Below are 72,089 nucleotides of genomic sequence, written 5' to 3' on the forward strand. Positions count from 1 at the left end.
TTTGTTTTTATGTTCTTATTCATTATTAATGCACAAAAAATACATTTCTAGTAAGTATTAGGAAAACTAGGCCTGAAAATCAAATCTTGTGAGAACCGCCAACTTTGCAAACAGTTTATCTTCCTTTATATAACCATTGTTCTCAATGTGGCTTGCCTCAAACTTGGCGGCAAGTAAAACACCCAGTTCATTGCTGTCCTTTAGCGGTCTAGCGAAAACATTGATACCCTTCCCGGATAGATTTGGTTGATGACTTGCACAGTCTTCCTTTTGCGTTTCCGGGTGGTCAAGGCACAGCTTCAACTTATTCGAAAAAGGCCAATCAAAAAATTCGTCATATCTGCCTTTGTGCAACTGAAACAGCAAGTAAAAGTTCACATGGCCATCCTCGCATCTCATATGAATTCCCCAAGATAATAAATAGTGCTGTATATATACTTTCTCGCCCATTTACCACTACCCTCTTTCTATTGCTTTTGCTTTGTGTCCTGCATATCCTGTTAGAGTCAACCGGTGTGTTTTCGGATTAACTACCCCCATCGATAATCCTGACGATATCGCCCTCGTCATTGATTCTGTTTTTTCATTCAAAAGGGCTTTCTCCTCACGTGCCTTACTATCCACAGATTCTAAAGTGCTGGCGGTGGCGGCTCTCAATTTCGCCTGGAGTGCATCGTTGAAATTATTGAGCTTGTTACCTGCAATGTTACCTGCCTTGTTACATTGTTTTCAAACAATTCCAGCTGTTCATTTTCCTTTTCGGCTGCCACAGGTGGTTTTTCTGGCACTGAATCTTCTACAGGCGCCGTACATTTGAGTGTACATTCGTCGCGACATACTACGGTTTCTAAGCATAGGAAGAATTTTGACGGGTGCTGTAGCGGAGAATAATTAGCAGCTTCTTCAGCAGGAAGGATGACTCGGCAGCCGCTGGTTTCGTCCCGGCAGGAAATCTGTGGGATAAAGAGAAAGTTACAAAAGTTGGTATAGAACGAACGTACAGGTCCTTACTGTTTTAAGTACAGGCTGTTTGCAGGCACATCTTGCCTTGCGTTCGTGGTCTTGAAAAAGTACTTTTGGCAGCGCCGCGCATCGAAAACTAAAACAGTGTAAAACGTTTCGAGGCGAGCTATTACAAAACGATTCTTTGCATATTTTTTTTTGCTGGGGGTTGGGGCGCTGAAGGAGGAAGGGGGGCTGGCTGTAACGTTGCGGGGCTGGGATGAAGAGCAAATTTACTGCCTGCACCATGTTAAATCTGAAGGTTTGGAAAGTTGGTGCATTGAAAAATAAAAGCTCGGCAGCCACGACGCAGAATACAGAATAAAAAGACTGAGTGCTCACTTACTTTAATGCTCAACTAATTTAATTCAACCGAAGGCAATGCTTTTTATTCCAAAGCATTTAACCGAAGAGAAAAACAAAAGACAGAAACACCGACGGCTGATTAGCGAATGATTCTGAACAAGAGCGCGTGGGTGGTTTCTCCTTCAGAAATTAAAAGGCAACAAAACAGGGCAAGTGTTACTGACACAAAATTTTGAAGGCGAGCAAACTTCGGAGATAGGTTTAGGTTGGTGTGAACATGCATACATAGATCACCTGCAAAATATCAGTGGCAAATACAGTCTAGAACATTATTAAAACTAATTTTCGAAGTGTGCAATGCGCAACGGAGCTGCTAGCAGAGTCCCTTGCGCAATCGACACTCCCCGGATATTTTAGAACTAAACTACATCCAAACCCGTTACGAGTTTGCGCTGGCCGCTTCCGCACTGCAGAAGTTTTTATCCGGCTCGCCGCTCCAATCGGAGGTCGCAGCTGCTGCTCTCGAGCAACGAACGATCGAATCGTTGGCGGCGGAGGCGACGGAGGCGCCGTGGTTTCGTTGACTCATCGGGCAGCTGGCCCGACCTAAATTCTATAGCGATTCCAGCCGCTCTATTTTTATTGCTTTTTATTACGCTGAACGAGAAAACAGGGCGGGGACACGAAATGTGCTCTGAACGCGGTCGCTGCGCACATGTTGCAACGGCCGCGAAGTGCGCAGGCCGGCGCAGTTAGCACGAGTGATAGCTAGTTACTGCAGCACGAAATGTGACCCAAGTCCCAAACATTGCGGCACATATGAGAAATTAGTTAATGATGCGATTGCGGGTGATATTAAAAACGTCATCCGCCCCGCTTACGAGAGCGGCAATGGAATATCCTCCGGAGTGTTAAGCTGAACACATTTGTAGGCGGACCTGTAGGCAGACCGACCGGCTGCTCCGAGCGCGCGTATCCCCAACAAATGTCTCGAGCGTCGCGCGTCGTTTTCGAACCACGGCAGCAATGTGCAGTCGCAGCTAGAGCGTCACGTCCACGGTAGATTTTTAATTAAGTGGCTCACGAGATCAAGACGCGGGTACATTTGCAGAAACTACCGGGGACGCGGTTTCGACAATGCTACTGCAGCTCCGCTCTGTGATACCCGTCCGACGGTCAAGTGGACAGCTTTGTTTATAGAAAATCTCACGTTTCGCGGCACCCGCTCAAACCGAAACTGTGACTGGCCGCATTCAAAACGCATCTAATTAAGCTACTGTCACAAGCTTAAGCAAAAGAGGTTTCCACACATGATAAGTAAGTCATTTGCTACTTATCTAAAAAAAGCAAGATGCAATATTTTTAATAGGATAAAACCAAAAGGATAAAAACAATGGATTAGTAGAACGGCCAATGAAGAGAGCTTACAAAGAAAGAGAACAGAATGCACATTTAGACGTTAGTCGACAGTGTTCAGCTGCAGGAAATGCGCTCCTTTTCACGAATTGTTTATGTGCGGAGTACTTTATTGGCCCGCCTGGTCGTTGTAGCTCGCCCAAACGGAGCACGGCATCATGATGTCACGAACCCGAACAGAGGCTTCGTACAGAAAACCACTTCCCCTCGTCTGAATTAAACGTCGTCCCTCGGGACTGGAAGCTAAATCCTATCTCATTGCACCCACGAGGTACAAGGTATTATTTCCACAGTGTTGCGGGTGATCATTGCACTGCACGGGGCCTTTGGTAATTCACAAATGAGAGGACAATTATAAAAATCATGAACCCATCATGAATTAACCAATAACTACCCATTAGTATTGAAAACGCCCTTTCGTGTTTTCTTTTCAACGCCAAACGGACACCGAAACTAATTAAGCCAGGGCGCCACAGGTGCTCAAGAGAATCACTGCTCCACGCTTGAGAGGTTTAACATTGAGGTCGAGAGCTTACACTTTGAGGTTCAGCTGCTTTTGGTATGGCCGAGAATCTAAATATACTGTTCTCGCAACTATTAGTTGTACAAGGCTGAAAACGCCAGAAACATGAAAACAGGTGTCGACGCCCCACCGTATGCTTTAGAGAGAGAGAGAGAGTTAGATAGAGAAAGAGAGAAAGGGTTTTTTGAATTCTGAAAAGGTTGTGCCCCACAGAAGACAGAATAAGAGGGAGATATAAATGAAATCAGTTCGGAAGATCGAAAATGTTTACAGGTTTAGGAGGAAAATCTCAGTATATCAAGGTCAATGAACCTGAAATAAACCGGCCTCAATCGAAGAAGTTATAAGAGCATTTGTTCCTTTCGCAGCGTCAGTGTGATTTTGCGGCGGACCAAAAAAAGTGGTGCCGTTCTGAAGAGTTTTCACGTAGCATTCGTAGGCACTACGTTTTGTGACGTCATAAAAGTTTTGAACCCCGCGAGCTCATTGGAGAAGCAGCTATAAATGTTTTTCCTGAATAAATTATACATATATGGTTTACTACGTGAAATAAATTCAAATGAAAACTTTCCGCGAGCTGATATATTCTTCAGGTTCGTCCATTATGGTTTCAGCATCATTTAAAACAAGCATTGGTGTGCTATTAACTAAGTCAGTAACCTACCACGGTGAATTCACGAACTTCTGTAAGCAATGAGCCCGGCAGGAAGCACTAAAGAAATAACATGGTCTGCAGGGGGTTACGCGACCCTCCAAAGCTTCTTATCCGTTCTCCGCGCGCGGATGCTATATCGGTACAGCGTGACCACGCCCGGATCAAACCTTGCTGCCCTTCAAAGCTTAGAGTACGTACTGCAGGGGGCTATCCGACCGATACGAAGTTGCCATCGTTCGTTTCCCGCGAGCCGGTGTTGATAACTCCTTCCTAATTGGTGTATCCCTATCTGTACCCTAGTTATGTTTTGGCAGGGCGGAACCGCGGACTCGAGGACTAGTCGAGACGGCTGCGGTAAGCGAGTGTATCCTGCACGATAAGTTGGTGTATCGCGCGAGAGGCGAGAATATAAGATGAGCGTGAGCGCCAGACGACGTGATATGAAGGCTCTCGCTTGAGCGACGCCTAGCTGGGCAGCTGCCCTTGCCAGATATTTGAAACTGCGCTGGTCGCTGCTTCGCTCGTGGCCGGTGTCATGGTGTTTGGTTGGCCGGTGTAGGAGGTCACACCAATCACGGGAGCGGAGAAAAGCAGTTCTCGTAGGTAATAAATAATAAAGGGCAAGCCAGCCTTATCAGTCGAAGAAACGTTCTTGGGGGTCAGCTATGGCCTGGTGACGTAAAAGCTACCATTTCCAGCCCAAGAGCGCCTAGCGCCTACCGGTTTCGGCTTGCACAACATTGGCACCTCTTTCCTCCTTTGTGACGCGATGTCTACGTCACAAAAACAAAATAGGTAAGGCAGAGAGAAATTCCAACAAGTTTCGTAGAAATTACCGTATTGCTGCTCGTCGAACAAATGATGAGAGTGCTAGGAAACCTGTGATCTTTCAGTTGAGACAACATTTCATTCGGCCTACAGTGTCCTTTGAAGATCTTGCGGCGTCGAACGAAAAGTGTCTGGAGGACGTATCTAGCAAACTCAAACACTTCTACCTTCAATGAGCTACATTAGCCAATTCGTTTCGGAAGCCGATAAGCATTTTCATCCTGTCAGGAATCCCCATGTTGACGTTAGTAATGGCGGCCTGTCTACAAAAATTATGCAATTAGCTGAGGAACATTGAATCAAAGCAAACATAAGCCGAGTCGTGTTTCCTTCAGTCAAGTACGACTTGTCCCATAAAATCCTACAACCAATTTTTAACGTGCAACACTACGCGAACTGTAAAAAATAGGTATTCTAGAGTACAAATGAGCGCGTACAAAACTTAGGTGTTCTTTCGCTCGGTCTGATGTTGCGCGCTACAGAGGATGCCATTATATCGACTAGATAACATAATACTAAATCCCTGTAAGATTCTAGCAACAATTTCAACACAAACATCGACCTGATAGACAAATACCAAACAATATCGACCAGCACACATTCGTGCTTGGCTAAGTACCCGTACGTGTCTCGAGGCAATGAAATATCATTCAGAAACTTGGCGACCGGTTGCTGTTCGACCTGGGAAGCATGCGCTTGCCACGACAGCTCGTTCTCCAAGCCAACGCCGTCGTACTTTGCAGTCGCCACTTGATTGTATGGCTCGTGGCTCTGCCGGCCCTCCTTGTTTGCTGGGGGGAGAGAGTTCAGTATCGTGAATAAAGACGACATCGTTACACTGCCCCATATGTGTCGCGGTTTGCATTTACTTGAGTCAACAATAGGGTTCATGATTCCTCTTAAGAAATGGTTCGAAAGAGATGCAATAAAACCTGATAAATAGACACCTACTTCTGCATTGTCGAAGCTTTATTGCAGGAAAATTGTGTTTTGTGTACACATTCTATGCGTGCTTTTTATTCTTTGTTTACAGTGCCACTTCATTTTCAAAGCCTACAACGGTTGCTGTATTGGGGTTTCGGTTTCGTCATCTTGTCAGCCTGGGCAATATAAACCAAGGTTTTGCCGCCTATGGTATGGGAATTTTATATTATTCCTCGATGTGGCAGTTCTACTACAGAATAAGGTTTTGTGAGCAGATTATCGCTATTGTGAAATAGTGAAAGCAAACACCTTGAATTATTTTCTCCAAGAATTCAGAAAAGACGTGATAGACGCTGCCTTGATCATTAAAGCGAAGCTTTTGAGAAATATTGTCATTTTTCGGGTGCCTTTGTACAGAAAGTGATAAATCTTAGAAACAAGCTTCTTCAACGTTACACAAACAGTTTGCTGCCAGAAAAAAGAGTGAACGTCATTGAGAAAAAAGGAAATGTACAATCACTACCTTACTCATGCGTGATAAGGGCTAATTGAGCTGTATAGTTTATATAGTTCAGTTATATTCTAGGCACATCCACAAATACGCGGTAACATCATTACATTTATAGGGAATAAAGATAAGAAACAGCCAGTCATGATGCACACTTGTATGGATATGGAGGGGGGTAGCATTTATATCGTAAACCGCCGCGGTGTACAGCGGCGAAGGCGTTTTTACGGCTCAGCCCGAGGACGCGGGTTCGATTGCCGGATGCAGGCGGCCTATTTTCTGATGGAGGCAAAAAGCAACAAAAAAATTACACCATCTCCCCATGGGGGAACCATGAGTAGGACGCGAAGCAGCATGGGGGTTCAATGAATTTCCCATTTCTGGCTGCCGTTGGTTGGGGGATGCCAGTTTCATCCGAACTCATCCTACAGCACCGGAGCAGAACCGGCGCAGGCGGTGCCTCGGAGCAGACTGAACGCCGCGCAGGGCGCGAACCTGCGTTTATACAGCTCGGGAGAGTAGAATGGAGGAGAGGCGCGCATGCGCAAAGTTATGCAGCTGGAGGAGAGGAGAATGTGCATACGCAGTGACGTGCATACGCAGAGACGTGCATACGCATCTCTGCGTGCATACGTGCATACGCAGTGTTGTGCGGACGGCGCACGCGGGACATATCCCCGCCATAAGCTGCTCCGCATCTAAAACGCCCGTGCGTAAGCGATTTCGCCGCAGATTGATGATCTTCAAGTACTGAAAATTAATCCGAAGCCCTCCACTACGACGCACCTCATCGCCTGCGTTGAGTCGGCATATTAAACCCTACAATCAATCAATCAAAAATGGAAAGAACCAAGAGCGTGAATATGAGTAGAAACTGATTTTTATTGCGTTTTCTAGTCTTTTCTTTCATAAACCTTCACTAAAACAACCAAAAATGGTTTGAAGGAAGCTAATTTATCAGAGGATATGTGAGAGATATGAATACCGCCTGTCAATGGCATAGCGCTTTTGTTTTTGCGCAAACGTAATCCACTTTCGTAACAAGAAGGGCCATGCGTACAGAGGATATCGAATTTTAACTTGCGCAAGAGCTACCCTAAAATAACATCTACTGAGACCAACAAAGTTGATCCGTTTCTAGGAAATCCGTTTCTTCACTGTTCTCACTTAGTGTGAGAAGAGAAGAAGTCAAGAAAAACAAAGATGTTCAGACCCGAATGACTGAACATATTCATTTTGGACATTTAGAGATCATCTTGTACTGGTATTACCGGTCTTGGCAATTCTGCCTGCATACTGAAACTTGTCATTTGTCTTTGAAGAAAATAGATAAAACCAGAGTACCACGGACTGCGATTTTGCAGCACTTCTTGTCCTACTAGTATAAATATCAATGCACAAAGTTTTGCAGTGATGCTTTTTAAACTTCCCATGTGGTATCTTGTGCTGCGCATGAACGAAACATTGATGCCTGCAAATTCATGAACTAACACATCACACTTTTCTCAGCAGAAGCACTTGGCATGTTAATCAGCATATGCGATATTCTTCAACAAATAATTCGAAATCCCACCAAATATTGCCGCAAACCATGAATGAGCTTGCTTATTTATTGTTTGTTTTTACTGCCCGGCCACGCCCGGCTGTGTTATCAGCGTTCCAAGCAAAGCGCGTCTTCCATTCTTTATTTTTATGCAGCACGGGCTATGACATTCAGATAAGCAAACTGTTTCTCCCTAACGTCGCTAGCCCAGAATAATCCTCTGTGATCTACAATGTTCTGGATGTGAATCGACGGTTCCAGAAGCACTCGCGCCGAAAGATAAAAAGCCTGCAGAGCAGACGCCTGGGCATTCGATTCTGCGACGCTCGCCGACGCAACTCACTTTGTTGACCGCTGCTCCGCCGCCTCTTTATTCTTTTGAGTTGTTAGAGGAGCACAAGTTCGCTCCAATAAACTTGTTTCTCCTTCATAACAACTGCGTCGTCCATGGTTTGGTGACATGTGGTGAGGTGCGGAGTACTCACCCTTTATGCTCTCTACGACATCTGGAACCCGTCAAGCCCGCCCAACAAGAGAAAGCCGCTGACTGCAAGGATTGCTACCCAAGTTTGGTTTGATGCCAGAAGGGCCCAAGAAAAGGAACGCTGCAACCAACACCATGGTGCAAAAAACAACGTCGCCAATCGTCCTGCAGCAGCCCCGGGAACCAACATCGTTCCGGGGAGCCCCCGCTGAAGACCCCGAAGAGTGGTTGGAGAAGCTGGAGCGCGTCCGTATCTTCAACAGGTGGGACGACGAAGAAACTTTCCGGCATGTCTTCTTTTACTTAGAAGATGCTGCTCGAACTTGGTTCGAGAACCATGAGAGTTCTTTGACCGACTGGACTCCATTCAAAAGGGACTTTCTTAAGACCTTCACTACCGTTGTGAGAAAAGAGCGAGCTGCGCTTTTGCTTGAAACTCGAAAGCAGCACCCCAACGAAGGTGTCGTGATCTTCGTTGAGGAGATGAAGCGACGTTTTCGCCGTGCGGACCACGTCATGACCGACGAAAAGAAGCTCCGGTTTCTAATGCGAGGAGTGAAGCAAGACTTTTTTGCTTGTCTAGTCCGTAACCCGCCGAAGAAGGTGGCTGAATTCGCGTCTGAGGCGGCCGCGATGGAGAAGACGCTAGAAATTCGAACGAGGCAATACGACCGCCCTGTCAACGCGCTGTTCTCGGAGACCATCGGTGCCGCAACTGGAAGCTCCGATACATTGCGCGAGACCATTCGAGCAGTGGTCAAGGAGGAGCTTCAGAAGCTTTTTCCAACAACGCCGCAACCTCAAGTGGCTTCTCTGACTGACGTCATCCGTGAAGAGGTTCAACAGGCGCTGGGAACTTCAATGCCTTCAGAAGCACCTCGTCAGCCCCAAGCGATGACCTACTCCGCAGCTCTTCGTCAACCCTACCCTGCTCCAACCCGTCGTCAAGAGGTGGCCCAGCCATACCGCCGTCCAATGCCGCCCGCCCGACGCCATGTAGACTAATACCAGACGCCAAGGAAGACCGACCTGTGGCGAACGCTCGATAATTGCCCGCTGTGCTACCACTGCAGAGAGGCCGACCACATCTACCGTCGCTGCCCTTACAAGGGGCTTGGTCTGCGAGGATTCCCCGTCGACGCACCACGCCCCCGACCCGGCCAGCGCCCTACTGAGATCGACGAATACCTGCCCAACACGAACCGAGGACCTGCCCGCTTCAACCGTTCGCCTTCGCCCTACCGGTACCAGTCGCCAAACCGCCATAACACAGCTGACTTCTCACGTGGAAGGTCCCCCAGCCCACGCGGGGGAAACTAAAAGCAGCAACTTCTGGAGGTGAAGTTGCAGAACGGCGAAAAAACGAAAACCCTCCATCGACGCATGGCCGCACCGAACACCGTACCTGCAGCCCAACGACTCGATCTAACCCAGACGTGACTCCCGAACCCGACGACGACAAGACGCGTCGCGTACCCGAAACGACGGAGCCTGCCGCTGATAAGATGACGAGAATGACGATGCATGGTGCCCGACGGTCAACACGTACAAGCCGAGATACAACACCCCGACGCACCAAAAACTCCAGGAAAGTGGCGTCCGACGTCCAGTTGTCCATCGACGGCTTTGAGGTAGTCGCCTTTATCGACACGGGAGCCGACTACTCGGTAATGAGCGGCTCATTCGCGTCGAAGCAGAAGAAAGTTACGACAACATGGGACGGTCGGCATATACACACAGCAGGAGGCCATTTCGTAACGCCAAGTGGAACGTGCACATCACGCGTCACCATAGGCGCCACCACGTACCCTGCTGAGTTCGTTATTTTGCCTAACTGCTCCCGCGACGTAATTCTCGAATTGGACTTTTTGACGGACAATGGCGCAATAATTGATCTTCAGACCAAGTCGATAACTTTTTCCTCCGATCACTCCACGACGCCGCAGCCGAACCCCGATCACCGTGCTGCTGTCAGGATCGCCAACGATCACATCACCCTGCCACCCCCCGCAAGCTTGATGATCGCCGTCTACTGTGAGGATGCTGCTTCTGACATCGAAGCTCTCATAGTGATCGAAGGTTGCTTCTCGACCGCGGTGTCTCCGTCGCAAGAGGCATTGGGCACTTTAAGCAACGCCAATCTCACGTTTTGGTCACTAATTTCACCCAAGAGTACCAGCATATAAACAAGGGAGCTGCAATGGCGTTCCTCGAAGAAAGGCAAGAAGCAAGTGACGTGATCACGGTCGCCGACTTTGAACGCACACCCGATGACACCTTCAAGCTTACGCGCCCCTTCGGCGTGAATCCGGCGCTACCGCAAGGAAAGGGAACAACTTATTGGCTTTGCTGCGTCGCTACAGCGAGTGTTTTCCGTCGAGTTCAAAATTACGTCAGACACCCCTAGCGAAGCACCGTATTATACCTGAAGATGGAGCCCGACCTACCCGACAGTCACCATACCGCGTCTCTTCCCACGAAAGGGAAGCCATCCGGACTCAAGTCGACGACATGCTCAGCGACAACATTATACAGCCATCGAAAAGCCCCAGGGCTGCGCCGGTGGTACACGTAAAGAAAAAAGACGGCACATTAGGTTCTGCGTTGACTACCGGCGACTAAAAAAATTCACCAAAAAGGACGTGTATCCCCTGCCACGAATCGACGACGCCCTTGACCACCTCTGCCATGCCAAGTACTTCTCATCGATGGATTTGAAGACCGGCTACTGGCAAATTGAAGTGGACGAGAGAGACTGAGAGAAGACTGCGTTTATAACCCCGGACGGCCTATACGAGTTCAAGGTGATGCCTTTTGGGCTGTGCACGGCGCCAGCAACGTTTCAGAGAGTAATAGACACTGTGCTAGCTGGCCTGACGTGGCACACTTGTATCGTATACCTCGACGACGTTGTGGTATTCGCCCGGAGTTTCGACGAACACCTTGCAAGGTTCGAGTCTGTACTCGAGGCCATTCGTACATCGGGGTTAACGCTGAAGCCTGAAAAGTGTCGTTTTGCGTATGAGGAGCTGACGTTCTTGGGCCACGTCGTCAACGCCGCGGGAGTCCTACCTGACCCGGCAAAAACTTCGGTCATTGCGAACTTCCCAAGGCCGAAAGACAAGAAGGGCGTGCGAAGATTTCTCGGACTGTGCGCATACTACCGGCGCTTCGTCGCAAACTTCGCCCGCATTGCAGAGCCGCTCACGCCGGTTGACGAAAGATAGCATGCCTTTTAGCTGGGAAAACAAAAAAAGGCATTCTCCGAGCGCAAAAACGCCTGCAAAGCCCTCCCGTGCTCGCTCGTTTCGACAAAAACGCCGAAACAGAAATGCACACCGACACCAGCGATATAGGCTTGGGTGCCGTTCTCGTCCAATAGCAAAGCGCTGAGAAAAAATAATCGCCTTTGCAAGCCGTGGTCTGTCGAAGGAGGAGAAAAATTTCTCAGCCTCTGAAAAAGAGTGCCTCGCAATTATATGGGCCATTTCAAAATTTCGCCCATACGTATATGGTAGACCATTCAAGGTTGTCAAGGACCTCCATGCGCTGTGTTGGCTCGCCAATTTGAAGGACCCCACTGGCCGTCTTGGGCGGTGGAGCTTGCGCCTGCAAGAGTTCGACGTTACAATCGTCCACAAAAGCGGCAGGAAACATTCCGACGCCGACTGCCTGTCCCGCGCCCCCGTCGACCCGCACCACTAGACTGCGATGAAGACAGCGGGTTCTTCGGAGTCGTTACGGAGATCGACCAAGCCGCCCAGCAGCGTGCCGAACCCGACTTGCGCGTCATGATCGACTACCTCGAAGGACGAAATGTCGCCGTGAATAGGTCGTTCAACCGGAACTTGCCAGCATTCAGACTCAAAAACTCGGTTCTCGTAAAGAAGAATTTCAGCCCCGGAACGAGAACGCATTACCTGCTTGTGATCCTTGCAGAGCTCCGTGACGACATTTTGGAAGCGTGCCACGACGACCCGTCTTCCGGACATCTCGGCACAGCTCGCACTATTGCAACAATCAAGGGTAAGTACTTCTGGCCCCGCCTTACATCCGACGTCACCGACTACGTTCGGAGTTGCCGTGCCTGCCAGCGACGAAAAACGCCACCGACACGACCCGCGGCTTTCTGCAACCGATCGCCCTCCCGTCGAGGCCCTTTCAACAGATTAGAATGGACCTTCCAGGTCCGTTCCCTACGTCACAATCACAGAACAATTGTATTGTCGTGGCAACAGACTACATGACGCGCTACGCAGAGGCCGCCGCTCTTCCGAGGGGCACTGCACAGGAAGTCGCAAAGTTCTTCACAAGCCAAGTAATGCTGCGACATGGAGCCCCGGACGTCCTAATCACGGACCGCGGAACGGCCTTTACTGCGGAGCTGATGCAAGGAATATTATGCTACAGCAACACGAATCACAGAAGAACGACGGCGTACCACCTCCAAACGAACGGACTAACAGAACATCTGAACAAGATAATCGCCGATATGCTGTCAATGTACGTTAATGTTGAACATAAGACTTGGGACGAAGTGCCCCAGTATGTCACATTTGCGTACAACACGGCTATCCAGGAGACGACGCAGCTGACGCCGTTGGAGCTTGTCTACGGAAGAAGGCCAACTGCGATGCTCGACGCCATGCTTCCGCACGTAGAAGACGACGACCTCAACACTGACGTTTAAGGATACCTTCATCATGCGGAGGAGGCCCGCCAGCTGGCTCGAGTTCGTACTACGCGCCAGCAGCTCGTGGATGCCGGGTGCTACAACCTCCGACGCCGAGACGCCGAGTACCACCAAGGGGACCGTGTTTGGGTTTGGACTCCCATCCGACGACGCGGACTCAGTGAGAAGCTTCTGCGACAATATATCGGACTCTACCAAATTCTACGACGTGTCCGCCAACTTACCTGCGAGGTGATCCCCGATGGTGATTCCGGAACATCACGACGACGCACGCGGCCCGAAGTCGTCCACGTGGTTCGCTTGAAACCTTACTATGCAAGATGACGGACTTTTTCGTTGTTGTTGTTGTTTGTTCGGACTGTCTTTTATTTTAGCATCGGGTCGATGCACTCTTAAAGGGGGGGTAATTGCGCGAACCATGTATGGGCTTGCTTATTTATTGTTTGTTTTTACTGCCGGACCGCGCAAGGCTGTGTTATCTGCGTTCCAAGCAAAGCGCGTCTTCCATTCTTTATTTTTATGCCGCACGGGCTATCACATTCAGATAAGCAAACTGTTTCTCCCTAACTTCGCTAGCCCAGAATAATTCTCTGTGATCTACAATGTTCTGGATGTGAATCGACGGTTCCCGAAACACTCGCGCCGAAAGATAAAAAGCCTGCAGAGCAGACGCCTCGGCATTCGATTCTGCGACGCTCGCCGACGCAAGTCACTTTGTTGACCGCTGCTTCGCCGCCTCTGTATTTTTTTGAGTTGTTAAGGGAGCACAAGTTCGCTCCGATAAACTTGTTTCTCCTTTATAACAACTGCGTCGTCCTTGGCTTCGTGACAATATACAGACCGTTTAAGCATCGTCGAGTACTATCATCTCAGCAGCCTTCCCAAAACCCCGTAAGTAATCTAGTATTTAAAGCCAGCAGGCAGCTGTCTGACAAAAGGGCCTCTGCTGCTGCACCTTAGAAGACTGTAGACATAACAACACTACCACACCAGACCTCAAGCCACACATATGACATCTTCGTAACAAATGGCAGGTTCAGTGGAGTAAACAAACAGACAACAAACTACGTGTAAGAAACCAACGTTCGGGACGATACACAACTGACACCCAGAACAGATTCACTGAGGTTACATATTATGCATTTTGCCGATAGGGCACACACGTGTAACACACTAGCACCTGCTCATTGGATCTCCAAGATCCCTCTGCAGAGGGTGCGGGGTACCTAAGCCGAACACGACACAAACACTTCCCACAACTCTACGGAAAACATATTCTACCTCACCGATCACACGTTATAACAGATGATTCCATGTTTTTTTACTAGGCGTGTTTTAGGTATTTAGTAGAAGTTATACTTCCTGCAGCTTATTTTACATCACATGTGATCACCGCTCAACCCTTCATACGTACTATCATTATCTTCTTACTCTGTATTACTGACCAAGCCTAAGTTGTACACCACTAATCTATACTTTTATTTTCTGTTTTACTGCTCTCCGCCCTCTGTTGGCCTTTCGCTATTAAAATACAGTCATTATATATTTGCAAGTGAGCATATTTGCTTCCCTATAAGCGGAATGGAACTTGGATGGACTCGACCCATATTGTAGCGGATAAAGATGGGTTGTGGAGGCATCGTATACGCGAAGACATCCTACTGTTTGTGCAACAGACCAAGCCTAGCCTCTCGATAACGGAGGACAGCAGTCAGCTCGCATTATGCCATGAGATGTTCCCGTCTAAACCTCCCACCATCGCATCAATAAAATCATGGGACTACCTAAGGTAAGGACGCGTACCCTAGCTTTGCGTGGATGCGCCTCCCCAGTGCAGGCACCACTCGACAACCGACTGATGGGCGCCTACTTAAACCTAAAGACACTGGCGAAATGTAATTAACAAAGCCCTGCAAGCTGCACTTGACTTATAGGCTTAAATTTGCGTTTTAAGCCGGCACGCTGGCCATTTATGCATGGGGGGGGGGCGCAATCGCAACTAAAAGATGACATTAGACTTGATGCGTCAACATAAGCAGATATAGGCTCTGTGGCACCAGCTTTGCATCATTTAGGAGCCCAATAGCACTTCTCGCGCTCCGACACTCCTTCAGTTCTCGCTCTTCTTCTCCCAAGCCAACACCAGGCGTCCGTTCCATAGCAGGATAAAACGTGGAAGGACAAGAGCTTTATCAAGCAGAAAAACATGGCGCTTCCCGTGTCGATCCCGCATCGTAGTCACTTTAGCGTTTTAAGAGTGAAGCTCGTTAGCAAGGCGCAATTTTCTATGTCTGCAGTTATAAAACTACCAAGAAATTGCCGAGCATGGGCAAGTCAGCACGGGCCTTGCGGCGACCGAGCAGCAGCTAACGAAACCAAGCAAAGGCGAAGCGTTCATGCACCCCTGCTTCACGACGATCGCCCAGCGTCCCCTGCGCATCTTTGTCAAGCCAAGCATCCCTACTTAAAGAAATTGGACAAGATTGTCGCCACCGCACGGCAGTTAACGAAACCAAGAAAATGCCCAGAGCTCGTGTATGCCTGGGACGCGAGGACCGCCCGGCGTCCCCTGCGCACGTCTGTCAAGCAGAGAATGCCTACTTCGGAAGATTGGCCAAGATTGCTGCGACCGCGCGGCCGGTGAACATACAAGAAAATGACCAGGGCTCGTGTGTACGTGTCTGCCGGCGACAGCCCAGTGTCATCGGCGCACGTTTGGATGGCAAACATAATGGGTCAAAATTGGACAAAAAACTCTAGCGCTCGTCTTTATCGTGGAAACACTTGCTCGGACCGAGTAAGACAGGTCATAGCATACGTCCCTCCAAGGTGATGTCCAATGATTATCTCTACCAAAAATTGAAGGAAGCTCGCACTTACAGCAACAATGCTGGAGTAAAGGTCGTTGCGGAAGAGAAGAAGGAAATCGGCTGCACTCATGGACTTAAAACCGTCGTGATGGTCGTGAACGTTGCTTACAGCTTCGCTACCATCGAGTCTTAGTGCGTTAGTGTGAACTCCCATCATGTTTTTGCAAAACACCATAAATAGCTCGAACACGGAAGACAGCACACAGTTCACCTTCTGACTTGAGATATTCTCGTTTGTTTCCCACCAGCAGACAAATATGTCATTGGTGAGGGCATGTAACCTCACTGCTCTTGGACTTTCTGCATTTCTATACAGGCATAAACTGAAAACCGCTGATGTGGGCGCTCTCAAACATGAAAAACACAAGAAAAAAAACCATCTTCCCATGGGGAACCCTGATGAGGATGCGAAGCATCATGGGGGTTCTGTGTGGTTTCTTTGTGTTGCCGTTATGTTGAGTGAACTGGTGTTTAGTAGCGCCAGAGGGAATTCCACGTTTGGGTCGCCACCGGTGGCAAAAGCCCGCAAGTACTGTTGTGTTACGGTGAATAGGCGGTGGCGCTCGAGGCGCCGAAACTCGTCCATCATGTTCTTGTCGATGTTGTCGTCTCTGTGGTAGAATCGGTAGTCTCCGTCAGCGTTGGTAAGGTAAAGGTTGTTGACGGTGGTGCACTGGCTGAAAGCAACGAACATGCCCTCGTCTTAGCAGCTTTGTCTTCTCCTCCTTCTTCTTCTTCAGCGGTTCTCCTACAGGAAGATGACGACGGTGATTGAACGCGAAGCTATCTAGTGATGAATTCTTTGGTTGGCCAATCCCTAAGGTCATCCTTGCAAAATTTTCATCAGAAGCGCCGCGGACGGGACGAGAGCAACGTACACACCCTCCGTTTCGCAGCTTTGTCTTCTTCTCCTTCTTCGTCTTCAGCGGTTCCCCTACGGGAAGATGACGACGGTGGTTGAACGTAAAGCTATCTCGTGATGGATTCTTTGGTTGGCCATTCCCTAGAGGCATCCTGCCACAACCATCATCAGATGCACTGCGGACGGCGCACTTACACGGGACATCCCCCCGAGCAAGAGACGCTAACATCCCCCTCTAAAGTTTTCAGTTCGTTGTTTCCGTTGACGTTCAGCTTCACGTGCCTTCAATGTATCAGGAGCTTCTTGACGTAGTTTGAATGAGTCGAGGACATAAGGCGCGTTCGTAAGACTTGCTCCAGTCTCGGTTTTCTAGCACAGTGGGAAGAGCGCCGCGTACCTCCCGTTACGGCCAGAAGGTCGTGGGATCAAAACCGGGCGCCGCTATTTCGTTTTGATATAGTGCAGGGGGAGAGGTGCGGACAACGAACGGACGCCGGACATAGCCCCGAGCAAGAGATGCTTTGCATCTAAAACTGTTGCTCCAAATGCTGCTCAAGCTAAAAAAAAATTCTCGTGTAGCCGTTCCAGCAGGCAAGTTGCTTTTAATCCGGGAGGGATTCACAGCTACTCGATGAGAAAGAATTAGAGGGGGCTGCCGCGGCTACTGCGATAATTGCGGCAACGGCTTTCCTTTGATTTCGCCCACTTCCGCGCTTTATGCGCACCGTCCCTTTGAGCAAACGACAATCATTCGTCCAATGACGAGTAAATACGAACTTCTGATATCTGCGCTATCGCCGCGATCAGCCGACAGCGCTACTTGTGCAAGAGGAATCACTGGTGGCGATGGTTTTAAAACGTGTGAAAAAAGAGTCGCCGGTACCGACGAGCAGAGAAGCGGTGCTGAGTAAAGCGGCTTTACCGTATTGAAAACCGGGTGGTTTAACCACGTACACTTTCCGTGTACAAAGCGGTACAGATACCATGCCCACACTCGTTTACCTAATATATTATACACATCCATGTACAGTGCGTTAGTAGGTAGAGATGTGCTGAAACAAATGAAAAAGGTGCATGTACCCGGTTAATGTTCAACTATTTTAAACCGTTTTCTTAGTGGGAGCGATGACGCCCCTTACGAAAATGAATGCATTTCCACACAGACTGCATTTCCTCATTTCCCTCATGTTTGAATAAAAATGAGGGAACCTCATTTTAACGCGTAAGATTTGAAGATAGTGAAGCTGAATGCAAGCTTCATGACCATGACCGCGTTTTAGTCAACGATTGCCGCTGATTCGCTTCTTCTTGGCTGCCGCAATAACTTTCGCGCCATCATTCTTGGCATAAGCATGAGATTCCTTCGACTGAATAGCGAAGCTCTTTAGCAAATCGTAATTTTTGCTGTGCGAAGTAAAAATACCAAGAAATGTCCGTGCGCCCGCACGTACGCGCGGGACTCGCGGTGACCAAAACCAAGTTAGCGAAACCAAGAAAATGCCTTGCGTGCGTGTTTGCGGGCCTCGCGGTGAGCGCGCAGGGTCCCCTGCGCACCGGTGTCAAACCAAGCTTACCCACTTGGGGAGATGAGCAAAGGTTGCGGCGACCGCAGGGAAGTTCTGACCGAAAAATTCTGAAAAAGTCAGAAAAATTCTGACCGCTCGCGCGTGCGTGTCTCGCGGCGACCATCCAGCGCCTTCGGCGCACGTTTGCTAGCCAAGCATACCCACTTCTGAGGCTGGTCAGGACTGGCCAGAAAAAAATATGGAGCCTTCATCATTATCGTAGCAGCCCTTGCTCGGAACGTGGAAGATAGATCATAGCGCAGGCCCTTTATGGTGATGTCCCATGATAATCACTTCCAAGTGAGTAAAGCTCACACTCATTGCAACAGTGATGAAGTAAATGATGAAGTAAGCGTTCATAGTATGCGTCCTCTGGTTTGCTGTGTCCTTGCCACATGTTAAAACGGTGATTCGAAACCACTTTGCCCCGATTTTATATTTGCTCCACACACATCCATCGTATTCCCGCAAAGCATCCAAAAACCATATAACATGTTTTTGGTAATTCTAGGTGATTCTTCCACATACAAATGCGTCATTTTGAAAGGTCGGCTTTTTTTGCCGCAAATTTTGAAGGGAGACCAGTAATGATGAAGAGAAAAGCTATGTGTGACGAAGTTTGACCTCGAATAGAAAAGCAGAAAGTGAGCTGATTAAGGGACGCGGAGAGAGGACACCACGCTATATATTAAAATAACGACGTTGCTGCAATGGCGGTATGCAATACGGTTTGTGGAGATGTTCAGAAATTGTGGAAAGTGATAAAGTAGATCACAGTAGATGATTGCAGAGATTATTCAAGGAAGAGCAAAGAGGAAGTAAGTGAAAGAGTGCGGAACTTTATTGAGACGAGCTTCAGGCGGTAATGGCTGGGCACCCAATAGGTTGGAGCGTCCTCTAGTCCGGGAGGACCTGGTCCGCGCTGCCTACCCTGGCGGTGTCCACCAGCCTACGCTGGATCGAGAGATCGGTGCTGGCCAGCTGGAGTGCCCACTGCTCGTCGGTTGAGTAAGGATTGGGGGTTAGGGATGACGTTTTGACACTCCTATGCCATGTGGTACAGGTTGCCCGGTCTGGGACATAATTACAGATATGACGCAGGGTACATGGCATGGAGGTGAGCGCTGCGAGGATAGTTCATGTGAACTAGGCGAAAGCCAGTCGCCTCGGCTCTGGATAAATGGTGATGTGGTAGAAGGAACTTTCGTCGTTCGTGACAGCACTGCGATAGGATATTTGTGTTTCATGAAAGAGATATATGCTTGGTTGCGCAAAGAGGCTATTTGTAGCCGATTTTTTGAGAAACGGCCTAAAGGGAAAGAACGCCGCCAGCGGCATGTTCCGCCTCGTTTCTATCGAACGGCTCGTGTCCAGGGATCCAGAGGATGTGTGGTAGCCGGCAGGGAGTACACCTTTCGCCGACTTTAGAGGCCCTCCCGTGATATGCCACCGAGGAGGAAGTAGCGGCAAGAGGCTCTGTAGTCGTTCCTTACAGTAAGGTAATCGGTACCAGTGGTGGCAGCCAAAGCAACGGCGAGTTCTTTTGCTGCCCGAGTGAATGTTGGAGTAACTGTACTGTACGTCAGTTCTGCGCCGTTTTCGTCGGTTACAAACATTGCATATGCAGGGCGTAGGTCATTGTTGCAGTTGATCATACGTTCAAAGCACTTCTTGTATACCTATGCCCATCCACTTCATATTTCATTTTATATATCTACCTACATGGACCCCCACGACAAGCTTCCCAGTTCGCATGGTTTTTATCCTACCCCTTCCCGGACGGTACGACCAAACGCACCAGCGGCGCTACATCAGTATTGGCTGACGGCCGGCGTTTTAAGCAGGCACACTTCTCTTCAGTTGGGACGAATTCACAGCTACTCGACGGGAGCGAACTTGAGGATGCCCCAGCGGTGGCTCCACATGCTCTTGTGGCGGCTTCCCGTTGTATTCGCACTTTTCGAACCTCTTTTCGTTTACGCTTCTTCAATTATTGCTCTTCTCCCTCCAAGTGGAGGAAACACTTTCGTCAGAGAGCAAGTTACAAGGTCGACTACTGATAAAGGCACTAGCAACGCTATACGCCGATTATTGTAATTGTGAAAGAGATCTTGGTGGTTCCGAGGAGCAGTTTAACAGCAGTGACGAGTAAAGTAAAATTCACAGCGTGTTTTATTTACATCGCCCGAAAAACGATGCGGGGAGGCCCGGCCGGAAAGTAAAAAATTCACCCGCATTTCCCCGAAGGGGAGCATGGGGAAGTGCGAATGCACGGGTGATGCTATGAGGGGGAGTTATGTTGAACTGTGTTGGCATTCGCCCGTTAGTTGCATTTACCACCCCGCGTGATCAAGTGGGGATTCACACACCCCGTTAGTCCCTCTCTGGAAATCTTGGTGAATTAAATTGTATGTTCGAGAGGGAATGAAATCACACACACACACACACACACACACACACACACAAACACGCAAGTAAAGTGCCACAGTATTTATTAACACATCAGCACCTGCCGGTGTTATCGATGTACTCGACCGCCACGATCAGCGCTTTATGGTCGCTGATAGGCGACCGATTCTCGACGGAGGCGCGCGCTCGACTGAACTGCCGCGTGGCGCGCCGAAGAGCGCGCGACAGCAGGCGAGCGAAGGGGAGAGAAGGCGAGAGTGCACGACGTCACGTGGCGTACTACGTCATTGCGCCGTTGCTACACACGCTCCCCTCCGCTCCGCGCCGTTGCCAGGGGCGAGGAGGCGCGCGATAACACCTGTGCTGCGGACGGACGGCGGTCGACGGAATTCAGGGTCGCTTATTAAGCGCATTCGCACTTAAAAAAAATCACTTCAGGGATGACCGAGCCCCCCCTGTATCAGGCATATAGCGGAAAACGCACATAGCGTACATGACGTTATTATCTCGAATATTACAGGAACAACACTACATCAAACAAAGTTACGAACAGCATAAAAACAAAGCAGGGATAACACAGCATAAAACTAACAAGTTAAACGCTGAATGCAGGTATGCGTAATTAGAGAGGAAGAAAGAAAGAAAAATATGTACACAACATCATAATTCAAAAGGTAAGGTCAACTAGTGAATTTGTTTCGGGAATTACACCCTTTGACTACAATTTATTCAAAAGAGAGGGTAAGGTGTGTCGGAGCACTTCTAAGGTCAACCAGGGAGTTCAACGTTTTTTGTGCTTAAGCTTCTTCAATTACCGCTCTTCTTCCTCCAAGCGGACGAAACACTTTCGGCACAGAGCAAGTTACAAATGCAACTACTCATATCGGTGCCAGCGACGCTATATACCAATTGCGCTAATTGTAAAAGCGACTTCAGTGGAGCCGGAGAGGAGTTAATAGTGTCACGTAGACAAAGAGGACGCAGCTGTCCTAAAGGAAAAACAAGTTTAATGGAGCGAACTTTTGCTGCCCTCACTACTCAAAGAATACACAGGCGGCGAAGCATCAGTAAACAAAGTGACCGGCATAGGCGAATCTCGGCGAATCAAATGGTTCGGCGTCGGGTCTACGGGAATTTATCTTGGGGAGCACGTGTTTTCGGAACCGTCGAATTACATCCAGAACAAAGAAGATTATTCTAGGCGCCTCACGTAAGTTCGGAACGTTCTCGCTATCCGAAGAGATAACACTGGTGGCATAGAAAGAAAGAATGGAACAGACCCTTCCCTTGGCACACAGATAACAGAGATCGACGCAGCTGGTCGGTAAAAGCGAAACATAAATAAACAAACCCAATGCATGGTTTGCGAAATTACCCCCTCTAGGAGTGCATCGACCCGATTTTAACATAAGCGACAGTCCGAAGAAATAAAAATAAAAGTCTATCATCGTGCGTAGAAACATTTTCAGCGAACGACGTGGACGACTTCAGGCCACGTGCGTCATCGTGACGTTCCGTAATCACCATCGGGGATCACATCGTAGGTAGTTGACCAACACGTTGTAGTATCCGGTAGGTTCCGACATATCGTCGTAGAACCACGGCATCGGATGAGAGTCCAAACCCACACACAATTTTCTGGGCGGTACTCGGCGTCTATGCGTCGGAGGTTGTAGCATCTCGCATTCACTAGGTGCTGGTCCGTTGAGTGAACTCGAGCGAGCTGGAGGGTCTCCTTCGCACGCTGAAGGTATCCTTAGACGTCGGCGTTGAGGTCGTCTTCTTCCACGTGGGGAAGCATGGCGTCAAGCATCGTAGTCTGCCGTTTCCCATAGAAAAGCTCGAGCGGTGTCATTTGCGTAATTTCCTGGATAGCCGTGTTGTACGCAAACGTGACATAGGGTAGCACTTCATCCCCGGTCATGTTCTACGTCGACGTACACAGAGAGCATATCCGCGATCGCTTGTTCAGACGTTCCGTGAGTCCGTTCGTTTGAGGGTGGTATGCCATCGTTCTCCGGTGATCCGTGTAACTGTAGCGGGATTCCTTGCATAAGATCCGCAGTGAAGCCAGTTTCGCGTCACGTGAAAAGGACTTAAGGGGCTCCCTGTCGCAACACAACTTAGTTTATGAAGAACTTGGCGACTTGTTGTGGAGTCCCCCTCGGAGGAGCGGTGGTCTCTGCGTTGCGCATTATCTAGTCTCTCGCTAAGAGAATCCACTTGTTCTCGGATAGGGACGAAGGGAACGGGCCCACGAGATGCATTCCAATATGTTGAAAGGGCCTCGATGGGACGGCGATCGGCTGCATCGGCACGTCCGGCGGGTCGTGTCGGCGGAGTTTTTCGTCTCTGGCTGTGACGGAAACTTCGAACGTAGTGGGTGCCGTCGGATGTAAGTGGGGGCCAGTAGTACTTCACCTTGATTTTTCTAATGGTGCGTTCTGTGCCGAGATGTCCGGAAGACGAGTCATCTTGGCATCCTTACAAAATGTTATCACGAACGTCTGTGGCGAAGACGAGTAGATAATTCGTTCTTGTTCTGGGGGTAAATTCTTCTTCATGAGGATGGAGCTGAATGCTGGTAAGTTTCGTTTGAACGCCCTAGGCACGGCGATATTGCGTCCTTCGAGGTAGTCGATCATGACGCGTTAGTCGGGGTCGGCACGCTGCTGGGCGGCTAGAGAACTCTCCGTCACGACTCCGAAAAACGCGCTGTCTTCATCGGAGTACTATGGTGGTAAGTCGACCAAAATACGGGACGGCAGTCGGCGTCAGAGTGTTTCCTGCAGGATTTGTAGGCGATTCTAACATCGAACCCTTGCAGGCACAAGTTCTGACGCCCAAGACGGCCAGAGGGGTCGTTGAAATTAGCCAGCCAACACAGCGCATGGTGGTCTGTCACAACCTTGAATGGTCTAACATACCCGTTTGGGTAAAATTTGAAAATGGGCAATATTTGCAAGGTACCCTTTCTCAGAGGGTGGAGAAGGTTTTTCTCCTCCTTCGACAGATCACGGCTGGCAAAGGCGATCAGTTTTTCGCAACCGCTTTCTTTTGGACAGGGAAGGTACCAAAGCTCGAATCACTGACATCCGTGTGCATTTCCGTTTCGGCGTTTTCATCGAAATGAGCGAGCACGGAAGGATTTTGCAGGCGTTGTTGCAGCTCGCCGAATGCTTTTTCTGGGGCACTTTCTCAGATGAAAGGGGTGCTATCTTTGGTCAGGCGCGTCAGTGATTATGCAATGCGTGCAAAGTGTGCGACGAAGTGCCGGTAGTATGCGCGCAGTCCGACAAATCTTCGCACGCACTTTTGTCTTTCGGTCTTGGGAAGTTCGCTATTGCTGAAGTTTTTTCCGGGTGAGGCAGGACTCCCGCGGTGTTGACAACATGGCCCGAAAACGTGAGCTCCTCGTAAGCGAAGCGGCACTTTTCAGGCTTCAGCGTTAACCCTGACGAGCGAATAGCTTCGAGTAAAGACTCAAACCTTGCAAGGTGTTCATCGAAAGTCCGGGCGAATACCACAACGTCGTCGAGGTATACGAGGCAGGCGTGCCAGTTAAGGCCCGCTAGCACAGGACGCATGACTCTTCGAAACGTTGTTGGCGCCGTGCACAGCCCAAACGGCATCACCTTAAATTAGTATAGGCCGTCCGGGGTTATAAATGCAGTCTTCTCTCGGTGTCTCTCGTCCACTTCAATAAGCCAGTAGCCGGTCTTCAGATCCCTCGATGAGAAGTACTTTGCATGGCAGAGGTGGTCGAGGGCGTCGTGGATTCGTAGCAGCGGATACACGTCCCTCTTGGTAATTTTGTTCAGTCGTCAATAGTCAACGCCGAACCTTAATGGGCCGTCTTTTCTAGATGCGACGCTCAGAGGAGCATCTCTTGCCGGCAGCCCTTTCCTGCGTGCATCCGTCGTCCACGTCCGCACAGTTGCGTCTCTCCTCCACTAACCTCCTCTCCTCTCTCCGATAGCGAACACTCTCTCCCAACATCTGCAGTCCCGCTGCGCTGGGCGCCGCGCGCGGCTGCGCACTGTGCCCATGTGCAGTACTCTCTCTCTCTCCGCGGTCTCCTCTGCTTCGGGCGCGCTGTGCATGAAGCGGAGGGCCGCGCTCCGGCCGGTCTCTTAGTCGACGGTCGTCCGTGCTTATGCGTGCGCTTGATCTCTTTCCGTACCCGACGATTGCTTGATGCGACGCGAATAAAACCCCCTTCAGTGTCGCATCACACCAGGGTTCCCGCGAGGGGAGGTGGGCGTAATTTTTTTCTTCACCAGTACGACCAGCGCAGCCTGGGCGCTTTGTGATGGCTGTATAATGTCGTCACTGAGCATGTCGTCGACTTTGCTCTGGATGGCTTCCCGCTCGTGTGAATAGACGCGGTATGGTGTCTGTAGGGTAGGTCAGGCTCAATCATCGGTTATTATTTGGTACATCGCTAGAGGTGCCTTACGTAATTTTGAGCTCGACAAGAAATACTCGCACTACCGACGCAGTAAAGCCAGTAATTTGTTCCGTTTTTATTGCGGGATTGAGAGATTCAAGTCGAAGGGTTGCGGAAGCTTCAAGGTATCTTCAGATGCACGTTGAAAGCCAGTGACCGCGATCACATCACTTACTTCTTGCGCTTATGCGATGAACGCAATTCATTGCCCTTGTTTTAATGCTTGTACTCCTCTGTGAAATTCGTTACCAAAACGTGCAATTGGCGTTGCCTAAAGCACTCAATGCCTCTTGCGACGGAGACACCGCGGTTGAGGAGCAACCTCTGGTCACTCTCTATGAGAGCGTCGACGTCAGGAGCACCATCTTCAGAGCACACCGTGATCATCAAGTTTGCGCAGGATGGCAGGTTGACATGATCATCGGCGATGCTAACAGCAGCACGATGTTCGTGGGTCGGTTCCGGCAACATGGAGTGTTCGGCCGAAAAATGAATTGACTTGGTCTGCAGATCTATTATTGCACCGTTGTCCGTCAAAAAGTCCATTCCCAGAATCACGTCGCGGGAGCAGTCAGGCAAAATTACAAACGCAGCTGGGTACGACGTGCTGTCTATGGTGACGCGTGATGTGCGCGTTCTACTTGGCGTTGCGAGATGGCCTCTTGCTGTGCGCATGTGCGGACCGGCTATCTGGTCGTAACTTTCTTCAGCTTAGATGCGAATGATCTGCTCATCACTAAGGAGTCCGCTCCCGTGCCTATGAGGGCGACTACATCAAAGCCGTCGACGGACAACTGGACTTCGGACACCACCTTCTTCACGTTGCGAGAGCGTCGGGGGGTCGTATCTCGGCTTGAGGGTATTGACGGTTGAGCACTATGGGTTGTCGTTATCGTCGTCTTCTCAGCGACAGGCTTGGTCATGCGTCACGCCGTGTCGTTGCCATCGTGTTCAGGAGTCACGCCCGGGTTAGATCGGGTCGTCGGGCTGAGGGCATGTCGTGAAATATTATCTTCGACGAGTCGTTGCTTCGTTGAAGGGTTTTCATTTTTCCGTCGTTGTGCAACTTGACTTCCAGAAGTTGCTGCTTTTACTTTTTCCCCGCGTGGTCTGGGGGACCTTCCACGTTCAAACTCAGCATGGATTCGTCGCTTCGGTGACGCGTATGGGTAGGGCGTTGGCGAACGATTGAAACAGGCGGGTCCACGGCTGGTGTTGGACAGGTATACTTCTATATCAGATGGGCGTTGGCCGCGTCGGTGGCGTGGTGCTTCGACGGAGAACCCTTGCAAACGAAGCCTCTTGTAGGGGCAGCGACGGTAGATGTGGTCGGCCTCACCGCAGTGGTAGCACTGCGGACGATTGTCGAGCGTACGCCACACGTCGGTTTTCCTTGGGGGGGGGGGTTGCAACACAGGTCGGGCCGGGGACAGGGGACGACGGTACGGAGGCTCGCGACCATAGGTCGCAGGTGCGCGAGGGCGCCGGACATCAGCCGCGTAGGCCATGGCTTGCGTCTCACGGGGTGATTCTGGCGTTTTAGAAGTTCCCAGCGCTTGCTGCACTTCTTCTCTAATGACGTCGGTAAGTGAAGGGACTTATGGTTGAGGCGGCGTTGGGAGCAGTTTTCCCTGCTCCTCCCTCACTATTGCGCGGATAGCCTCGCGTAGGCCTCTGCGGCAATGCTCATGCTATTGACGCCATTCGCATTGAACGTGCCTACAAAAATGCGGTCATACTGCTTAGCAGGCATTTAGAGGGCTTTTTCAGTGGTGCTGGCTTCGGTCACGAATTCGGCGATGGTTCTGGGTGGATTGCGAACAAGTCCAGCAGACAGTTCTTCATTCATACCGCACAATAAGAAGCGTAACTTTTTTTCTTCCGCCATGCAGTAGTCCGCACGCCTGCAAAGCCTCTTCATCTCTTAGGAAAACACAACAACGCCTTCTATAGGGTGTTGTGTCTGCGTCTGCAGGAGAGCCTCGGCCAACTCTTTTCGCACAACCATGGTGAATGTCGTTAAAAATGGCGTTCTAAAATCGTTCCAAGTCTCTAGGGAGCTGTCCTGGTTTTCGAACCGGATACGTGCTGAGTCCTCAAGGTAGAAGAACACTTGCCTCAGTGTCTCCGCGTCATCCCATCGGCTAAGCAGCCTGACCCGTTCGACTTGCTCCAACCAGTCTTCGGGATCTTCCGGAGGTGACCCATGGTAGGATGGTGGCTCCCTTGGGGGCTGAAAAACGAGGGCAGCATTGGAAGCACTGGTCACGGTGCCTGCGTTGATCATGGTGGTTTTCACGACGTCTTCTTTCTTCAGGTTATCTGGAAGCAGCCCAAATCGTGACTGAAGGCCTTGCTGTCGGCGGCTGACAGGGGTTGGACTTGCTTGTGGGCTGACGATGGCTTAGGGTGCATGTACCCAGCACCTACACCAGATGTCACGTAGACAAAGAGGACGCAGGTGTTTTAAAGGAAAAACAAGAGTTTTGGAGCGAACTGTTGTACGCCCAACATCTAAAAGAATATACAGGCGGAGAAGCAGAAGTCAACAAAGTGACGTGCGTAGGCGAATCTCGGCGAATCAAATGCAGCGGCATGCGCTCTGCGGGAATTTGTCTTTGGGCAAAAGGGTTTCTGGTACAGTCAAATTACATCCAGAACAAAGATCTTTCTGGGCTGTTCACGTTAGTTTGGAACGGTCTCCATATCAGAAGCGATAATACATGCGGTATAGAAAGAAAGAATGAAATACGCGCTTCCCCTGGCACACAGATAACAGAGACCAGCGCATCCGGGCGGTAAAAGCAAAACATAAATAAACAAAGCCAATGCATGGTTCGCCGCAATAGCAGTGGCAGGTAAAGTCAAAGTCAAACTCAAAGTGAGTTTTATAGACATCGTCATAAAAACGAGCTGGTAGGCCCGGCGAAAAAGTGAAAAAAAAAATCACTTTTGAGGAAGCCCGCGCCCCCCTGTACTAAGCATATAAAGAAAAATGCATACAGGGTATATTACATCATTGTGTCGAATGATATAAGAACAATGCAATCTCAAATAAATTTACAAACAGCATAAAAACAAAGCAGTAACAACACAGCATCAACCTAACAGGGAAAAAGCTGAATGCAGCTATGCTCAACCGGAGAGAAAAATCAAACCACCACGCCGGAACGCACGCCGATCAACGAACGCCCGCGCAGCTCCCCTGCCGTGTTTGAACCGTGGCGACACCGACCGGAGCCGGCGGAAACTATAATGGCAAACTGTTCGCATGGCGACGCAGTGAAACATCCCCCTCGCGAGGGGCACGGTCAAATGCAGAGCATTTCCTGGGGCGCACGACGTTAAGTAGTTTGCGTTACGTTAATGTTGTTGCACTTGTGGCAACTGCTGACGAGAGAGCGCTCGTCAGCAGTAATTTGAATGAGTGAAGGATATAAGGCGCGTTCGTAGCCTCCCATTCTGTGTCGGCTTTGTGGCGCAGTGGGTAGAGCACCATGTACATTGCGTTCCGCCGGCAGGGTCGAGAGATGGAAACCAGGCACCGGATAGTATTTTTTTTGTGTAGTGGGAGGGGTGCGGACTACGACTACGGACGCCTACGGACGTCAACGCGGGTGACATCGTGAGTTACTGAAATGCTCTGCATTAAAAAAAAGAAGATTTGCAAACACAACATTATCAATGAGAGTGATTACATAGATAATGCGCTTCTAAGGTGAACTAGTGAACGTGTTTCGGGAATTGCACCGTTTGACAACAATGTATTCAAATGAGAGGGCAGTGTGCGTCGGAGCATTTGTTATCCGTACAGTGTACAAGAGAAAGGAATGTGCCAAATTTCTTTACTTTGCGAAAAGAATATCATGAGAGGTCTTGTCTGAGACACGGTGTTTGAAGAAAACTAGGTCGGTTTATCGGATACATCACCTATGCTTTAAGGTTAATATTATTCGTGCATCGTGTTAATCGGTGATATGTTGCAAAGAGTAAACGGAGTTTCTGTGTTAGCAAGGCAGTCTACGTTTGCAATACAGCGTACGGCTTTCTTCTGAAGCATTTATCTTTTGTTAAAATTTGTTTTTGTGGTGCTTCCCCCATCCAAAAAACAGTAATTTACATGTGATGCGGAAAGTACATGTTCGCTTCGGTAAGAGAAATACGTGGTCGCAGTCTTATTCAGCTTCACTGAAAAAGAATATAAAATAGCCATCTTGCTATTGAGGGTGTTCTCGAAATTTCTCGAGCACTTAACCCTACTCACCAAGTTAGGAGGGAAATTTTACTTCTTTTCCTGTATAAGTAGTGCGCACACCCACTGAGGGGGACTTGCGAAGCCTTGAGAGTGGTTTAGTTAGTTAAAAGTATTTGACTTGGAGCTACATCCTGTTTGCAGCTATTTGTTGCCCTCCTTCGCCATCGACACGAATCACTCCGACCGGCTGATTGGTGCTCTCCGCGCTCTGGATCCCCAACGCACATATACGGATAAGTACTTCGAGGTGAAGAAAAGAATTTATACTGCAGCCTGAAAGTTATATGCTCAGAAAAAGTGCCTTGAATGGAGTACTCTTACACCGGGGCATTAGGGCGAGCGGGCTTGTCATAAGATGCCCCACCTGGCTGCACTGGTTTCATGCCACAGAGCGAGCCGGCATTGCAATGCCTCATAACTGGCGCCTTGAAAAATACACAATACTGTTTCACATTCTGCTTGTGAACGTGGGAGGAGCCAATATAGCACCATATAACTTCCGCCTCGCGGACATGCATCTTTATTCTGTACGACTGGGACACAAATGTATCGTCACACTAAATAAAAAGTAAAGAATCCCTTCCCATGCCGCGAACAGGAGTGCATGCGAATCTTGTGTACCATGTGAAACAAATACATTAAGATATCCCTGCAAAAACCAAATACCAAACCACTTCAGCTACCGATCGTTGTAGTTCCGCCTGTGTTTACAATTGCCTAAACTGAGGATTCCGTTTCCGAGCACATTCAAGTGAATGGGCCGCTGCCATTATTCTTTTATAGCTGCCTCCACTTCGGCGGTACTGGATAAGTGCTGCATATCTATGGTCCAGCTGGCCATAAACTGCGGACAAACGGTGTGCGAAGAGTGAGCCGTGGCCTCCGCGATTTGCTGCCGGCGGCGCGCCGTTGCTCCGGCCATCCCATTCGGCGCGGAAGCAAGGAGAGAGGTGTAATTTTGCTAACTCCGACACACACCGCGAGGCGGCGCCGTTAGCATAAGGTTGAAGCGAGGCTCGTCTGGCTGACGCTGCCTGCGCTATGAGTTGTAAATCAGCCTTCGTTGTCGCGTCTTCGGGATAGAAAACATGAATACACGGTCTATGTATTTTGACTAGATCCTACAAACGTTGTTTAACACCCACGATTGCCTTTGCACGCAGGTTTAGTGGTTGTTTGCTTGAAAGGCGAATGTCGAGAAGGTTTCTGTCCTCTCGGGCAGAGTGAATGCCAGCGTGCTGAATTCGGTTTTCGCTGTTACATCATTTTCGCGCGATACCGCTGCGCGAAAATATGCTTTTTTGGCCTTTTAAGTTGTTTCGAACGCTGTGGGTATCCGTTGTGTGTGTGTGTGTGTGTGTGTGTGTGTGTGTGTGTGTGTGTGTGTGTGTGTGTGTGTGTGTGTGGTGTGTGTGCGTGCGTGCTTGCGTGCGCGGAAACAGCGTAATACCGATAAGCTCTCGTGTATTGTTTATAGGCAGGCGACTACGATAGTCAAATAATCTGTTAGGCTTCCACGGGTACGAATCAATCATATTTTTGCGTTTTATTTAATATGCTTAAGGGTTTCAAGTAGCTACTGCCATCACGCTACCAAATTATTTGCCGTGAGTGAAAAAGTCCTGATATTCCGCGATGGCTTTCATATCGCGATCGACTCTACATATGTATTTTTTCGAAACACTGTTTCTGAATTTATAGATTTGTTTTTTTGTTGTCATGACATATATTAAGGGCACTATTTTTTTCAGTGAGCAGTTGAGCTTATCACTAATATCTGTATGCACAACATCGAAGTTGTTCGGGATATTAGTGAATAAACACATCAAGTGGAGAACTGTACCAATCGTAATTCGGGTAAAGATTTTTATTACATTACTTAAACCACGTCCATTTACGGTAGACTGGAAGTCTCTCGGTACGTTTGTATATGCAAGCATGCATGCCATTAAACGGAACCAGCACGTTTACCCTGCATATTGCAGAAGAAATACCGATAGCCATTTGGACAGTATACACTTCAGATGCTGAAGTATACGACGTCTCTGTTAATACTATCGGGGTAAAAGTTACGCCAAACGTTTCAAGTAGTGTTGCCATGTCATCTACTTTATCTGTCAAAGACCGCACGTTTAAAAAAGAAAAAAGCAAACGACATAGTGGGTATTTTCGTGTGTACTAATGTTTGGATTTCGGTCTTTTGAATTCCCATAATTTGGTTCTTGCTTGGAACGCACGGAACGCATATTCCGTGCGTTCCAAACAACATGTCCGAGAATTTTAGAAACAAAACCGGAAAACGTCTTGTGTTTTGCAACCATGCGTGACTACAAAAAAGAATACTGCTGTGCAATAAATTCACTTATGCATCACCCCGGGCATAATCTACGTCAAAAATTCAAAGCCACAGTAACTACCCTAAATGGCACCGGTAACTACTTCTACCTTTCACCTGCATTGGTGTGCGGTAACTGTTTTATTAATAGTCACACACAAGATGCGAAGGCCGAGTTTTCGTCCTGTGCACCCGCCCGCGCCAGGGAAAACGACCTTAGGATACGCACGCCGCGGTGCGGCAGAAAACGGCGAAACAGCCTCTTCGGAATTACGCTCTCTCCGGGCGATTGGAACGGCCGGAGCAACGGCGCACCGCCGGTAGCCGATCGCGGAGGCCACGAGTGAGTTAACTTTTTTACTGGGCGAGAGGATGGCGGTGCTTGTTGTCGTTCGGGAATATGCCGACATCCGGCCGCCAGCTGGGGCTGAGGAGTAGAAGAGTGCGGTGAAGGGGATAGTTTCGACATATGATGCCAAAAGAAATACCGACGAAAACACGCGCCACCCAGTATAAGCTTCGATTGAAAAAGCCGTATTGCCCTTATAATAGCGTCTACGGCACGGAGAAGCTCACCGCAACCACAGTCTCGACTGAACACCGTAGAATCACCTCACGTGTTTGTCGAACCCACTGCCGCGTTTTTGTTTATTGTCGGGTTTAACGCGCCGAGGCAACGCAGGCGATGAGGCGCGCCATAGTGGATGGCTCCAGATTAATTTTGACCACCTAGGTATCTTTAACATGCGCGGAAATCTCGTAGATACGGGCGTTCTTGCTTTGCGCCTCCATCAGAAACGCGACGGCCGCTTTCATTTCAGTTCAGGCTTATGCGGATGTCATTCCCACCCTCGATTATGGTGAAGCTCCATTTTCTGGTGTTACACTCAGCTTACTGCACGTGGTTCAAGTTATCCTTGGGGAAAACTTCCTCCATTCACCTTGCCCGAAAAGTACTTTTATCTTCCAACAACGGCAAGGACCTTATCTAGTTGTCTAGGATCGTCCGCTTCTTTCGGCCTAAACGCGCCGTGTGTATATTATGATCGATGCAGAGAGAAATGGACCAATCGGTGCATTTGCCATTGTCTTTTCTGTGGAACTGGTGAACTTCCTGTGTTTTTTTTTTCAGAAAAAAACCACGCTGCAGAAAGGATAATTGTCGGGAAGTTTATTTGAAGTAATTCGGTGCAGAGTACATATACCTTGTTTAATAAGATTGTTTTTGTTTCCCTTTTCTGTGTGTGCGTTTCCAAGTAAGCCACGATTGACCCAACAGCTCGTTTCTGAAGCACGGTTTTGTTTTTAGGTTTTATTCATTATTCATGCAGAAATTATAATTTATTGGGAAGTATTAGCAAAACTGGGCATCAAAATCAAATCACGTGAGAACCTCCAACTTTAAAAATAGCTTATCTTCCTTTGTATAACCATTCTCCTCAATGTAGCTTGACTCAAACTTGCCGCCCTCTAAATAAACCTGTTCATTGCTGCCCTTTAGCGGCTTAGCGTAATATTTGTTATTCGACACAGCTGCATACGGCTGATGACTAGCGCATTCTTCCTGTTGCGTTTCCGGGTGGATGAGGCACAGCTTCAACGTATTCGAAAATGGCCAATCAAGAAATTCATCATTTCTGCCTTTGCGCAGCTGAAACAACAAGTAAAGGTACACATGACCGTCCTCAGCTTCCATATAAATTCCCCAAGATATTAAATAGTGCTGTAGATATGCTTTTTCCCCCATTTTCAACGTCCAACCTCCTTCTATTGCTCTTGCTTTGTATCCTGCGTATCCTGTTAGAGTCCACCGGTGTGTTGTCGGATTAATTGCCACCGTTGATAATACTGAGGATAACGTCGTCGTCATTGCTTCTGTTTTTTCATTCAAAAGGGCTTTCACCTCACGTGTCTTACTGTCCACAGATTTTAAAGTGCGCGCGGTGGCTGCTCTCAATTTTTCCTGGAGTGCATCGTTGAAAAGGTTGAGCTGATGGCCAACTTCTACGAGTTTGTTCTTCTGGGAATCAAGCTCCTCTATTAGCTTAGCAAGCTTTACGTCCAGTGCGTCAACCTGGCTTGTAACATTTCTTTCAAACTTTACCAGTTGTTCATTTTCCTTTTCGGCTGGCACGAGTGGTTTTTCTGGCACAGAATCCTCTACAGGCGCCGTACATTTGAGTGTACATTCGTCGCGACATACTACGGTTGCTAAGCATAGGAAGAATTTTGACGGGTGCCGTAGCGGAGAATAATTAGCGGCTTCTTCAGCTGGAAGGATTACTCGACAGCCGCTGGTTTCGTTCCGGCAGGGAATCTGCGGGATAAAAAGAACGCGACAAATGTTAGTATACAAAGAACGTACAGCTCCTGACTGGTTCAAGTACAGGCTGTTTGGCAGGCATTTCATGAATGCGTTTGTGGTCTCTTGGCAGTGCCAGGCAGCGAAAAATAAAAGTTTAATATGTTTCAACGCGAGCTGTTACAAAAAGGTTTTTGCATTATTTTTATGCTGCGGAGGTGGGGGCTGGAATGTTGCGGTGCTGGGATCAAGAAAAAATTTACTGCTTGCACTTTACCAAAGCTGAAGCTTCGTCAAGTTTGTAGAATCCAAAATAGAAGCGCAAAACCCATGACGCACAAGACAGAACAAAACAAGTGCTCACTTGCAACTCAATTATTAAACCGAAGGCAACGCTTTTTATTCGCTAGCATTTACCGATAAGCAAAGCAAAGGAAAGAAAGACCGAAGGGTGATTACAAAATAATTCAGAAGAAGAGAACGTGAGTGGCTTGTCCTTCAGAAATAAAAAAAAACCACAAAACAAGGCATGGAAGAGTACACCGGATAATTGAGATAGCCCACAAAGCAAGAGAACAAACTACGCATTTTACGTTAGTCGGTAGTGTCCAGGTGCCGGAAATGTGCGTCTTTTTCCTAATTTTTTATGTGCGAGGAACTTTACGGGGCCACCTGAACCTGCTAGCTCGCTGGTAACCGCGTAACCAAACGGATCAAGGCATCATGATGTCACGAATTCGAACAGAAAAACCCGTCAGCTCGTCTGGATAGAACGTCGGTCGCTCGGCTCTCGAAGCTAAATCCTATCTCATTGCACCAGAGAGGTACAGGGTGCGATTTCCACAATGTTGGGGGTGATCTTTTCACTGTAGGCGTCCCTTGGAAATCCGCAAACAAGAAGAAAATTATAATAATCATGAATTCATCTTGAATAAACTCATAATTAGCCATTAGTATTGAAAACGCCCTCTATTGTTTTTTTGTTGGACTTCTCAGTGGCTGCGGCGTGACCTCTTGACTACTGTCAAATTCAACGCTAAACGGATACTGAAACTAATTAACATAGGGCGCCACAGGTGCTCTAGAGAATCACTGCTCCACACTTGAGAGCTTTTACGTTGAGGTCAGTATTGTTCAGCTGCTTTTGATATGTCGGTGTAAAGGCTCCCTGATAGAAAATAAGCAATTGTCATGTGCGTACGTGGTGTGCGATTACCCGCACCGGTCATTGCAAGCCCGCACAGGGAACAAAATATCAATTTAGCACGCGTACAGGTATCTCGTGATTGCAGCAAAGTTTGATATGTTTTAAGACAGATGTCAAGGTGAAAAGTTACGAGCCGCTGGGCAGAGCCAATGTGCAAAGGTACACGGACGGGAGGGGGCGCGAATCAGGAAGAGAGCAAAGGAAAAGCGATGCGGCAGGCGCTGCTAGGGCATTACCTCCACCCGAAAATGTTTTCTTCCGGGCGGCAGTGAGCGCTTGACTCTGTCTTGCTCGGTGGTGGAGACCCTATCTAGAGTTAGCGTATCATGTCCAGGTCATGCTTATGGTTACATTTCTAAGTGTCTGCTACTTGTCGTCAGCCCATGAAGACCGTGCCCGGTAAATCGTGAACGGTATGGTTCACTGTGTTTTAGCCCTTGTGTTTGTCTCGTCTTTGCTATGCCCCGTTTAGTGCACTGCCCTGTACTGTGCAACATATGGTTAGGTTGTAGAGCTTCGCGTACAGCATTTTCCAACCCCTTTATTGTGTTTGAAATTTGTTTGCGTGCGACTGCGCGCTAGCCCCACCTCGAACGATTGTGTTACTTTCTTGTCGCTCATTGCGTGTTAGCATCCCTGTAAATGACTATAGTAGCGTAAATATTACGGTAAGTGTTCTCTGGCCTGCGTATGTGTTACATGGCTTATATTAACCCTTTTCTCTTTATCGAAATTTTGAGCATGCGTCAATTCTCTCTCACTCCAGTGACATCGGAACACCTGGTCTCACGTGGGCGGACCAACCTTGCAAAGTACCAAATAAGGCGTTGAGCACCTCTTGTTTGTGTATGCGAGGTGCAGGATGTGACACTTTCATGTTAGAACTGGCCTCTAGCAAAGTATGTACACACTTTTAATGCGCAGCGCCTAAGCACTTGCTCCTGTAGTTTCACCGCGCGTCTTAAGTCGTTAGGGCCGAGCGAACAAAGGGGACACCGAAGACGAAGGAAATAGTACGAGCGCCAAAGCCAAAGGAGTAAAGAATGTCTATAGTTTGAGGGGGAGGGTGCTATGCCAACACCACGCGAGACATTCTCTCCGGCGGCGTCGCGCCACGAGAAACCGAGAGATCAAAGAGGCCACTGAAGATAGAGCGAACAGAAAAGCTGTGGATCAAAGCGTGGCGAAAGGCAAGAGTAATTGCCCCGGCTTGGCGACGAGCTACGAGAGAACGGCAGAATACTGTTATGGTGCAGCCTTTTTTGGCGAAGTGGTGAAGCCGCTGCTATGAAGGGAAATCCCCCTGCAAGACATGAGGCCAATCGTGGAGGACGAGAAAGACGACAATCGATGTGGCGCCCGGCAGGAGCTAAAATGGTACACTGCTGTGTCTCTGATTTTCCCCGTTTGCAAATACCGTAAATAGCTCTAATTCTAACCGCGTCTACACCGTCTTATCTTGGTGGAGGTGCTACAATGATTCCGTGAGGGGACGAAGCTTCGGAGCGGATGCCAGCTCTCTCAGGACACCACGCCTACCGGTTCTGGGCAGCACTATCAACCAGCCATGCCACCATCTAAGGTGTTTACATACCCCCGCGATACTGGATTTTTCTACGGCACCGGCGACGTCTACGTGGACGACTGGCTCACCATGTATGAGCGTGTAAGTCACCATAACGACTGGGGTCCATGGATCATGCTGCCAAACATCGTTCTATATCTCTAGGGGATGGCCGTCACATGGTATAATACCTATGAACATGAGCTCACTAGCTGGGATATGTGCAAAGAGAGGCTAAAGCGGGTGTTTGGGACGCCCCTCGGACGTCAGCTCAGTGCCAAGCAAGAGCTTTCCACACGTGCTCAGATTTCGAAGGAGCCGTATGTAGCATACATACGAGATGCCCTTTTCCTTTGCGCCAAATTTGCGCCAAGGTCGACTCCACAATGTCTGAGTCCGAGAAGAGAGGCCATATATTGAAATGCATTGCCGACGACGCCTTTAACTTGCTTGTTATCAAGAACTGCTCGACCATGGACGGAGTACTTGCTGAGTGCCGACGCTTCGAGGAGGCGAAATGCCGCTGCATTGTACAGAACTTCACTAGGTTCCCCAACACAGCAGCCACGTCGTCCTGCGAGACCCGACCACCTCCTCTGCGCGACACTTCTTCGCCCGAAAATGTGGTACGCATTGTGCGCCGGGAACTAGAAGCAATGGATCCGCCAACTTTCATTTCCCAACAAGACTACGTAACGCCCAAGCTATCACTGATCCAGACCGTAGTACGCCAAGTACTTGATAATCACGGCCTCGGTTCGTTGTGCTCCCTAAGTTGCCCTTGTACGCGCGATCTTCCGCCCACCAGTGCTCTCCTTACCCAGAACACGCCCCTTCGATACGGCAACCCGGATGAATGGCGTACTCATGACGACAAACCAATTTTCTTCCCCTGTCACCGCGTCGGTCATGTTTCTCGCTACTGTATAATCCGATGGCCACCACGACCTTCTTCCGGATTTTATTGCTACCAAACCCCAAACACGACCCGACCTTTTGTCCCTCGCTAAACCCTGGATGCCGCGGATTCCCGCTCTCCTGTCGAACAACCTATTGGCCACCACAGTCGCTCACCGTCCCCTCGCCGTCGCCTATCGCCGTCGCCCCAGCCCCGCCGTGTCTCTTCTCCCCCCTAACCTCTACGCCCCATTCCGGAAAAATCGACGATGCAGCGCCTAGCGGTGATGCTGTATTGACGACCCGGCACGAAAATCCTCTTTTGACCTTTCTGCCCCGTCCTAACCTTCAAGAGATAACTGTCTATGGTGTGTGTATTCAGGCGGTAGTGGGCTCTGGTGCGAAAATTTCTGTAATAAGTTCTGACCTTTGCCGACGGCTCAAAAACGTTCGCACTCCTTCTTCGTCCTGTGTAGTGCGAGTAGCCCAGGGGGGCACGCCAGCCATTCCTGGCACGTGCACCGCTCGTATGACCACCGCAAATCACCAAATCCCTGTATTGTTTCATGTCCTACCACACTGCCCTCCCGATATCATCCTTGTACTCGACTTCCTTACAGAAACTTCTGCGCTGATCGATTTCTCCACGGGTGAAGTTCGACTTGGAATGCCGATTTCTCATATCACTCATGAAATAGAATGTCGACTTCGGTCATAGAAGTTTACCCATTTGCCACCAAAACTGTCACATACGTTAATCTTTTTTCTACTCCTGCCATGCCCGGTGGTTAGTATGTCCTTGCCCCGATCACTGACGTTCTGCTATTACGTCAGGTGAGCCTTCCTTATTCCCTCGTTACAGTCACCAAATATCACGCCACCCTTCCGCTTTTGAATTTTGGTTTCCCACAAGTCATCTACGAATGAATGTACTTGGCGAGCTTGCGTTCTCTTGACCACTGCCACATTCTGACCTTAACGACGTCATCGCGCAGGCATTTTGGCACCACAACAAGGTGGGATCTTGTGTATGGTGGAAGCTCTTTTTGTAGAGCACACCGTTCTTGCAGCGGGAACGACAAAATAGAGCGTCTCAAAAGTTGCGGGAAATGCGAGCTACGCCCATCGTGGTACTCGATGAGTGGCTGGAGCTCGGGGTCGTCTCTGCGTATTTGGACTGGATCTATCAACTCCAAGGCTCCAGGAACGTTGTATCGTCGTCCGACTCAACAGGATCAGGCTCAAGTGGAGCTTGGGACAGACACTCGGCGTCGTTGTGCCGCTTCCCAGATTTTAAGACGATGGTCACTTCAAACTCTTCGAGTGTCAAGCTCAAATAGTCTGATGTGAAGAAGAGTTTGAACAAGTCGCCCCGAAGGATATGTGAGGCTTGCGGGCCAGCACACGCAGTGGTGATCGCTTCCGACGCGGAATGGTCGGCCGCATAAGTAGGGTCTGAACTTAGCGACCGCCCATATTACCGCCAAGCACTGTTTCTCCGTTGTTGAGTAGTTAGCTTCCGCTCGGGAAAGAGTACGGCTTTCGTACGTCATCATTCGCTCGACTCCACCCTGCTAGTGCACCAAAACGGAGCCAAGACCCACGTTGCTCGCATTGGTGCGCAGTTCCGGCTCAGCATCTTCGTCGGAGTACCCGAGTACAGGGGTGCATTCTAAGCTCATCTTGAGTTCCTCAAAAGCCAGGTGCTTCGCTAGTACCGAAGCGAAAGGCGCGCCATCCTTACTGAAACGTGTCAAGGGGTCCGCAATTTTGAAAAATTGGCACAAAACTTCGATAATAGACGCCCAGGCCGAAAAATTGACGCGCAGCCCGTTTGTCCGGAGGCGTCAGGAAGGAGCTCACCGCCGCTGTTTTCTCAGGGTTGGTGCTGACGCCCTCATGGTTCCCTACGTTTTCTAGAAACCAGTTTTTCGAACGCGAAGTGGCATTTCTCGGACTTGAGAGACAGGCCAGCTGCACGTATCCCGTCCAACACTGGGCGGAGGTGTTCCGGATGTTTAAAACGTTTCAGAGAGGAATATGGCGTCATCTAGACATACAAGACAAGAGCGTCATTTCAGTTACTAGAGAACACTGTCCATTTATTCTTTGTAACGTAATGGTGGCAGAGCAAAGGTCAAAGGCCAGCACTTTAAACTCGTGCAATCCATCTGGTGTAATAAAGGCCGTCTTCTCACGGTCCCCTGCCTCCACTTCGATCTGCGAATACCCGCCACCCAAGCCGATGGACGAGAAGTCCCAGGCATGCCGTAGTTTATCTAGTGAGTCGTCGATGCGGGGTAACGGATACCCATTCTTTTCAGTGAACTTGTTTAACTTGCGGTAATCAATGCGAAATCGCAGAGTACCATGTTTTCTTTGCAACAAGAACAGGTGATGCACACGGACTCCTTAATGGCTGTGTCACATCACCGCGTGACATGCTTTGACTTGGCGTTAAATTACCTATCGCTCTTTTGAGGAAACTTTCTGCCATTGTTGGCGAAGGGGCATCTCTCCTTAATCGGTAATGATTCGGTGTTTAACTAACGCAGTCCGTTTGACTTGTGATGAGCAGGCAATGCAGTCATGAAAGCAGTTAATGAGAACCTGAAGCAGGTGCTTTTGCTCTGAGTTTAAATTGGGGCTCATTTCCGACTGAATGGACGGCTAGGAAGTGGCTGTAGTAGCAGAAACGTATGAGATTTCTAATTGATTACACCTCAGGGGTATGCGCCGGCCAAAATGAAGCCCGGTAGATAACCAAGTGGCAAAATGTATTCAATATTTCTGTGAAAAATACGAAAATAGTGTCTTTGCAGCCCTGTCAAGGTCCCAATGTATCCGGATTTTAAAAAGCTTAGGTTTGCGTCACTTTTGCTCATCCCTTCCACAATTTCAACATAGTTTGCGGAACGCACGATAAACAGTTTTCTGGTTAGAACGGTATTAGAAATGTGAGAAAAAACTAATACAAATTCAGCGGCCTTTTTCGCCAGCTGAGCTTCAGGCTAGCCATTTGGTAGCTACACAATTGAGCATGGCAGTGGTTCACCTGTAGATTTCATCAGTTATCCAGCGTCTCCGATTATTTCTTCAGAACCGCGCGTATAAAAAGCAAAACTGTCTAACGCTGGCTCTATATCACCGCAGGCGTGCGCGGCGACGCCGTGGGCGGGAAATGTTTCTTGCTGTCTCGCTATTTTTTGCTTTGCACTCCCTTACCGACCCATGGATGTATGGAGGGCAGCCTGCTCCGGAAGCAACGATTATCCCCGATAGTAATGGGGCTACACACGAAAGATTGAACCATGTTAGGAAGGCTTTTAGGGACATAAACAGCACTCCCACAGACGAGAAGGATCTGGCCACCATGATGTAGTAGTTTGCGGCTACCTCCCATAAATGACCAACTGAAATTTCCGCCCTCAGCCCGCAGGGGATCAACAGCACCTGTCCGGGGCAGCGGTGAGACCAGCGTTATAGGAGAGAGTGCTACGAATCGTTGAGTCCAGACAGGTGCCTTGGGAACTTTACCCTGACAAAGTTCAACGCATGCACTTGTTTAGTGAGGGAAACTTCCCGTATATTACACGAGCTCTCGGATATTAGGCGGGGTATAACAGGGTTAAGCGGAGCTTTAATGACAGGAGAAGTATTCATGGAGATCACTAGCAGGAACAATATATGGTACAATGGATCTCAAGGGAAGGAAGAACACGAGGTGGGACTTTTATTCAACCGCAATAGCAGTCGAGGAGATACACTCGTGAAATTTTCGGATAGAATTAACCTAAGCTTGATGAACACGTCCTTCTACAAACAAAAGACTGAAAATAGGAAAACTGCCGAAGGTACAAAAAACAACCAAGTTGGCTGCATTTTTAAAGACAACCCAGACATCGTACAACACAGAGGTGCTAAGTAAGGTTTCGAACAGCGATCACAGGATGGTTGGATGCAAGCTAAAACTTAATCTCAAAAGAGAATGAAGGAAAAACGTGACAACTCGCGTAAGGAGTAAGTCAGAGCCAGGTTGCATAAATTTGAAAATTACTTCTGAAAACAAATTCGCGCTTCTAAGTGAGGTGACTGTAAAAACGCTGCATCATTACCTAAGGTAGGCACTCACTTAATCAGCCGCTTGTGTTGGAGACAACATGAAGAGACCAAACTTGACATCGGATTAGGGAAACGAAGGCACAAATTGCCAAAAGTAAGAACATCAAGGTTTCAAGCACGGGGGACCGGATAGAATCAGCCGAGCTGTAGAAATTGATTAACAGAAGTAACATAAACGACATTTGTGCATGCAACATGCCGGTGATCGAGGAAACGGTACAAATCGGGGGAAGCTTAAAAGCAACTAATAGCGCTTTCCATTGGGCGAACAGGAGCACTTCTAACTGCACCCAAAGTGCTCTCGCGAGTTCTGGCGTCTTCCAGTGGTCGGGCAGGAGCAGGGGCGTTGTGTTTCATTGGTCGATGAGGAGCACTTTTTTGGCGCCGAGAGCAGCCGAGAGCAGTTCTCGGTGCTCCGTCGCCAGCGGCGGAGTAACAGGGAACGCCGAGGAAGTCACATGACCTCTTTTGCGTCACTTCTGGTTTTATCCCCGGGTGGCGGAGGAAAAATAGCGGAACCCTGCAGCCGCGGTAGTCGCTCAGTGCGTACGGCAGCAGCCAAGCGCGGTCGTCTGGACAAGGAAGCGCAAGCTCATCATCGGACAGCACCAGCAGCGATGACGACGACGATTTGACATTGCATGAGTTTATGTTCGAGCACCTGTTCACCCCGCCGGAGCAGCGACCGAAGGTAGAGTCGTATGTATCTGGAAAAGACGGTGGACGCTGTTATCGTTCGCCGCTAATTTTGGGAGACACGATGGTGACCCCTTTATCATGAACATGAACATCCGCTCGGCTTCTTCATTCGTCGCCATGCGGAAGGCAGACACAAAACCACCGGCACGTATCTGGCAAAACTGACGAGGAACGTAACTGCGTGCGGACATCACGAGCGCGCGAAATGCTCCGGGAAGCGAGCGCGGGCACGGAGCGCGGGAAACGTTTGGTCACATGACTCTTGACAGATCGCCCTCACCCTCTTTTCACTGCCCCCGGAGCAGCGCGAATATTTCATTCGCGGAACGAAAGCACACGTCCCCGTTACTCCCGTGTGCTGCTCTGGTTGCTCGCTCCACTTGCTCCTGTTCGCCCAATGGAATTCGCCATAAGAGAAAGCTAGCCATCGGCAAAGACATGTTGCATGCACTCAGAGACCAGCAGGGTAGCATTATGCACAACTGGCACGAGATAATTAGGCTGGCAGGAAAATTCAACACCAGACTGTATGCCTGGGATGTAAAACCATGGGAAACTACTGAGAGTACAAGGCCAGCTTTCTATGTTCTACTAGTAACTAAAGAGCTAGTTGGAAAGCTACTCATGGCATAAAAATAGGGATACTGCAGGTACGCCGCCATAAATGTGGATTCTGTAAAATCGGGAGTAGATACTCTGCTGGAAAATCTTGCGGTATTATTTTCAGAATGCTCGAAGACTCAAGTATGGCCGATAGCCTGGAGAAACGCCAGCATTACTTTGATTCATAAGAAGGGGGATCCGAAGGACTTCAAGAATTACTGGCCCATCAGCCTACTATCAGTTGTTTCAAAGCCAATTACCAAAGTTATAGTTACCCCCATAGGTGACAGCCTGGATTCCCATCAACCCAACTCAGACTTTAGCTGGGTTATGAAAGGGTGCTCATCCACAGATCACATCCATGTCGCCAATCAAGTGATAGAAAGATCCGCAGATTACGCCTCAACCCATTTACATGAAATTTATAGATTATGAGAAAGCGGTTGATTTCGTATTCACTCCAGCTGGGTAAGAAGAACTGAAAGACCACAGGATAGAGGAAACCTACGTAAGACCTTTTGAAAAATATATATATATATATATATATATGCGCCGGCAAAACAACCCTCCACTATCACAGCGATAAATTCCCGCTCGGAAAGAGAGTAAGACAGGGGGATTCTATCTCGCCGAAACTATTCACAGCATGTCTGGAGGGGCCATTGAGAAAGCTTCACTGGGAAAACATAGGAATAAAGATAAACCGGAGTACTTTAGCCATTTTAGGATTGCGGACGACATAGTCTTGCTGAGTGAGACTGCATAACACCTGCAAACAATGCTTTAGGAACTACAATCGCACAGCACGTCCCTGTGGGTAAATATTAATATGAATAAATTTAAACTAATGAGGAATAAGCATGCTAAAAAGATCCTTCAACTTGGAAAACGCAAGGCTAGAAGTAAAAGACTATGACTACCTCGGACAGATAGTTAGGGCTGACCCAAACCACGAGGGAGAGATCGGGTTGAGGACAGGTATGGTTTGGGAAGCACTCGGCAAGCGCTCTCAAATAATACAAAGTAAGCTACCTTTGTCACCCTAAAGTAAAATCGACAATCAGTGCATGCTACCTGTGATGACATACGAAGCTGAAAATTGACACCTTACTATACAACTAGAAAACAATGTTAGGTGGACTCAACGGGCCAGGGATCGAATTGTATTAGGACAGAAAACAAGAAGCTGAATAAACTGGAGTAGAAGATACCATAGTTTGTATAAAGAAAAAGAAATGATCTTAGTCTGGCCACCTAGTCAGACGAACTGACAAACAGTGGCCAATCAGGGTCACACAGTCGACACCAACCGATCGGTTTAAATACGGGAAGGCCAATAAACGTGTGGAATAATGAAATACTGAAATTCAGGGGAAAACTGTGGACTCGAGCACAGCAGGACAGGAGTGGTTGGAGGTCAATTAGTGGCCTTCGTCCTTTGACTTCAGTAGGCTGGCGATGATGATCAATGTCGTTTATGTTGTTCTGGATTACCTTTCAGTTGGTTAACTGCATTTATTACTTGAGGTTTGCAATCACTTTTCCTGGGTTTTTTTCCGCTGCCCGGCGTAATGTTTTTACTCGACGTCTCATACTGATGACCTAAGAGTCATCCAGGAATCACAGAATTTGAAATTTTAAATTGAAGCTGATCGTCTCGTTTTTATCGCATCTGTAGTTCAGCTGCAACGCACTGCAGCAAAACCAACTTTCTTCGACGGGGACGATGATTGTGCCTGAGCTGAAGAAAAATTAAGACGCTTCCCATGGTTTGAGGGGAACCTGGGTCTCTCTTGTAATGCATCCGACGTCAACCCCATCGCACCATTTCCGGCCCGGTCGAGGCAGTTTGTATTTTGAGAGGGGTGATTCGACGTGCAAAGTTAGGCCAAAAATGCACCCATCTACATCACTCCCATGTACATTACACCTAAGGTAGGAACCGTGTTATCACCACTATAATCAACATAAAATTACGGATTCACTCGATCCTGGGTTGGTTAGTTCGGTGTTAGTTTGGCAAGCTTCATGTTGTCCTATCGTTGTAGTTTTGACGGCGAGGTAGTTGATCTTTGTTTTGAAGTCTATAACGGTATATATACATTTAGGTACAGGGACCCTGAACTGGAACTAAAATAATTTACTTATGAGTATACAGGATGAACAATGGCGTTACTTGAAGAAAACCGAGTGAATAATGATTGTCGTAGTGTGGAGAAGCGTACACTATTTTTTCGTTATTGAGACCGAAATAAGTATTTGTAATTAATTAGATTATTTGAAAAGTACTGCCCCAATCACTAATCTGTCAGTGAGACACTTTTGGGTACCCAGGAGAGGCGTCCTACTGCAGTATTTTCAGCGACAAACAAATTGGGTACTTATTTATATTGACTGATAAAGAAAACCCGCGATATATGAAAAATACCACGTGACAGCGCGTACGCGTGGATCGCAAAGCAATGCCCTCAAACAGGGTGCCTCTTAGATACCAAGAATAATATAAACAAAAGGAAGGAAGCCAAATTCGCGACCAAGATAGGGCCTTATCTTCCACACGCGCACCGCGAAACTAGATGTTGCTGCCGCTTCCAAGCACACCCTTATGAAGGTTTTGCGCTGTCTTATAGGGCGTGTGGCGGGCAAAGTCACTTTCAGTCAGCTTATTTGAGGGTGCTTGTTTATGATGCGCCTGGGAGCGCCGTCACGTGGTATTTTTTATATTTGGCTGGTTTTCTTTATCAGTTGGAATAAATGATTACACATTTACTTTGTCGCTGAAAATACCGCCGTTAGATGCTCCTTGTGGGTACATACAATTGCCTCATTGCCAGTTTAGTGATTAGGATCTTAGCTCTCAAGTTAGGTCGTTATTTGCAATGAATTATTTAAATCTCATAGCGAAAAAAACTACTGTCAATTTCTCCACAGTACTGCAAACATTATGCACCAGGTTTTCTTCGAATAACGTCATTGCTGTTTTTTTAAATCTTGGGGCATGATAGCTGGGACACCTGTATATCAAAGACTTTACAAATGCTGAAACGCATGCGCAAGGCGTATTTGGATGATGGCAATGGGCTTATGGATATTTATGGTCAGATATTCCATCAATAACTTTTATGTCGATTAGGTAGCTTGGAAAATTGTCACTCAGCAGTACCAGGTCAACAATATTGGCCGTTGTTTTTTTCTATGGGTGCTGCTGCGTGCTTTGACTACCCGAGAATCCTGTTTGTCTGGCATTCAATCAGTTGAAACGATAGTCGATGTGCGCAGAGTTGGCAACCGTGGGGGAATGGCACTGGAGTTCCACATCACTGAGCCTGCACCTCTAGTTCAGCGTCGGCGGAGTATTACAACGCAGAAATCGCCGCGTGTCGTGGACTGACAACGCTGGCGAATCGCCTTCCGACCGCCCCTTCGGAGCCTACTCAAGGGCTACGAAGAAGCTCGGCCTGATTCGTTGTAGCTCATTGCACAAAGCGTTCCGTGGCACTCACACAGCCAGGAAAATACTGCCCTCCGGTGTCAGTATTTATTCCATAACCGATCGAGCTTTATCATTATGCTTGCCGGGGCAAAATGTTCCACATTGTAGATGAGCGTGGTGGCTTTACATTGCTAAAGATTCCAATCCGTCTAGGCGAAAAATCCCCACTTAGTACTTTGACATGGGTGTTGCTTTCTGTACGTACCGTATTCGAATAGGTTTTTAGTTTGCCCCAGGCGCCATGCCCGTAATAACCATCTTATGTGGCTTCTAGCCGAGGGTCTTACTCGACATCAGAGCACTCGGGGACCGTTCTCAATCATCCTGTTTTATGTTGCGCACTTCTAGATCTGTGCTTGTGGGGTGGGAACAAACCCCAGGCCAGACATATTGGAACAAATGTTGACTCCTGTTAAAGGGACACTAAACGGCATAAACCAGTTGGGCTTTATCGAGGTATTGCGGTGCCGAGAATCTAAATATACTGTTCTCGCAACTATTAGCTGTATAAGGCAGAAAATGCCAGAAACATGAAAACCGGTGCCGATGCCACACCGTGAGCCTTAGAGAGAGAGAGAGAGAGAGAGAAAGAGGGAGAGAGAGAGAGAGAAAAAGAGAGAGAGAGAAAGTTTTAGTGCTGAAAAATGTGGTGCCCCACAAAAGGGAGAATAAGAGGGAGAAGCAACTGAAACCAGTTTGGAACATCGAAAAAGTTTACACCATTAGGAGAAAACCTCAGCATATCAAGGTCAAAGAACCTCAAATAAACCCGACTAAATCAAAAAAGTTAAAAGAGCATTTGACCCTTTCGCCGCGTCTCTGTGGTTTTGCCGCGGACCAAGAAAGTGGTGCAGGTCTAAAAACGTTTCCCGTAGCATTCGCCGACACTACATTTTGTGACGTGACAAAGTTTTGAACGCCGAGAGCTCATTGGCGAAGCATCTGTATATGTTTTTTGTAAAAAAGTAGTACAGATGTGGTTTATTACATGAAACAAATTTAAATCAAAACTTTCCGCGAGCTGATGTGATCTTCAGGGTCAGCCATTATGGTTTCAGTATCGTTTTAAACAAGCATTGGTGTGCTATTAGCGAAGTCAGTAACCTACCACGGTGAACCCACGAACTTCTGCAAGCAATAAGCCCGGCAGGAAGCATTAAAGAAACAAGATGCTCTGCAGGCGGTTGAGCGCCCCCCCCCCTGAATTTCTAGTCCATTCTCCGCGCGCGGATGCTACTATCGGTACAGCGTGACAGCGCCCGTATCGAACTTTGCTGGCCTTGAAAGGTTAGAGTACCTACTGCATGGGCTATCCGACCGATACGAACTTACGATGTTTCGTTCACCGCAAGCCAGTGTTGATAACTCATCCGTAAAGGGTGCATGCCTACCTGTAGCCCTATTATGTTTTGGTATGGCGGAACCGCGGACACGAGGACTAGTCGAGACGGCTGCGGTAAGCGAGTGTGTACTTCACGATAGGTAGGTTGTCGCGCGACAGGAGAGAATATAAGATGAACGTGAGCGCCAGACGACCTCCGATGAAGGCTCTCGATTGAGCGACGCCTAGCTGGGAAGCCACCCTTGCCAGATATTTCTAACTGCGCTGGTCGCTGTTTGGCTCGCGGCCGGTGTCATGGAGTTTGGGTGGCCGGAGTAGGAGGTCACACCGACCGCTGGAGCAGTGAAAAGCAGTTCTCGTTGGTAATAAATAATAAAAGTGCAAGCCAGCCTAATCAGTCGAAGAAACGTTCTTGGGGGTCGGCAATGGCGTGTTAAATTAACAGCTACATTGCCATCCCAAGAGCGCCTAGCGCCTACTGTTTACGCTTTAGACAACACCGGTGCCTCGTTCCTCCTTTGTGACGTGATGTCTACTTCACAAAAAGCAAAAGAGGTCAGGCAGAGAGAAATTCCAACGAGTTTCGTAAAAAATATTACATTGCTGCTGGTCGAACAATGGATTAGAGTGCTAGGAAACCTATGATCTTTCAGTTGAAACAAAATCCTTTCGGCGTACCCTGTTCGTTTAGAGATCTGGTGGCGTCGAACGAGAAGTGTCTGGAGCACGTATCTAGCAAACTCAAACACCTCTACGTTCAGTGAACTACAATAGCCAATTCCTTTCGGAAGCCGATAAGCGTTCTGATCATGTCAGGAATCCCCATGTAGACGTTACTAATGGCAGTGGTGTCTACAAAAATCGTGCAAATAGCTGAGGAACATTGAATCAAAGCAAACATAGGCTTAGTCGTGTTTCCTCAGCAATGTGCAACTTCTACCATAAAATCCTACAACAAATTTTTGTCGCGCATGACTACGCAAACTGTAAAAAATAGGTATTGTACAATTAAATCGGTGCGTACAAAACTTAGATGTTCTTTCGCTCCGTCTGCTATAGTGCGCTACAGAAGATGCCCTTGTATGAATTATTTAGCATAATACTAATTTCATGTAATATTTTAATAACAATTCAAACACAAACATCGACCTGGTAGACAAATACCACAAAAAATCGACCAGCAGACTTACGTTCTTGGCTAAGTACCCGTACATGTCGTGAGGCAATGAATAATGATTCAGAAACTTGGCCTTTGGTCGCGGTTCGACCTGGGGAGCATGCGCTTGCCACGACAGTTCGTTGTCCATGTCAACGCCGTCGTACTTTGCAGTCGCCACTTCACTGTACGGTTCGTGGCTCTGCATGCCCGCCTTGTTTTCTGCGGAGATAGAGTCGTGAATAAGGACGACATTGAGCCACTGCCTCAGATGTGTCCCGGTTAGCATTTACTTAAGTCAACGATAGGGTTTATGATTTCCCTTAAAGAATGGTTCTAAAGAGATAAAATTTAACCTGAAAAATACACACCAAGTTCTGCATTCTCGAAGTTTTATTCCAAGAACCTAAATTGCGTTTTGTAGAGGCATTCTATGCACGCTTTCCTGGCTCTGTTTACAATGTAACTTGATTTTCAAAACCTACAAGGAGTGCTAAATTGGGGGTTTCGGTTTCATCATCTTGTCAGCCTGGTTATTGCTAGCGTAGGCTTTGCAGCTTACGGTATGAAATATTATATTATTCCTCGATGTAGCAGCTCTACTACAGAATAAGGTTGTGTTGGTAGATTGTAGATATTTCGAAATAGTGAAAGCAAACACCTCAAATTATTTGTTCTAATAATTCAGAAAAGGCATGATAGACGCTGCCTTGATCACATAAGCAAAGCTTTTGAGGAATATTGTAATTTTTCGGGTGCCTTTGTAACGAAAGTGATAAATCTTCGAATCAACGTTGTTCAACGTTACACAAACAGTTTGCTGCCACACAAAAATTGTTATCTTCATTGAGAAAAAAAGAGAATGTACGTTCATTACCTTACTCTTGCGTGATAATGGATAATTTAGTTGTATAGTTTATATAGTTTAGTGGTATTCTAGCACATACACAAATTCGCGGTAACATCATTATATTAAAAGGCAGAAACATAAGAAATAGCCAGGCATGATGCACACTTGTATGGCTATAGAGGGGGATAGCATTTATATCAGAACCCGCCGAGGTGTTCAGTAGCTAAGGCGTTTTGCGGCTCAGCACGAGGACGCGGGTTTGATTCTCGGACGTAAACAGCCGCTTTTCTGATGGAGGCGAAAAGCAAAAAAAAAATACACCATGTTCCCATAGGAAAACCATGAGTAGGATGCGAAGCAGCATGGGGGTTCACTCAATGTCCTATTTGTGGGTGCCGCTGGTTTCGGGGCTGTTGGTTTCATCCGAACTCATCCTACAGCACCGGAGCAGAACCGGCGCAGGCGGTGCCTTGGAGCAGACTGAACACCGCGCAGCACGAGCACCTCCCTTTATACAGCTGGGGAGAGAAGAATAGAAGAGAGGGGCGCATGCGCAGTGTTATGCAGCTGGAGGAGAGGATAATGGAGGAGAGACGCGCATGCGCAGTGGAGGGCAGACAGCGCACGCGGGACATAGCTCCTGCCATAAGCTGCTCCGTAGCTAAAACGCCCGTGCGTAAGAAATTCAGGCGCACATTGAAGATCGCCAAGTGGTGAAAATTAATCTGGAGCCCTCCACTACGGCTCGCCTCATCCCTTCTTTGAGTCGGTGCATTCAACCTCAAAATCAATCAATCAAAAATGAAAGGGGCCACGAACGCAAAGCTGAGTACAAACTGATTTTTACTGCATTTCCCAGTCATTTTTCTATAACCCTGGACAAAAACAATCAAAAATGGTTTGAAAGAAACTTTAATTAATCACTTCATACGTGAGAGATATGAATACCGCCCATCAATGGCTTAGTCTTTTTGTTTTTGCGTAAAAGTAATCGACTTTTCTAACAAGAAATGCCATGCGTACCGGGGATATTCAATTTTAACTTGCGCAAGAGCTTACGAACAGTGACGCGCCTGGCTGCGAGACGCCCACCGCGGCATGCCTTAGCAATCTTTAATTACCGGTGTGGGTAGCTGCACCAAGAAGCAACTCCCCTTTTCCAAGAGGGCAATAAATGGGTGCTTAAGCATCATGTATCTTTTCATTTTGGTGGAATCTATGATTTTCTCCACAATTTCGTTGCCTTGTTTTCATATCACAGCTCTGTGGCATGGAATGATGTCAAAACATTGGTATGGTCTTTCCCCAATGTTTCATAGAAACATTGACCAGTTTGGCCGGCGTAATGTATCGCTCACAATAAGTGGACACAATACAGAACTCTTTCTGCGCAGGCAACAAATAATTATGGTGTTTTATTGTGCACTTGATTCCCGTCACTGAGCTCGAGTTGACTTTTCGGCCCATTTGGGACAGCTTTAGGGTGTTGCGTCGTTCTGTTGCTTTTTTTGTTGTTGTTTCCTAGGTATGTAACAAAAACGACTGGAAAACGCAATCACAAATCAGTTGTTTGTAAGTACCGTGTTTCGGCCTGTTCTTTTGCCATGGTGTCACTAAGCATAATGTACCAACTCGCACAGTGGTTCGTTTTGGCTTGATGCTGACCATTTGGCCATGGCACAGCACAAGAAATGTTTCCTTGAATATGACGTGAGGTCCCCCATACCTCTATCCCAAACCTGGGTAGGATCACGTCTAAGTGCTTGTATGGCAGAGCTGCAAGGGGTGAGCGGTATGTTATACGGAAGATGTGTACGATGTCCAGAAGTTATTTCGTTCTTGGCATCACATACTTGGCGTTGTATACCATAAATCTCCGAGTAGCAAGCCAGAAGGTTTTACGAGCACTCTACCATGCGCGTAGGCCACCTGAGTTGCACGAGCCATCAAGTTGAAGAGTAGCGCTTACTGTGTCTGCTCTTCAGCGAATTTTGTGACTATGAGAGTCGGGAACGCGCGATGTGGCTGGCAAAGTAGGCGCATCAGATGACATATCTTGCATATCCATCAAGTGGTACAGTTTTCTCGCTTGATGTTGACAGTGTTGTGGAGGTGAATGTTGGCAGTGTCAATGTTGCCTCTCGACAAGAAGAAAAAGCAGAGAGGTGTTCGTTCACCAATATTATGACCATGTTAATCAACATTAGTTTACATAAAACAAAAGAACTACCTAGCCACAATAGGCGTGAGAAGCGTGCCTTTGGAGGATTTCAGTCCAATCACGATTAAGCCACTGCGCCAAGCATTCACATTAGGGATGGCTGGAAGAAGTAAACTTCTGCTTCGCCGCCTAGAATAGGAGGACGTCCTGAACCACTCACTACACGAAGTACGTTTTTCCGCCAATATAAAGGAGGAGAGAAGTACTGCCATGAGTTATTACGTCGTAAGAATAAAATAACTCACATCGGTAGCCCAACTGTTCGGAAGGGCCCCGGCGATTACTTGTCGTCTGCCGCATTCAATGGGCACAGCTTTCGAAACTATTTCGTGTGGCAAGTGAGGTAAGATGCCGAAGACATCTCAGTCGACGAGGAAGAACGGTGCGACCTTATATCGGGGGCAGAAGAATTCTGGTGGGTAAAATTGTTGACATATTTCTTCGTCGCATGCGGACCGCAACGCCGAATGGAGCGGTAATGCCACGGCAAGAAGTGGCGTCGCATGTAGCCGATGTCTGGAAAACCATTGCAGGGCCATCCGTTTAAAGATCATGAAGCTGCTCCTGGGTATTCAGACAAAAGTGCTTGGTAACGACGAAGAGCACCTGCGGACCATCCTGGAGGGTGTTCTGAAAATCAACAACACGACCTTCGATTTGTAATGCACTCACTTAAGCACCGGATGGTGAGGTGCTTATACTGTCAATTATTCGTCGTAGGAAGACGTCTTGGTGCTAGTCCTCCCCGAACGGAATAAAGCAATGCAGAATAAGGGCGCAACAGCGTCCTAACGTGTAGGCTTGTGAGATTCGACGGGGATCGTGCGAGACAGTATGCGTCGTCATGATGGCGACCGCATTTTAACCTAATAGCCTTATTAGGCAAATCCAGAGACTTGTAGTTCAGGCGTTCGAGCTTCAACTCTGCAAATTTTATGTACCTCTCTCTCTCTTTCCGCACGCAGACGGAGCATGCCGTCTTCTCTGCCTGTCGGACTGCTTTTGGGCGCGACCCTTGCCTCCCACCAACAGAACCCAAGTGTCTCATGTTTCAATGACCTTACCCTGATTCTTAGAACGGGCGTGAATGGGCAGATGTTCGGACTTTGTGTGCATGGGCATATCTTGTTTGGACCTTCGTTCCGCGTGACTAATTTTTTTGCCCTTGTCAAACACACGCATGGGCATATCTTGTGTTGACCCCTCTTTCAACCCTGTTGCCACCGGGAAGGGGGGAATTACCTTGTTAATTTTTCGCTCCGGTTATTCTCTCTTTCTTTCCCATGTTCGTACCGCCTGACTGTGTGTTGTTATTATCCTTTTTATATTTTTTTATTTTTTTTACCGCTCGCTCTTCATTCTTTTGCTACCCACCAACAATGATTCATTTGTACAAACTCTCCCTTCTCTTACCTTGCCCTCGCCCTTGCTACATTATCTGTGTATATTTATAACTCTGAAACGAACTCATACTGTACTCTGAAGAAAGGTTCTATTTTCTGCGTCTTTCTCGTGGGTCGCTGTCTCTACTAACCTTATTTTTTCGCGCTCTGTGTGTTTTTATCTTTCCTGACTATATATATATATAACACAGAATTAAGGATTGGCAGTCAAGAAAACCTCGGAAAGCAAAGGGGAGGTTGTTGTAGGTCATTGAAACAGATAAAGAATTTGGAAAAAAAAGAACGAGAGCGGAGAATATATATTGTTACGAGGCGAGGATGTGGAAGAGAAGAATGTATTTAAAGTATTTACACTATTTACAGGAAGAAAGGCTGGGCTGCCGCTAACATTCAGAACGACCCACAAGAGACCTCGTCGTCTTCTTCTATCAACAACCGTCGCTGGACGCATTGTTCATGCTTGTGGACCAATCCCTCAGAACTACATAATTCGTCGTCTGCTAGTTTGCGCCGTGGCATTACCCCCCGGCGGAACAAGCGCCGTCGCGGCGCTACGGCGAATCCATGAGAGGCGGTTGGTACGGCTTCAGCCGGACTACGTGGACAATGTCCGTAGAAGGTGCACGAGTCGACAAGGGTGGAGAAACTGGGGAGATGTCATACGTGACATCGGTCACTTGACGTAGCACACGATACGGGCCACAGTACCGCGGCAGCAGTTTTTCAGAAAGCCCGACTTTGCGGGTAAGTGTCCAGAGAAGAACAAGGTATCCCGGTATGAAGTGGGCCACGCGGTGTTTGCGGTCATAAATCGTCTTCTGGGCAGCTTGCGAGGAATAAAGTCGGTGGCGGGCTATCTGCCGCGCATGATCAGCGCGGGCAATGGCTTCACTGGCGTACTCCGACCGCCGCAGCGGTAGGGTCCCGACGTCGGGAGGAGTGTGTCCAATGGTAGACTAGGATCACGGCCATATAGAAGGCAGAATGGTGAATATCCTGCGGTATTATGCCGGGATGAATTATAAGCGAAAGTCACATAAGGCAGCATGACGTCCTAGTCGGGATGGTCTGCAGAAATGTAGCAAGAGAGCATATCTGTCAGTGTTCGATTGAGGCGTTCCGGGAGGCCGTTAGTTTGGGGACGATATGCTGTAGATAGCTTGTGCTTAGCAGAGCATGAGCGAAGAATATCGTGAATTACTTGGGAGAGGAAGTAATGTCCGGGGTCAGTGAGCAACTGTCGAGGTGCGCCATGCAGGAGAATTATATCGGCTACATCTGTAGCACAGCTGGCCCGGAATGCATGCGTGATGGCGTGGCGCGTGGCGTAATCGGTCGCGACAGACTGCAATCCACTTGTTTCCCGATGAAGACAAGGGAAAGGGGCCAAGCAGGTCTAGACCGACACCGAAGAAAGGTTCTGCCGGGATGTCAAGAGGCTGGAGCTGGCCCGCTGGAAGCGACGTTGGTGCTTTTCTGCGTTGGCACTGGTCGCAAGCCCTGACGAAGCGGCGTACGGAACGGTATAGGCCAGGTCAGAAGAAACGACGGCGGACTCGATCATATGTGTGAGAGATGCCGAGGTGCCCAGCAGTCGGCATGTCGTGAAGCTGCTGCAGCACAGGGGAGTGTAGGTACTGGGGAACAACGAGCAACAGCTCAGGACCATCGGGACGAAGATTACGACGGTATAGGATGTTGTCACGGAGCAGAAACATTGCCGTGTAAGTGTCGGGGAGGCCGAGTTAAGGTTGTCTATAATAGATCTTAATGCCGGGTCATGACGCTGCTCTTCCTTAACGCGAAGAAGGCCAGATATAGCGCACAGAAAAGCTGCACCGTCATCTTCATTGTCGTCGGGTGGGTCGTCAGGGTGGCGGGACAGGCAATCAGCGTCTTGATGCAAACGTCCAAATTTGTATTTTACATCAAATGTGTACTCCTGGAGACGCAATGCCCACCGACCTAGCCGCCCTACGGGGTCCTTTAGCGAAGAGAGCCAGCACAGCGCGTGATGCTCTGCCACGACCGTAAACGGGCGGCCGTGCAGGTAAGGACGGAACTTAGTCACTGGCCCCTCAAGAGCGAGACATTCTCTTTCAGTGATTGAATAGTTGCGCTCTGGGGTGGAAAGAAGGCGGCTGGCATAGGCGATAACACGTTCCAGTCCACCTTGTCGTTGCGCCAAGACCGCCCCGATACCGTAACTACTGGCATCCGCGCGGACCTCTCTGGGCGCATGAAGATTAAAATGAGCCAGAAGTGGTGCATTGGTGAGCACGGAAACTAGGGTGGTAAAAGCGGCCATTTGATCGGAGCCCCAGGAAAACAGAACGTTTTTCTTCAGCATGCCGCTAAGGGGTCGGGCAATGTGCGCAAAGTCCTTGATAAACCGGCGGAAGTAGGAGCAGAGTCCCAGAAAGCTTCTGACGTCTTTTGTTGAGCGCGGTGCCGGGAAGTTCTGGACTGCGCGAACTTTATCCGGGTCGGGTTGAACATCTTGTGGTAGAGGTGCTGGCCTTCTGCGAAGACGGAGCTGCGTAGCGGACGCCACGTCCGGCACACTTCCTTTCGCAAAGAGCACTCGGGGACAACCCTCACCATGACTGCGCCTAGCCAGGCCGCTACAGGCCAGACCATCATCCTCACCCAGCACCTTACCACAAAATGTTATGAGGTGAGGATGCGGAAGAGAAGAATGTATTTAAAGTATTTACACAATTTACAGGAAGAAAGTCTGGGCTGCCGTTAATGTACAGAACGACCCACAAGAGACCTCGTCGGCTTCCTCTACCAACAACCGTCGCTGGACGCATTGTTCTTGCTTGTGAAGTACATCGTTCGTCGGCTGCTAGTTTGCGCCGTGGCAATATATATATATATATATATATATATATATATATATATATATATATATATATATATATATATATATATATATATATATCAAGGTTGCAGTCGTCATTGCCAGTGCTATTCGGCTTTTTTCGAAATATTTAATAGGGCCGAATGACGTGTGCTTGTCACGTTTCTTTGATTCATTGATAAATAAGCGAAAATATAAGTCGAGAAAAAATCCGCCGTTTTTCCGGGAGCGGGACTCGAACCCACATCTCCGCATAACCGGTGCGGTGCGTTCGCCTTTACGCTATCCCCACAGCGGCTTCTCTCTCGACTTTAAAGCGGGGCTTTATATTTACAAGAGCTCTGAGGCCGATCAACTAGCGCCGCCCCTCGACTACCGCGGGAGACGTAGAACGTCTTCTTTCCCAGCGGCCGCCACGTAGAACGTGGTCGGATGTCGGGGTTAGCAATTGGCATATCCGAACTGCTGGAGCCAGTGCCTCGTAATGCATGTAGCAGAACAGAGAGATACGGGACGAGGGACTCGGTAAAGATACATATCAAGGTTGCAGTCGTCATTGCCAGTGCTATTCGGCTTTTATCGAAATATTTAATAGGGCCGAATGACGTGTGCGTGTCACGTTTCTTTGATTCATTGATAAATAAGCGAAAATATAAGTCGAGAAAAAATCCGCCGTTTTTCCGGGAGCGGGACTCGAAAGTCGAGAGAGAAGCCGCTGTGGGGTTAGCGTAATGGCGAACGCACCGCACCGGTTATGCGGAGATGTGGGTTCGAGTCCGGCTCCCGGAAAAACGGCGGATTTTTTCTCGACTTATATTTTCGCTTATTTATCAATGAATCAAAGAAACGTGCCAAGCACACGTCATTCGGCCCTATTAAATATTTCGAAAAAAGCCGAATAGCACTGGTAATGACGACTGCAACCTTGATATGTATCTTTACCGAGTCCCTCGTCCCGTATCTCTCTGTTCTGCTACATGCATTACGAGGCACTGGCTCCAGCAGTTCGGATATGCCAATTGCTAACCCCGACATCCGACCACGTTCTACGTGGCGGCCGCTGGGAAAGAAGACGTTCTACGTCTCCCGCGGTAGTCGAGGGGCGGCGCTAGTTGACCGGCCTCAGAGCTCTTGTAAATATAAACCCCCGCTTTAAAGTCGAGAGAGAAGCCGCTGTGGGGATAGCGTAATGGCGAACGCACCGCACCGGTTATGCGGAGATGTGGGTTCGAGTCCCGCTCCCGGAAAAACGGCGGATTTTTTCTCGACTTATATTTTCGCTTATTTATCAATGAATCAAAGAAACGTGACAAGCACACGTCATTCGGCCCTATTCAATATTTCGAAAAAAGCCGAATAGCACTGGCAATGACGACTGCAACCTTGATATGTATCTTTACCGAGTCCCTCGTCCCGTATCTCTCTGTTCTGCTATATATATATATATATATATATATATATATATATATATATATATATATATATTTATATATATATAAATATATATATAAATATATATATACATATATATCGATGCATAAAAAATATATCTTTGGGCATTCTAACTGCCTCACATTACTTCGGGACATCAGGATCGCTGCTTAAATTCAGAGAGGCGTATTCTGAACGAACTGTGTTCCAGGTTTCTTCATCTACATCTAGCCAGTTGTACATTTTATGCCCTTGCGGATCCGTCACTCTCCAACTCTCCCCATCTCTCTCTTTATCGTTTTGATACCCCCAGCAACGTACGCATTTTTTGTGGTAATGCTTTACATTACATTACAAGCATAAGCAGCAAAACACGTTGTTCGGTTGTAGTTCTCTCTTACCAACATCCAGTGGTGTGCCTTGCACGGGGCGCTGAGGATCTCGGTCTGATTTCAACGCGGATCCAACCACTACTGCCAGCATCGAGCTTAGCAGCAGTGCCGAATACCTGCATGAATAAAGGACAAAAAGTTACCAGTGAACTATGCAATGGTTTTTGTTCGGATTTCTAGGTGTATCTGCCACATGGAACGAATGCATAAGAATCTCCAGTTCAGACATGGTCCGCCATATGTCGCGTCATCGCCCATAAATGGGTGTGTCACCTCGCAATGCTCTAAGTGCTATATCAAGCAAATTCTCTTTTTGAGTGCACCTCATGACACCTTTATCATACCTCCGGGTCTTGGGCACACCATCGGAAGACATGGGGAATTATCACAACATGAAGAGGATACCATTCAAATTGTTGTTTATTTACAAGGTACGCATTAATAAATGTCTCGTTAGCTTTTTGTGCTGTTAAGCTATCCTAAATAAACGAAAAATATTTACCGTTACGTCTTGTGCAGCGTAATCGCTATAAAACAATGAAGTGTAGGTTCGAGCTAGTTGTACAAATTCATTGTGTAAATTTCAACCGCGAAAATGTAGATAGAAGACGAACAGGAATAGCACTTGTCTATGTCCGGTTCGTCTTCTGTGTGAATTTTTGTGCTTGAAATTCCTTGAAAAACAGGTGATCTCCAACATTTTATTTGTGCACTTTTAAACCAATCCAGGTAGCTTACATTTAACTCAGTAGTTTAGGGCTGATTACGTTTTTCAGTTTAAATATCTGCTTTTAAAAGGCGGTATTCGCTTCTTTCGGTGTGACCAGGACTGCGCTTGCTTACGTTTAATATAAATTATTACACAACTTCCAAAAGTGAAATCACAAATATCACTGAAGAACAAAGAAATGTGGTTTTAAAATTCGGGCTTATTGTGGTGAACTTACGCTATACAACGAAGACATGAGCAAAAAAGCGACCACGAACCAGGCAATCAAGCGACATCTGAAATGAGCGTTTGGAGAATCAAATTTTGTAGCTCTTTTTTCTGAATTGTCTGAAAAAACATAAACAAGGCCGATGAACCGAGAACAGCTGAGAGATAAGGAGCGTTGAGGGGCACTGCTGTGTTCGTGCTCCCCAGCGAAAGCGCAGTTCTGTGTCGGCGCCTGCCAACAGCGCACAAATTAGTGTCCCTCACGAAGCGGCCGTTTCCCCAACCGACGCCGCGTCCGAATCCCCGGGAAGATCAACAATGCACGGGGAGACGCTTTGGGACCTTGCTTTAGTCCAGGCGAAAAAGCGGTGCTCTTCTTGGCTGAATAAATTGTATTTTCAAGTGGGCCCGTGCGTCAGCTTTTCACTGACTACGCGGACATAACAGTGGCGACGAGGAAGTCTTTGTGCGACCTACGTTGAACAGCAGAGTTCTACGGAATGGCTACGCACGCATCAGGACAAAAACCTGAATATAACGGCATCTCCTGGGGTTCATGGTTTGACGCCGACAATTCTACTTCGAGTCCAACAACATCGGTGACCCCAGCAAGAAGAAGGCAAACCTGCTCGCGCTGTGTGAGGACGACACGTACGACACCGTCTGCTCCATGGTTCAGCGCAGCACCCAAGCTGCCGTGGACTACGACGACATCGTTGCGGCAATGGAGAAGCACTACGACCCGAGGCCATCTGGAGTGTATAGCGGGGCCCGTTTACAACGAAAACACCAGAAGGAATAACAAGCGATAAGCGCCTACGTTGCGGCGTTGAATAAATAGGACGCCGATTGCAACTTCGGAACGCTGCCCACCACAACGGTAGCTACCGAACACCCAGTCGCCACACCACCTGCGAACCCTACCACGCTACCACTGGACAGTATGCTCCGTGACCGATTTTTGTGCGGGCAGCGGGATGACTTCCTCCAACAGCGCCAGTTTGCTGAGACCGACTTGACGTTCGCAAAGGCTTACGACATCGCCATCCGAGCGGAGAGTGCCTGCAAGCAGCAGCGTAACATCCGGAACCAACCGAGCCGGCATACCTCACAAATCACCAGCGCCAGCCCCACAATCCAAGTGGCAAAAAGCCACCTAAGGCGCAGCGCTGTTGGCGCTCTGACGAGCAGCACAGCCTGCAGTCATGCAAGCTTCAAGGCGCAACGTGCCATTTTGGAAAGAAACGTGGTCACATTGAGAAGGCATGCATACCAAAAAAGAAGCAGCCGAGGGCACACCCTGGACGGCACAAGCGCGTGAACGCCTCAGGGGTCATACAACAGGAGGATAGGCACGGTAGTCTACCAGCATCACCCGTGCTGTACGACCTAAACACTGTTCTCAATGTATACACGTAACCGAAGACCATGATGGACGTCACAGTGCATAACCAGTCGGTCCACTTCAAAGTGGATTCCGTTAGAAGCATGTACGCTGATTAGTGAAATAAATGCTGATTAGTGCCACCAGACCTGGCGGCAGCATGAACCCATCTTGCTTAACGACCACAAGCACTGGAAAACGTGGTCAGGGCAGGCCTTGCCACTACTTGGCAGTGCAAACGCAGACGTTTGCTTCATCTGCACAACCTGCCAGCTACCACTACTTATTGTGCGAGAGGCCGGATCGGAGAGGCCGGAGAGGCCGAAGTTTGTTTGACGCTCTGGGGATAATGATCTGAGGTATCAACCCTGCTGACGAGGAGAATATTCCCGAGCGAAAGGATTTGGTGGAGCGACTTAAACAGAAGTACGAAGCGGTCTTCGCTACGGATATTGCCAGACACAACCGACCTCTTATCAACCTGGAGCTCCAGCAGGGCGCCAGCACCATATTTTTAAAAGCCATTTGCCATGCAGTCTGCGTACGACGAAGAGCGTCGCAAGCTCGAGCAGCAGGATGTCATTGAGGCGACGCAGCACTCAGACTTGGCCACAGCACTTGTCGGAGTCGGGAAAAAAGACGGAACTCTACGTCTTTAGGGAGACTACAGGAGCACCGTAAACCTGGTACCGAATGCTTCTGCTTACCCACTACCAACGCCACAGGATGTTTTGTGCACACTCCTTAAATGCGGAATTTTCAGCATGCTGGACCTGACTCAGGCGTACAACCAGCTGCAGCTGAGCGAACAAACATCTGAATGGCTCACTATAAACACTACAAGGGGCATCCACATGGTTAAACGACTTCTGTTGAGAGTGAAAGCAGCCCCAGAAATTTATTAGAAGTACATAGAGTCCACGCTTGTTCGAATTCCAGGAGTGTGCGTTTACCTGGATGATGTGATCATTAGTGGCACATCAAGCGAAGAACACGCAGAACGTCTAGAGCTTGCACTTGACAGGCTAGCCAGCGCAGACTTGCGTTACGCATAGATAAATGCTGTTTTGCAGTGCCCGACGTTATGTTCTTGGCGCACCTGAACAATACTCAAGGAATTCATTCCACTGATGTCAAGGTGCGTGCTGTCAGTAAGGCACCAGCACCAACTAACAAGCAGGAACTGCCGTCCTTTCTTGGGCTCATTGCAGTCTAGTATCGATTCCTAGAGCAGCGAGCAACTGTAGCTAATGACCTGTACCACCTGTTACAAACTGATGACCAATAGAGCTGGTAGCTACGCCACCACAAGGCATTCGATGCGCTTAAGAACCTCCTCCGGCGGCGCGTAGTAATCAGGCACTACGATGAAATGAAGCCCCTCCTTCCAGCCTGCGATGCATCGCCCTACGGTGTGGGCGCAGTGCTCTCACAAGCCCACGATCAAGGCAGGGAAGCACCGTTTGCTTTATATTCCCGCGCCCTTTCAGCGGCAGAGCGCAGTTACTCACAACTGGGTCGAAAAGGACTCGCAATCGTGTATGGAGCTATACGCATTCACCAGTACATTGCTAGCAGACACGCGATCATTATTACAGATCACCGACCTCTGTTGGGTATTTTGGGCCCCCAGAAATAAATATCCTATACGCCGTCTCACCGTATGACATAGTGGTGCATAAAAATGTCAGCGTACGACTAAGAGCTCGTGCACCGCCCAGGAAAAATATACATGAACGCCGATGCATTGAATCATCTGCCGCTCGGCGAAACAATTCAGGATCCCACACAAGTGGGCTGCGTGCTGATGTATGAAGTCAAGCCAAAACCCCCGCTAGCGGCAGACACGGTCGCCGTAACGACGCAAGAGGACTCGACATTCTCGAAACTGAGCGAGGCACTGCACCAAGGCCGAGTGCAGAAACTGACCAGAGAAACTTCAACGGCTTAAAAAAAGAGCAAGGGAGTTGAGTCTCCGGCGCGGCTGCGTGACACGCGGTAACGAGTCGTTATCCCGCACGCACTACGGGAGCAAGCCTTGGCCCTCATCCATGCTGGACATCAACGAGTACTAGCCATGTAAAGGTGCGCTCGCAGATACATGTGGTGGCCAGGAATTGAACTCTAGTTCGAAACCGCTGCGCAAACGTGTCAAGCTTGCCAGGGAAACCAACAAGCCCCGCCCAGAGCCCCCATTTCTGAATGGGAGAAGCCAACAACTCCATGGCACACCCTGCACTTTGGCTTTGCAGGCCCAATCGAAGCAAGATTTCTAGTTGTGGTGGATACTAACACGAAATTGCTGCAATGTATACAAACAAGTAGGCCAACATCCTCGGCAGTCATCGACGGTATGCGTGCGTTGTTTGCAACGTTCGGACTACCTCAAAAATAGTAGTGGACAGTGGCACGGCGTTTGTGTCGGCAGAGATCAGCGGTTCTACAAAGACAACAGCATCACAGCTGTGACATCCGCCCCGTACCACGCAGCAACAAACGGCCAAGCGAACGCTACGTGGCCGAACTTAAGGGGGCACATTGCATGTATGAGACAGGGTCAATAAAGCGACGCTTGGCTCGCAGCTTTTTCAAGCAGCACACAGCAGTACAAATACCACAAGCCACAACCCTGCGAGGCTAATATTTTCACGGGAAAGGAGAATGTCTCTCAGGGCCCTTCAACCAGGGCCATCTTCAAAGGCGGCACAGGATGCCCGCGACCCACTGCGCAGCCGGGGGATAAAAAAGGGAGAACGCGTGCTCGCCCACCAGTTTCAACCCAAGCCGGTATGGGTCCCAGCGACAGTGAAAACGCGGATTGGCCTGCGGTCGTGGCTCTTCGAGATTTCCAGGACAACAACTCGGTGGCACTTCAATCAGAATCGCTAGCTGAGGCCGTCTTCAAGTAAACTAGTCCCTTCTGAAGGAAGGTGTCCATTACCACCCGTCAACATGGCCTGGGATCTCACTTCGGAAAGCGCCGCTGCGACACCAACAACCACATGTGCAGACGGCCAGCTCCGGTCTTGGTTGCACCGCCAACCCGTCGACCAACGCCAATCCACATGGCAGCGATACTTCCCTGACCACTACCAGGCGCTCTTCTAAGGGGGAAAGAAATATTGTGTTCGTGCTACCCAGCAGAAGCGCAGTTTTGTGTCGGCGCCTCACGACAGCACGCCCATGAAGGGGCCCTTTCCCTCGCCGATGACACCCCCTACTACGAGGGGAGATGGACAATGCACGGGGAGATGCTTTGGGACCTTGCTTCAGTCTAGTCGAGAAAGCCGTGCATTTCTTGGCTGAATAAACCATAGTTTCATGTGTGCCCATGCGTCAGCTTGTCACTCACTGCGCGGACATAACAGGCACACTACCCCGCATACCTCGTACTTTTTAGGCAATACCCCAAGTACGTGTACCCAACAAAGGAGAAACAACAACAAGAAAGCGTTTTTTTCATGGCAATGTGCGAAGAAAGCAAACTAGGTAGAGCACTACACTACTACTCCAAAGACCTGAGTTTAATTCTCATCAGATGACGCGCGTTGTTACTTCCTCCAGAATGTGGCGGCCATGCTCTTCACTAGAACCTGCAACAGCAACGGTCGAGATTGATGCAGTTGAGAGCATACTGAAGTAACTCATAAGCATTGTGGGATTACTTGCGTAAATTGTAGTCTGGAGTTTCTAGTGTATATTTCGCCCTGTGCAGCTGCGTTTACTCGTACTAAAGGATCTGTGCCCCAGCTATCATGCACCAACATTTTAAAAAAGAGCAATGATGTCGGAAATTACTTGCCTAATCACTGAAGTGTCAAGAATACACTTCAAAGTACCCAGGTAAGAATCTAACTGCGGTATTTTCAGCGACGAACTTATTTCGTATCCATTTATTCACGCTGCTAAAGAAACCCCGCAAAATATGAAAATATAAAGGGACGGCACTCCTACGCCCTGATGTACTGGTAACACAACTCAGGCTCCTCCCATTTAACGCAGAACGAGAAACAAATGGTACGAAAAACGATGCTAACTGTCCTAGGAGAAGCTTCGCGAGCACTGCGGAGGTAGGAAAATTGAATTGCGTTGAACAAAAGCGGACAATGGCCCCACACCCCCTGTCCCGAATAACTACTCCACAATTGTCAGCTTTCACATTGAGGGGAGCTGTTTTTATTTTTTACAAGTTTCGTCACCTTCTAATGTCTTCATCTAGCCCTCTACACTTCGTAAAGCGCGCAGACCAAAATATCCCTGACGCGACGGGGTTTGACATGAACGCGGCGCTCGTGCACCGCCTACTGGAGTTTCGTAAGCCGCTGCGTATGTCAGCTGCACCCTACCGGCCGAAGTATCAAGTGTGCCCCTGGGAAAAAATACTTCGTACAACCTTTAACCTTACTTTTATGGCCACCCATTATTTGTCGGGACAGGACATCGCACCCCTTACATATACAAGTGGTCGCTTTTAGCGCTTCACCGTTAAGTTGCAGCAATGCGTTAGCTCTGTGATCTACAGTTGTGGTCCGAAGAATGCCTACGCTGGTGGACTCTTCCTCTCACCGGCGGTCGTCCCTAAGGCCTCTCTGGCCTCCCACGGCAGTTTATTGCATGCCTTACATTGTCTGGCATGATAGCTGAGCCGCGCAAAAAACCTCCCGCATTCATTCGGCATCAACATCTATTTCAAACTTGTCGACGGTTTTGGAAGCCCCAGCCCTTCGAGATCCCGCCTGCAAGTCCCCTATTCGTGATAACTACAGCTTACACCGTAGCTACATCTCCAAAGACCGGCTGTGGCTCCTAGTAATTTGTTGTCCTTTGTGGCTTAATACCTCCGATTTTATTCACGCGGTCGGATGGTGTTCTCAAGACGTTAAGATCAAGACGTTTCAAACCAAACGGCTGTGGTACGACTTAGAGAGAATTTAGGAGCTCCGATGCAAGGGTTCTCGTCCAATCTTTAATTCCAGGACAGAAAGTTGGGACTTGACCTAAAAGCAGGCGCTGGGCAGCTGTGGGAATGACTAGCGAACAATTGGACTTTTAACGTGACTTGTTAAGATAACTTTTTTCGACGGCTGGGGTTAAAATGATAATCTTATTTGCTGTTGATCGCCCCACCAACACCTCGAAACCTCACGTTAAGCATTGGGCACAGCACAAGAAATCAATTCCTTCCTTTTGCGTCATTTCGTTCTCCTTTGTGTTGCAGCGCGATGATTGTTTAACAGCCGAGGTCATGTTTTACTATTAGTTTAACGAAGGCGTCCTCGCTGTGTGCAGGGGCACAATACACCCTAAATCCAGCACTATACACTCTAAATCTGGCACCTGAAATCTAGGAGCGTACACCCTGCGAACCAGAATTTGGGGTATTACCGAGCGCCTGAACCATACGTTCAGCGGTATAATGGCCACATAAATTATCCTACAATTTTAAACGGGGTCCTCTCATGTGGGTGAAACCCACCCATGTGAAAAAAACAGGGATTTTTTCTTACTTTCTTTATCCTCGCAAACATTGACGCTTGAGGGACACAATGCGACAGTATAGATCTCACTCCTCAGAACACACGCTTTTTTATGCCTGCACGTATAACGCCGAAAATTACGGCAACTTTTGCCCATACCTACAACGAAGGATTAACCGGTAGAACAGCTTGTTCGGGCTGAGTGTAACGAAAGTACTGAATGTTTTCTCACTCTCTTGCTTGAGTCTGCGTATCTTTTCCTGCAATCGACAATCCCGGAAAGTCTATTTTGAAGTGCCATATTCCATGCCCATCCATACAGCATGCCGGAAGCACCTCTCCCGTCCGCTATGTCGTGAAGGCGCTGACGCCATCGGAGGATCGTTGTTGCCTGGCTGCGGAAAATAGTCTTTAGCCAGTGCCTCAAGCCGAACAATCAGTAGATTATTCTCTCTTCCTGAAATATTCCGGATGGGACTCTTTTAGCCTCCGTGGGACATGGTAGCAAATATGAGTAATCACTGTTATATGTAAAGCCATTGGCGCAGTCGGTAGCCTAGAAATGGAACGAACTGGCTGTAGTGCTCATTGGCGTCTCGACAAGCGCGTCATGGTCATTTCGAGATTCAGGATCACTATTTTCTTGACAATAAGTTTGATTTAGATAGGAGCCCCTCTTTCATGGGGGTGAGTCTGACATTGAAGGGAATTGGAACGGGACATGCGCAGTGACCTGCAACGATGCTTCACTGCCATTCTTTTTGGCCATAGAGGACGAGTCACTGGCTAATGTCGTAGGCCAATGCTACTGCCGGTGGGAGAAGCAGAAGTGGCTGATTCAGCATGTTAAGGCCTAGCTGCGCTTTGAGGAAGAGGGCTCATATGGTGTGCTGGTGTGCCGCTCAGGCAGCCAGCAGCGGTGAAAACAGCTAACGCGGGACAAAGTGGTGGCACGAATGCATTCCGTAAGCAAAACGCGCGCTGTCACTGCACTGCCCTAGGTGCGGGCACTCGGCACGTTCCAGCACAACTTCATGTTCCAAATTGAGCATTAAGATTTTCTTTAGCTGCCAATTTGCACAACGTTATAAAACACTGACGCTTCGTTCAAAGTAATCATGAAAGTTGCCGCTAATTGCTCATTTTAGCTGGCTTGTATGTTATCCATTGTCACTGAGTCCTTGTTAAAGATGCCTATGTAGAAACAAATTAGTGCGATAGCTGAAATAATTGCAATTGCTGAGTTAAACTTAATGCTAATAGAAACAATACAATTGGCAGAATCTTTAAAAGCTGCAGACCATTACTTTAATTATTTTGGGGTTTCCGAAGATTGTAGCTCGCTTGCTCCCCCATACAGCATGTGTTGAAAAATCGGGAAATATGGGAAGCAGCAGAAAAAAAATACTATAACTGGGACAAACTTACGAAATATAATCACTTGGTAGTGTACGATTTATCTACCTAGAAGTTTAATGACATTTAAAATAAGTCAAAAGGAAATAAAGCTCCAATGCAGAAACTGAGCTATTCCTTGTGCGCAAAACAAGACGATAAAACTGCATTATCTAAACGGTGTCATGTTTAAAATTGCTCCAGCAACACAGATGATATCACAAGGGAAGGGCGTTCTAAACAAAAGAAGAAAAAGGATTCTACAAACATAGGACTACTAGGAAAATATGTGATCCAGTTGTTAGCTTTCCAGAATAAGGTCAAGCGAACTTCGAAAATACCAACTTGGGTAGCACTGCCGCGAGACATATCGACACCGCCTTAAGCGAGGCGTTTGCAAATCTGCTCAAGAAAGGATTATGAATAACTTGCAACCCATGGAAATTCTTTACTGAATAACGTGTATCACAGAAAAATTGTTTATAAAAACTTGATGTTTTGTATGAAATATAACTTGTGTATTTAAAACTAAACCATTTCCTTCATTAACGGCCTCAGGTAATTGAAACTAGAGTAATAAACAACTACAAAAATAAATCTTGTGCAGTTTGTATAAGAGACTGCAACAGCACTAGAAAACTAGCGGTTTCTTCTACACTGAACACTATATATCTATATCATTGTTTTGTTGTTTGTAGTCCTACAATGGGCGTTTGAAAGCACTTACCAGCAATAATTATCAATCAGATATATTAGATCCAGGGGCCTTTTTTTGTTTTTTTTATTGTTTCCCTGATTGCCTAGAGGGGGTCAAACTAGAAATTTTTTATCAAAAACGGGGTGCTCGACTTAGCTGTTCTGCAAGGGTGGTTGCAAGAAAATATTTCTTTTGCATTTTCGTTAAATGAAATGGAAAGACACAAGGCTTACATGCATGCTGACGACACGGCATTAGCACTACCGAGTTAGTCGTAAAAAAGTCCTGGGAAATATTCTACCAGATATATGCTATTTTGCCGAATAACTATTGTTACCAAAAAAGTATGATAGTTACCAATACAAGGAGAAGGAATCAACTTTTACTGAGCCCAAGAAATCGGTGGTGCGCGCTGGCACCAGACGGGCTGGTTCCCTAGTTACGGGACCCATATGTTCCCAGCAGCTCCTGGCCCCTGTCTGTCAGTGCGAGCTGAGTCGGCAGGGCGGGGCTGGTCAACAAGGTCTCCCATTGCTCAAGGGGTTGGGGATTGGGGGTATTGTGGGGAAGGGAAGGAGGGGGGGTCTTGAGTTCTGTACACTCTGCCAAGATGTGCGGCAGGGTGCCCCTCTCTCTTTTGCAAAACGGACAGAGCGTAGCGTGTTCCGCAGGGTACATGCGGTTCATCAGTACGGGATGCGCAAGCGATCCCGCTTGCGCTCGACGCAGGATCGTCTGTTGCTGCCTATTCAGTTTGGGGTGCGGTTCCGGCAGTCTGCACCTCTCCTGTCGGTACATCCAGGTAATGTCCCGAAAGCTGGTAACCGGGTGCGGTAGCTCTTCCGGCTCGTTCTCGGCCCGGATTGACATTTCTCGGGCATGGTAGTCGGCGATGGTGTTGCCTGCTACCCGCGAGTGAACCGGGACCCACACGAGCTCTATGGCTCTTCCCGGTGGCTTGCACTTGGATAGAATGGCTCGGGCCGCGGAAGAGATTACCCCCCTGCGAAAGCTTCCGTACGCTGTCATTGAGTCGGTGACCACGGTGTCCACGCATGGCTGTGCGAGTGCCAGGGCCACAGCCACTTCCTCGGCAACTGCGGGGTCTGTTGTCTTCAGGGACGCGCTGACGATCAGCCGGTCTCTGGACGTAACTACCGCCGCTGCACGGTCGCTGTGTTTTCGGAGCGAGGCGTCCGCGTAGAGGACCCTGGGGTTCTCTTCCAGCTTCCGGGCCATTGCTTTTGCCAGCGCTGTGCGCCTCTCGTCGTCCTTGCCCGGCGTCATGTTCCGGGGAAGGGGTTTGGTCAGAATGCTCATCTTCCAGTCTTCCGGAAGGGCTGCCTTGATGGGTACTGGCCCGATCTGCCAACCTATCTTGCGTAGGACGGCTCGTCCGTGCTCCGTGTGACTGAGCCGCATTCTCTGACTCGAAAGGTGGGCTTCGATGAGCTCCTCCACCGTGTTGTGGGCGCCCATGTCTAGCAGTCTTTGTGTGGACGAGTATATGGGAATGCTGAGTGCTTGTTTCGTTGCCTTGCGAAGCATCGTGTTTAGGGTGTCCCTATTCGCCTTCGTCAGCTGGAGATACGGGGCGGAGTAGGTAACCCGCGACACGACGAAAGCGCGTACCAGGCGCATGGAATCGTCCTCTTCAGGCCTCGGTTTCGGTTAGATACCCTCCGAATCATACTGAGTATCTGTTCCGATGTAGTCTTGATCTTTTTGATGGCGGCGTGTGTCTTCCCGTCGCTCTGAAGTAGTAGGCCGAGAATCCGAATCTGCTGAGTTGGCTTGATGGCCGTTCCGTCGATGGTGATGGTCATGTTCGGCAGCGGCTCCTTCTGAGGTTTCCCCGGTTGGATCATGAGCAGCTCAGATTTCTGGGGAGCGCAGCTCAGTCCTCACGACTTGGCGTACTCGTGCACGGTCGTTGCCGCCCGCTGCAAGGCTTCCTCCACCCAGGCATCGGACCCGGCTCGGGCCGTCCACACCGTAATGTCGTCGGCGTAGAACGCGTGGTCCACGCCTTCGATTTGCTTGAGTAGATCGGGCAGGGGCAGGAGGGCCAGATTGAAGAGCAGGGGCGACAAGACCGACCCCTGAGGGGTGCCCCTATCGCCGAGCTCGACAGGGTCCGACTTCTCGTCCCCTATACTGATGGTCGCCGTTCGGTTTAGCTTCAATTGCTTTCATATTAAACGTAAACGTCTCATAGCATGAAAGACTGTTTGTTACGGGACAGCGATAGCTTGAGGCGTCTCTGGGAATTCTTGTCACTTCAAATATGGAGAAGTGGTTAAAGCCCCGTGGGCTAGCTGAGAATGCCACGCTTACGAGACATTATCTCTGGATGCACACTTCGAAGAAGTAGCAAAGTGTTTACAGGCAGTGGGTAGTTACATTTTTTTCGTACAATTTAAATTCCACAATTGTTTACAAAAATGGTACACAAATCTTTGGAAGGATCAACATTAAAGTATGGTAAAACAATTCATGACCAAGCCTCTCAATAGCGACCAAACGTCTGAAGCCGCAACATAAGAATATCTCGCCGTCACTGAGAGGGCAGACTTAATCCTACATCAACGTAAAATTTTGCCTGTCAAAAATCAGTTTATACTGAATGCACTTCGCAGATAATATTTTTAAAGTGTCTTTAGACTTGACATAAAACACAAAGGTCTTGGTCGTTTCAACGAAGTCATTATGTGCGTTTAAATCAAGTAGTTGAGAGGAACATGCAACACGCTCCTATTATGTGCTTTCTCGTTTTAACAAACTTGAGATAGGCTCTGCCTTTCCTAGCTTTACAAAAACAAGTTGTTTCCCATCATGGTTAACCCTAAATCCTTGATCATTCAGAAGCGCTGCTGCCCAGATCTTACTAAGTTCTTCAAAAGCTCTGCATTTAAAATTTATTTTCACTCCCACTATATCGTATTCGCATGCAGTATATTTTGTTTCCGGTAATAATATGTCAGTGATAAGTATGGTTGCAGTAGTAGTTTTTAAGTTATAGAGATTTCTTACTCCTTCTTATCTTCGTATATTTTGCAAATAGAATAAACCTTGTCCCCGTGCACGAACTTGGTTGCTCAGACTGCCCTAAATAATAGTTCCTCAACTGGGATCAATAATTATAGAATTTCATGGTATTCGGAGAGTTGAGTTGAGTTTACTGTATATTCCTCTCATGGTTTTTTGGGCCACGCTGAAATTAGCTGTAATTCGCCATACATATGCACTTTTCGATGTAAATGAAGAATATCATAATTTTCCGACATCACTTACTGTGGAGTACACGGTGTCCTCGTCATGTTTGTCAGCACGTCAGGCCCACACGTTAACACTGCAGTGTTCACGGAAAAAACACACGTTTACAGAAGCACAGACACATACCTGCATGTATTACAGAGCACACAGCGTACAACAATAAACTCCGCTCTTCTCGCAGGTGGCCAGACAGTACAAAACCATCATCATCAACGTGGGCGAGCGGAGAACGCCAGCAAATTGCAGTGACTGAGTCATCTGTGCCCCTTACTTCTTAGTAAGAATGCAATGCCAACGGTAAACTTTTCCGCCTAGCAGATTGTTCTATATGTGTAAATATGAGTTTTTACAATACACCTGCGCTTTCAGACTCCATCGCGGCAGACAAAACTTCGCTATCTGACAGACCAACGCAAGCCCCCCCCCCCCCCCCCGAGACATACCTTTTAATGTAAAAATGGAGGAAGCTTAATCTTACGAGTAAGACTTGAAGGTAGCGAAGCTGTACGCAACCTTCACAAGCGTCACACACGTTTAGGTTCAGGATTGCAGCTGATGTTCTTCTTCTTCGCGGCCGCAACGACCTTTACTCTATCATTGTTGCTGTAAGTGTGAGCTTCTTTCATTTTGTTTTAAGTCATGATCATTGGACACGGCCTGGGAATGGTGTACGCTATGACGTGTCTTGGAGCAGCGCTTTGACGGGACGTGCAGCAGCGTACGGTATGACAGGCTACGTACCGTACC

General features: G+C 48.3%; 1 long non-coding RNA gene across 1 annotated transcript; it reads right to left on the bottom strand.

Moving 5' to 3' along the window:
- Window positions 1-33,390: 33,390 nt before the first annotated feature.
- Window positions 33,391-58,292, bottom strand: LOC144167025 (uncharacterized). The gene is made up of 3 exons (XR_013321823.1): window positions 58,186-58,292; window positions 49,048-49,235; window positions 33,391-33,945 (listed from the first exon to the last, which is right to left on the bottom strand). It is a non-coding gene; the product is annotated as an uncharacterized LOC144167025 (long non-coding RNA).
- Window positions 58,293-72,089: the final 13,797 nt, after the last annotated feature.

This window comes from Haemaphysalis longicornis, unplaced genomic scaffold, assembly GCF_048455015.1.
Source record: "Haemaphysalis longicornis isolate Haplotype H1 unplaced genomic scaffold, Haemaphysalis longicornis Haplotype H1 scaffold_2, whole genome shotgun sequence".
Classification (NCBI taxonomy): Eukaryota; Metazoa; Arthropoda; class Arachnida; order Ixodida; family Ixodidae; genus Haemaphysalis; species Haemaphysalis longicornis.